The sequence below is a fragment of the Vicia villosa genome, unplaced genomic scaffold, assembly GCF_029867415.1.
Source record: "Vicia villosa cultivar HV-30 ecotype Madison, WI unplaced genomic scaffold, Vvil1.0 ctg.003334F_1_1, whole genome shotgun sequence".
Lineage (NCBI taxonomy): Eukaryota > Viridiplantae > Streptophyta > Magnoliopsida > Fabales > Fabaceae > Vicia > Vicia villosa.
In genome coordinates this window covers 74939-147027 of record NW_026706180.1, presented here as the reverse complement: position 1 = coordinate 147027, position 72089 = coordinate 74939, and the positions used below count along the sequence as shown (strand labels likewise).

Sequence of the window (72089 nt, the reverse complement as noted above, 5' to 3'; positions counted from 1 at the left end):
ATGGGGCGCCCACCCCTTAGCTTGGTGGCCCCGCCACAAAGTTCTTCTTCCCAGATGCGATAAACCTTACGGATGAATATTGACAGATAATGAATTACGTTTTAACGAATATATCAATTTTATTGATTGCACACTAGATGGTATATTACTCACAATGAACGTTTTCTCTAAAATTTGAACAAAAGTTGGTTGAGTAATTTTATCGAACACTTGGTGATCGATATTTACCAAACCTTAGTTTTTGCTCAACAATGGAAATAAACGAAAACAAATAGAAACGAGATAAAAGTAAAAGCAATAAGGAACACGAGATTTGTTAAGGCAGTTCCTCTATCGTCCTCGCAGGAGTACGTCTGCCCCTAATTTCAAATGAAATTAGGAAAGTTTTATTTGATTGCAAAATGTTTAACAAGGATAGAATGTACCAATCACCAACTACACATGCAGTAAAATTGAATATAATTCGATCCTCCCCTTGATTCAAGTTGAATCAAGTCAATGTCAATGATCTTCATCGATCAAGACCCCGATCGTTCCTTTCTCAATCCTCCGGTTGTAGCAAGTTTGTTGAGCGGATCTTTAATCCCTTAATCCCTTATGCACGGCTGAATTGATTTCCAAAGCAAACTGATCGTCAAAAACCTTCGTACCAAAACTTTGATGAAGAAGGAAAAACCCTAAGGTTTTATACAAGAAACACCCTCAACAATCTTCACTCGAACAAGATAAATGTCTACCGTCGAATCTCGAACAAGACAAATATCTACCGTCGAACCTTATCAACACACGTTCCTTACTCCGATCGAAAAAGATGATTATGTGTGATTTTCGATCAATAAGCGAAAGGTTGAAGATGAGAAGAAGCTTGAGTCTATCTTTCACGTTTCTTGTTATTTTTCTTGAGAATGATCACTTGAGTATTTATACCACATACAATGCATAGGCTAACTTGAAAACAGCAGAAAACCAGTTTAAGAAGCGACAGGTCAACCTGCTCTCTGCATAGGTCGGCCTATTGAAGGTATTGCACTTGAAAATGAACAAAGTATGACACTTTCGTCGACCTGAAGGGTCGGCATGCACATTCTTGTGAATTCCTCAAAATGCTATGCGTCGACTTATTCCATTAATGCGTCGACGCATTTTGCTCTTGAACTTGAATCACCAAAAGTGGATGCGTCGACCTGAAGAGTCAGCGTGCGCATACCCGAGATTTCACCAAAGTTCCATGCGTCGACCTATGCATGTAATGCATCGACGCATTCAGCTCTTACATAGAATATTTCAGGAGATGCTTGCAGTAGGTCGACCTATAGTGTCTATGAGTCGACCTATTAGTGTCTTGTAGCCAAAAATCCTTGTCTTTGTTGCATTTGCTTGGTTTCTATGATGCCGCTTGAGTTGTAGTTGATTCACATATGTTTTGACATCATGAAAACTACACCATTGCCCTCACATACTCCCCCTTTTTAATGATGGCAAACATTGTGAATCTTTGTCGAGGCGTTGCTTAAACGAAGTGCTTGCTCCCCCTTTCTATACGCTCCCCCTATCTTGGTGCATGTGTTTTCCATAGCTTGCTGATTCACTCAGTTTTCTCCCCCTTTGTCAACATCAAAAAGAGACGAGGGATATTATACATACATGGTAGGATAACATTATTCAAGTTTGATCATTACTAAGCGCTTTTGCAATCATAATCATAAAGCAATCATTCACATACAACAGCGCTTAATGATAAAATAAAAAAAACGGCAAGATAACATAAATAGCTAAACACGTAATGAGCACCTAGCTCAATTTAAATCCATACACAAACACAAAGCATGGTAGAATTTTGTTCAGCACAACATAAAATAAAGTCACATAAGTAATAAAATTGTTCATGAAATTTTGTAAATGGTTTATGCATGAAAAAGGAGAACACTAGGCTTCAGCATCTTCATGTCCCTCTTGGTCTGGTGGTGGTGGTTGAGCTGTATGAACTGGAGGGAATGGATAGTGTTGCATGAAGGCATTTGTGAAGGAAGAGAGTTGGTTGCTCTGAGCATCCATCATACCATAGAGCGTGTTGTACCGTTGCTCTTGAAGTGTGGAGTAAGCCGTAAATTGAGCACCTTGCTCAGTGACACGAGTGGTCAAAGTAGTGAGACGCTCATTCATCAGATTCTGATTCTCAATTTGTTAGAGACGCATAGTCTCCATCAAATTTGCAATATTTGAGCCGGCAGTTTCATCACCCACATTTGCATCTTCATCTTCTCCTTCATTTTCTTCCCCTTCATCAATATTCATTTCATCTTCATCATCTCGATTTAGGTCCGGATTGTTTCCTCGTAGAACATCTCCATAGGCACCCGTGGCTCGATTGTAGAAGAAACCCATCATGTTCAGTGTCTTCTTGGTGAATTCTTGGTAAATTGAGATGGACTTCTTGGGAAGCCGCTGTGATGGAATATTGACTCTATTAAGCACCCATTGGATGAAGGAGGCATATCCAATAGCAGTGCCTCTTCCTGACTCCTTCAACTCAAACATACGCTTTGCTATAAAATGAGGCCAATTTACCGGAATTCTGCTCTTGATCAACCAAACCAAATACACTTCTTGTTGGTCAACACGTGAGTATCCACCTTGCTTAGGTCGGATGATTCGTGCCACAATCCATTGTAGAATTCTATCAACTATGTTTAGGAGACCTGTAGTAGCGGACCGAGGGAACAAATTGCTTTGAACGATATGGTCAGCATGAGGGCGCCTCAACATGTTGTTCAATGCAACATTATAGTCAAACTGAGTCAACACGTTGGTATCAGTTACCGTGACAGCATTCTCATGGAGTGGAAATAGACCTACATGCCTCTAAGTGTTGTCGGTGATGGCGTATGTGGTTGTACCCATCTGAAAATTGAAGGAACTGCCTTGGAAGTGTCCTTCCATACCATTATAGAAAACCCTTACCAAATCCTCATTGTAATCATGGTTTAATTCAAGAAAAGTACCCAAATTTTGAACTTCAAGTAGTTCTATTACCTGTTGAAGATGAAGTCTTCGCATAGTTCTTGTGAATAACATGAATTGTTTGATGACCTTTCTATTTCTGAAATGGGCTGAGTAGGATTCAACAAGGGCATCAGGAATGAGAGATAGAGCATCTTCTAATTCAGGTTGTGGTTGAGTAGAGGAGTCCTCTCTGCTTGCTCTCTTTCTCAATGATTTGTGGGAAACCATGGATGAAAGAGATGGAGGAAGTGAGTGGTCTTAGGGTTTTTGGTGAGAGCAGGTCGGTGCAAGGAAGAGAAGAGAGTGAATTTGCCTTGTGTCCCCTTTTTAAATATAACCTAATTTTGAAATTCTGCGAACGATGCGTCGACCTATGCAGGGGATGCGTCGACGCATTAGCCTTAAATTTTTAAAATTATTTTTGAGTAGGTCGACTCACATAAGGAGTAGGTCGACCTAAGGCTTGCAAATTTCAAAATTTGGTTGTATGCAATGAATGTATGCATGTTATAACCAAATCATGCATAGAATAATCATATTGATGAACAAATTTCAACTTTACCAAAGTGATATATTTGCATGAAGCGAATCTAAGGTTGAAACGATATTACCTTTACATATGGGAGATGAGAAACAAGCCCTCACATATCTTTTAATAAACACTTAAAAAATTGTGAGAACATAGATAATAACACTAAATAAAGCATATGTAACTACTCATAGTTGCAACCTATCTGATATATCAAGGACGCCAAGTTCCCTACGGATGTGAAAGAAGGGCTCGATAGCTAGTGGTTTTGTGAAGATGTCGGCAAGTTGATTTTTGCTATCAACGTGCTCAAACACTACATCACCCTTCTCAACGTGATCCTTAAGGAAATGGTGTCGAATTTCTATGTGTTTAGTGCGAGAATGCAAGACCGGATTTTTGGTTAGATTTATAGCGCTTGTGTTATCACAAAAGATAGGAATATGATCAAGCTTGACATTGAAGTCAAGTAATTGTTGTTTGAGCCATAGTATTTGAGCACAACAATTACCGGCTGCCACATATTCCGCCAAGGCGGTTGACAAGGCAACGGACACTTGTTTCTTGCTATGCCAACTAACCAAGGAATTTGAAAACAAGTGACATGTTCCACTAGTACTTTTCCTATCCAATTTGCATCCGGCAAAGTTGGAATCCGAATATTCAACCAAAGAGCAATCACTACCTTTGGAGAACCATAAGCCATGCTTAGTTGTACCGACAAGATACCTAAGTATGCACTTAACGGCCTTTAAATGAGACTCCTTAGGACATGATTAACATCTTGCACACATGCATACACTAAACATAATATCGGGACGGGAAGCGGTAAGTTAAAGTAGGGAGCCGATCATACCTCTATACCTTTTTACATCAACCGGCTTACCATGTTCATCCCGATCAAGATTTACCGCGGTAGGCATAGGAGTGTCAATGGCCTTGGACTTTGCCATATCGAACCGTTTGATGAGCTCTTGACAATACTTAGTTTGACTCACAAACATTCCTTCTTTTAATTACTTTATTTGGAGTCCAAGGAAGTAGTTTAGTTTACCCATCATGCTCATTTCAAATTCTCCCTGCATAAGCTTAGAAAACTCCTTGACAAGAGTCATATTAGTAGAATCAAAGATAATATCATCAACATACACTTGAACTAATATGGAATGCTTTTCATGTCTCTTAATGAATAGGGTGGTATCAACTTTCCCTCTTGAGAAACCTTGATTAATAAAAAAGTTACTAAGCCGCTCGTACCAAGCTCTAGGAGCTTGTTTTAGACCATACAAGGAACGCTTAAGTTTATAAACATAATCAGGATAATCAATGTTTTCAAACCTGGGAGGTTGAGATACATAGACCTCTTCATTAATGAACCCATTTAGAAATGCACTCTTAACATCCATTTGATAAAGCTTAAAGTTTTGTGAACATGCGAATGCAATTAACAAGCGTATTTCCTCAAGTCGGGCGGCCGGAGCATAGGTTTCCTCATAGTCGATCCCTTCCTCTTGGCTATACCCTTGATCAACAAGACGGACCTTGTTGCGAGTGATGATACCGTTTTCGTCTAGTTTGTTCCTAAACACCCATTTAGTGCCAAATATTCGATGGTCTCGCGGAGGAGGGACAAGGTCCCAAACCTCATTTCTCTTAAATTGGTTTAGCTCTTCTTGCATAGCTAAATACCAATGCTCATCGACTAATGCATCTTTGGAGTTTTTAGGCTCAATTTGAGAGACGAAAGAATAATAAAAACAAAAGTTACTTATCCTTGACCGTGTTGTCACCCCTTTTGATATGTCTCCTAGAATGTTCTCCATAGGATGGTCCTTAGAAGATTTCCATGCAAGAGGAAGATCACTCTTCTCGCTTGGTTGGTCTTCCACTTTCTCTTTAGGTGTTTGATCCACTTCCTCTTCATTATTCTCGGGTAAGAGGGATTCTTTATCTTTCTCAAGCTTGGCCTCCGGATCATTAAGTAAACTCTCAGTTGAGACACCTGCACCATTAAGAACACTACCTTTTCCGACAACTTTCGGACAAGACTCATCAAAAGAGACATGTACGGACTCTTCAACAATATGTAACTTTTTGTTGTATACTCTATAAGCTTTACTAGATTGAGCGTATCCTAGAAAGATACCCTCATCCACTTTTGCATCAAACTTGCCAAGATTTTCCTTTCCATTATTTAGAACAAAGCATTTACATCCAAATACATGAAGGTGAGAAATGTTTGGTTTTCTTCCTTTCAAGAGTTCATACGGTGTTTTGTTTAGAATAGGTCGTATCAAGATCCTATTTAAAACATAACAAGCCGTATTTATGGCATCGGCCCAAAAATATTTTGGAAGCCCATGTTCATTAATCATAGTTCTGAAGGATAGAAAAACACTTAGAAAGGGGGGGTTTGAATAAGTGTAGCTTTAAAACTTGTAAGATAAAAACAATTTGCACAATGTTTTTTATCCTGGTTCGTTGTTAACTAAACTACTCCAGTCCACCCCCTTGGAGTGATTTACCTCACCTGAGTATTTAATCCACTAATCACACGAGATTACAATGGTTTTCCACTTAGCCAACTGATAAGTCTTCTAGAGTATACTGATCACAACCTGATCACTCTAGGAACAATCTGCTTAGACAACTTCTAAGACTTGCTAGAGTATACTGATCAACAACCTGATCACTCTAGAACTTACAACTTAATGTAAACAAATTCTTTTAAGAGTTACAATGCTTCTTATAAAGCTATTATCACAACTGTGATTTTCTCTTAAGTTTAAGCTTAAATCTCACTAAGATATTACAACAGCAATGTAGTGAGTTTGATGATGAAGTTTGAGAGCTTTTGAATTTGACAGCGTTTCTGCAAGTTGATTCAGAGTTTGTAATTCGTAAGTTGTAACCTTGCTTCTCATCAGAACTTCATATTTATAGGAATTTGAGAAGATGACCGTTGGGAGCATTTAATGCTTTGTGTATTCCGTACAGCATTGCATTTAATGTTTCACTCTTTTGTCAACTACCTCGAGCCTTGTTTTTGCTGTGTCTACTGACGTTGCCTTTAATAGCTTCTAACGTTCCTTTTGTCAGTCAGAGTAGCCTGCCAGTCTAGTACTTGCTTCTGATCTGATGTTTGTGTAACAACGTTTGAATGTCATCAGAGTCAAACAGCTTGGTGCATAGCATCTTCTTGTCTTCTGACCTTGAAGTGCTTCTGAGCGTGATACCATAAGAACTTCAGTGCTTCTGCTTCTGATCTCAAGTTCTTCTGATGCTTCCATAGACCCATGTTCTGATTCTGCTTGACCATCTTCTGATGTCTTGCCAGACCATGTTCTGATGTTGCATGCTGAACCTTCTGAGTCAGTGCTTCTTGCGCTGATTTTGTGCATACTCTTTATATAATTCCTGAAATGGAAATTGCATAGTATTAGAGTACCACATTATCTCATACAAAATTCATATGCTTGTTATCATCAAAACTAAGAATATTGATCAGAACAAATCTTGTTCTAAAAATCTCCCCCTTTTTGATGATGACAAAAACATACATAAATGATATGAATTTGCGATCAGAATATCAGACGGCTAAAGACAATTACACAGTTATAGCATAAGCATATAAACATAGAGTGCGAATATGTTTCTCCCTGAGATTAACAATCTCCCCCTGAAATAAATACTGGAAAAATTTTATAAATAGAGGACTTCCCTGAGTATTTTCCATTTCAGTTGAGACGATCACATATGCTTAGATCTTTCAGAACATTTACAGCTTCTGATTCTTGCTTCCATAGGACAGCTTCAGAACTTGAATTTCTTCGATCTTCAGAACATTCAGCTTCTGATTCTTGCTTCCATTGGACAGCTTCAGAGCTTGAATTTCATCTTGAATCATTGCATGCTAGATTATATCAGAACATTGTTGAATGTACCAGAGCATCATTGGAGCATCTCTACATCCTGAAATGTTACAGAACAAACTAAACGACAAAAGTCAGCATGAATGAATCAGAACAAAAAATATGTGTCAGAACATATAATTATGTATCAAAGCAAACACAAGTAATGTTACAGAGCATATTTTATAACAAAAAAACATGCATCAGAACATATAAGGAATAAGAATGTGTTAGAGCATATTTTATCATTAGAATATCATAACATTCTTCCTTCTTGCTTCTGATCTTGAAGCTTTGTAGCATTCAGCTTGCTTCAAGTTCCATGAGCTTGTTTCTATACAGAATTGCTTTTCCCCATGTCTCTGCTTCTTATGTTGAGCTTTAAAGAGGATCTTCAATTCCTGCAAAACACTCAAAGACATAGAACTTTGCAAGTTCTGTTAGAAATGTGGAGCCTTTCTCCCAGCAACTGATAAATAAATCAGATCATTTATCACATTTTTCTCCCCCTTTTTGTCATAACATCAAAAACATAAAAGATTCAGATGAAAAACAAGACAAACAATATGAGATAAGAAAAGATAATTTTCAATGATAGCAAGGAGAAATTAATAGAAGTACAAGAGCGATGCTAGGAAAACAGATGCAGCAAACAAGGAAAAACAACTAAGACTCAAAGACTAAGATGACCCTAGCTTGGACATGATCTTGGCCAGCATGTCATGAATCCCATTGTTGCTCTCAGTCTGCCTCTCCATGAAGGTGCGGAATTCAGCATTGATCGTGCGTTGCTCATCCATGCGAGAAGATAGCTCAGCCTGGTTCTTCTGAATAACTTCCAGAGTCCTTGCGAGACGAGAAGGTTCATCAGAAGAAGCTTCACAACTTCTGTCCAGAGGGATAGTATTCTGAACCGCAGCTTCCATGATCAGATCATCACCTTGATTTTCCTCAACAGGAATACTGTTAGTAGGATGATCTACAGCATCTGCTTCTTCCATAGAAGCATCTCCATACTCTGCAGCAGGTACCTCAGAATCTCCATTCTCAAGAGCCTGAAGAATGGCAGCTAGATTCCTTGGAGCAGAAGGACCTTCAACTTCTGGAGGATCAGCAACTTCTGGAATGACTAAGCTTGAGTCTTCCACAGAAGGATTTTCCCTCAGCAAGTAAAACAAGAATTTGAAGTCTCCAGTCAGAACTGGATACTGAGGTCTCCAGACCATAATATCTCTGCAAGGGTTAGCTTCCATTGCTGCAGCAATTCTTGCTTCCTCAAGTTCATCAGTGAAACTCTTCTCCTCAAGAACTCTCCTGTTTCTGATGGGATGATAGTAGATTCCATTATCACCCTCAAGAAGATAACCAGCATAGCCAGGAGCAGCAGCTACTAGTCTCTTCTGAACAGCCATAGCACCCACTTGAAAATCCTGGCGAAAGCTTCTCCAGAGGTTTCTTGTGGAAACATCATCAAGACCATGGAAGGAAGCATCCTTCAAAAGGTCCAACCTACTGATCACTTCATTTTTGAACATCTCCAGGTAGATATGGGGTTCAGGTTCAGGTGGATTGAAGGTGAATTTGTAGTCAGGGTAGAGGAGGCAGTATGGATTGGATTTTCTGGTAGGTAGGGGATGGGATAGAGAAGGTGGAGGTGCAGTGGTTGAAGAAGATGGAATATCTATGGGGATGATTGAGGAGGAAGGAATATCTGAGATGGGAGTTGATGAGGATGGTATATTAACGATGGGGATTGATGATGATGGCATATCAGAAGGAGTTGGGGGATGGATATTTAGTGGTGTAGGGTTCAAGACAGGTGTAGATAGAGATGGGGGAGGTGGATTTGGTATGGTGAAATTGTTTTGTGGTTCAGAAGGAGGCGGTTGGGTAGAAGTTTGAGGTTCAGAAGGAGGTGGTTGATATACCTGCCTAAAGAAGTTACCAGAACGAATTGCTTGGAATGAATCCACTTTAAGAGGATCATAAGTGACCTTCTGCCTCTTAGCTTCTCTGGCAGCTTCTTCTGCAGCCTCTCTCTTCAGCTTTGCTTCTTGCTTCTTCTGATCCTTCTTCTGAAGATCAGCAAGAGAAGGAAGCACTCTACCACAAATCCTCGCAGGATCTACGGCAGATTGAGTCCTAACAAAAGCTTCCAAGTGATGCTTGACAGCCTTGTGAAGTTCTAGATGAAACATAGTAGCAAAGCCTTCAACAGGAACTCTCCTTGACAGAATTTCTGGGAAGCTTGTACCAACAGAAGTTACGTTCCTGATGAGATCAAGTCTGAACAGATCAACACCATTGAAGACAGGACCTTGAACAACTCCAAGGAATTGGGATGCTCCAGTGGACCGTATAGAATCCAACAAATTTCCTTCTATCAGAATATCAGAGATCATTCTGGCATAAGGAATAGTATTTCTTGGAATGTGAGGACACTTCGCACGTTCTTCATCTCTAGACTCTACAATAAATGTCTTCAGATTCTCAAACAGAATGTGAGAGATGTTGAGTTCCAATCTTTTCCCTATGCAAAAGAGAGTGTATTTGATATCAGGACTGATGTAGGCGGAGGAGGAAAATAACTTCTTTCTGTGATGGAGAGAGCCCAGAATAATTTCAGCCCACACCTGATAAAACGCCCTCAAAGTACCTGTTTTATGAGATTCAATACCGGTAGCATGAGAGATTTGATGTTCAACCTGAAACCAGTTAACTCTACCAGGAAAAGGACCAGTGCAACCTTCTTCATCCTCCAGGTTGTATAACTTCCTTATCAACTTTTCAGTAACTACAACTTCATGCCCTAGCACGAAGGAGATGATTGCAGTTGGAGTAACCGTTGCATGAACCCAGAAGTCCTTCACCAGGTCTGGATAAATTGGTCCAACCAATCTATCAAGATAGTTTGACCATCCTTGTTCTAAGATCCTTGCATTAGGTTGAAAACCATTTGCTCTTAGGTTTTCAAAGTCCACAGCGGACTCACACAGAACTTCCAAGTCTTCAGTGGGTATAGTGCATGTCTTCAACGGAGCATACCCATGCTTTCTGAGAAGTATTTGAGTGGAAGTGAGTCTTTCTGCTGGGCTAGAGGAACTTGATGAAGAATTCATGACGATTGCTTGGTTATAGATCAAAAACTAGGGTTTGAGAGAGAAATGCAAAGAGAGAGAGACACAACAATAGAGAAAAAGAGCGAAAAAGAAGAAATGAAAGTGAGGCGGGTTATTCAAACGGTTTGAATAAAAGAAAGTAACATAAAAAATAAAAAGAAATGATTACAGAAAAAACACGACATTAATATGCATTTAATGAGAAATGACGTTAGGAGATATAAAGTGACAAAATGAACTGATTTGCACAGTTACCTAGGGCGGCGTCTCCTCAACTGCACGCATGCTTGTCCAAAAATAGTGAACACGTGTTCATTTTTCAAGAAAGACTGGTGACAGCTGTTTTGCTTTAACAGAGCTTCTGAATCAACTTAGATAATGAAACGTTAGTAATAACAGAATCAGAACTTCTAAATGATCATTATCAGAACTTCTTATAAACAACAAAAATCCTAACGCATTTCAGAAGATACCCATACATAAGATCTTCTCATCTTCGCATTCTGGGCATAAACCCATACTGATATTCTTCAGAATGAACTTAAACCTATCTTCAGCAAGGGGTTTTGTAAAGATATCACCCCATTGATGGTCTGTATCCACAAAGTTCAAAGAGAGAACACCCTTCTGAACATAGTCCCTCATAAAATGATGTTTAATCTTAATATGTTTAGCTTTGGAATGTAAGATAGGATTCTTAGATAAACATATAGCAGAAGTATTATCATAGAAAATAGGAATGTTACTCTCATATATCTGATAATCTTCTAGCTGACTTTTCATCCAGAGCATTTGTGTACTACACCCAGCAGCAGCAACATATTCTGCTTCTGTTGTTGATAGGGCTATGGTAGCTTGCTTCTTGCTGTACCATGAGATCAAATGACTTCCAAGAAATTGACAACTTCCAGAAGTACTCTTCCTTTCAATTCTATCTCCAGCATAGTCAGCATCACAGAATCCTACTAAGTTGTATTCTTTAGATCTTCTGTAGACTAAACCAACATTAGTAGTACCTTTCAGATACCTCAGAATTCTCTTAACAGCAGTTAAGTGAGATTCTCTAGGATCTGATTGGAATCTAGCACACAAACAAACACTGAATAGAATGTCAGGTCTAGAAGCAGTTAAATATAGAAGAGATCCAATCATACCTCTGTACAACTTCTGATCTACCTTTTTACTTACCTCATCCTTACCTAGAACACACGTTGAATGCATAGGAGTTTTGGCTTCTTTGCTTTCAGAAAGATTAAACTTCTTTAGAAGTTCTATCACATACTTCGTTTGATGAACATAAGTTCCATCAGAAGTTTGGTTGATTTGAATCCCAAGGAAATACTTGAGTTCACCCATCATACTCATTTCAAATTCAGCCTGCATAGACTTAGCAAACTCCTTTCCAAGTGAAGCATTAGATGTTCCAAAGATAATATCATCAACATAAATTTGACAAATTAAAATGTCCTTCTTAAACGTTTTACAGAAAAGAGTCGTGTCCACTTGTCCTCTAGTGAAACCATTGTCCAGAAGTAAAGAACTTAATCTTTCATACCAAGCTCTGGGAGCTTGCTTCAATCCATACAATGATTTCTTAAGTTTAAAAACATGTTCTGGAGACTTAAAGTCTTCAAAACCAGGAGTTTGGTGGACATAGACTTCCTCATCTATATAACCATTTAAGAATGCACTCTTAACATCCATCTGATACAGAGTGATGTTATGCTGAGTGGCAAAAGAAATTAACAAGCGAATAGATTCTAACCTGGCCACTGGTGCAAAGGTTTCTGTATAGTCAATCCATTCTTGCTGACTATAGCCCTGAGCCACCAGTCTGGCTTTGTTTCTTACCACTTCTCTCTTCTCACTAAGCTTGTTTCTGAACACCCACTTAGTACCAATGATGTTGAATCCTTTTGGTCTAGGAACCAAATCCCATACATCATTCCTTGTAAACTGATTTAGTTCTTCTTGCATGGCAATTATCCAGTCTGGATCTTCTAGAGCTTGATCAACAGAAGTTGGCTCGATCAAAGAAACAAGACCTAATTGACATTCTGCATTATTCTTAAGGAATGCTCTTGTTCTGATAGGATCATCTTTCTTTCCAAGGATCACATCTTCTGAGTGAGCTGAGGTGAGTCTAGAAGATCTTCTGACTGTTGGCTCTTTAGAAATTCTGAGATTCTCTAAAGATGCAGCAACTTGATCTTCTGATTCTTTACTTCTGAGACTTTCGGCTTCTGGAGCTTTGTTTCTTGGTTCTACAGCTTCTGATATGTCAATATCTATATCTGCAAAATTCTCAAACTGCTTTGGCTTTTCAAGACCAAGCTTATCATCAAATCTGATATTGATTGATTCTTCTACAACCAATGTTTCAGTATTGTATACTCTGTAGCCTTTAGAGCGTTCAGAATAACCAAGAAGAAAACATTTTTGTGCCTTAGAATCAAACTTACCAAGATGATCTTTAGTATTTAGAATAAAACACACATCCAAAAGGATGAAAATATGAAATGTTGGGCTTTTTGTTCTTCCACAATTCATAAGGAGTCTTATTTAGAATAGGTCTTATAGAGATTCTATTCTGAATATAACATGCAGTGTTTATTGCTTCTGCCCAGAAGTGCTTAGCCATATTTGTCTCATTGATCATGGTTCTGGCCATCTCTTGCAGAGTCCTATTCTTTCGCTCTACAACTCCATTTTGCTGTGGAGTTCTAGGGCAAGAGAAATCATGGGCAATACCATTTTCTTTGAAGAACTCCTCAAAGAATCTGTTCTCAAATTCGCCACCATGATCACTTCTGACCTTTATGATTTTGTACTCCTTCTCAGATTGGATCTGAGTGCAGAATTCAAAGAACACTGAATGAGACTCATCCTTGTGTTTTAAGAACTTTACCCATGTCCAGTGGCTATAATCATCTACGATGACTAATCCATATTTCTTCCCTCTGACAGATGCTGTTTTGACTGGTCCAAACAGATCAATGTGCAGAAGTTCTAACGGCCTTGAGGAAGAGACAACATTCTTAGATTTGAATGCAGGTCTGGAGAACTTGCCCTTCTGACATGCTTCACAAAGAGCATCTGATTTGTATTTCAGATTTGGGAGACCTCTGACCAGATTTAGTTTGTTAATCTGAGAAATCTTTCTCAAACTAGCATGTCCTAATTTTCTGTGCCAGACCCATTGCTCTTCAGAAACAGACATAAGACAAGTCACCTTCTGCTTCTCAAGATCAGAAAGATCAATCTTATAAATGGTGTTCTTTCTCTTGCCTGTAAATAGGATTGAGCCATCCTTCTGACTTACAGCCTTGCAAGACTTTTGATTGAAGATTATATCATAACCATTGTCACTTAATTGACATATGGACAACAAGTTATGCGCTAATCCTTCTACAAGAAGTACATTAGTTATGGAATGAGAGTTACCAATACTTATGGTTCCAGAGCCAATAATCTTGCCCTTCTGATCTCCTCCAAACTTGACTTCTCCACCAGACTTAAGCACCAGGTCTTGGAACATAGACCTTCTTCCCGTCATGTGTCGCGAGCACCCAGAGTCCAGGTACCATGACATTTTGTGCTTTGCCTTCTTTGCTGCTAAGGATATCTGCAACAGAAATTATCTTCTCCTTAGGTACCCACAATTTCTTGGGTCCTTTCTTGTTAGTTTTCCTCAAGTTCTGATTGAACTTGGGTTTAGCATGATAAGTAACAGGAGGAACAGCATGATATTCTTTGGGTTTGTCAGCATGAGATCTTTTAGGTTGTGTCACATGCTTCTTGGTGTGTGTTGTGTTAAAACTCTGTGCATGCGATGTGAGCTTGATATCATGTGAGTGGCCATATTTGAACTGATCATACAATGGCTTGTATGTGATTTTCAAATCATCAACAGGTTCAAATTTATGTGAGGTATCACCCTCATAGCCAAAGCCAAACCTTTTGTTTCCAGAAACACCATATATCATAGAAGCAAGATGACTTCTTCCAATACTTCTAGATAGGAACTTTCTGAAGCTCGAGTCATATTCTTTCAGAATATGATTGAGACTAGGAATGGATTTTTCTGATTCAGAAGGAGATCCACTATCTTTGGATAATTTTAAAACTTTTTCCTTCAGTTCAGAATTTTCCACTTCCAGCTTCATAGTTTCAAATTCAAATTGCTTTTTCAGCTTTTTGTATTTGATACTAAGATGAGCCTTGAGTTCCAGAAGTTCAGTTAAACTGGAAACTAACTCTTCTCTAGATAGTTCAGAAAATACCTCTTCAGAATCTGATTCTGATGTAGATTCTGATCCATCATCCACTATAGCCATCAGTGCAAAGTTGGCTTGCTCTCCTTCAGAGTCTGATTCTGATTCAGAATCATCCCATGTTGCCATAAGACCTTTCTTCTTATGAAACTTCTTCTTGGGATTCTCCTGAAGTTTTGGACATTCATTCTTGAAGTGTCCAGGCTCATTGCACTCATAGCAGACGACCTTCTTCTTGTTAGATCTTCTGCCACCAGAAGATTCTCCTCGTTCAAACTTCTTTGAACTTCTGAAGCTTTTGAACTTCCTTTGTTTGCTCTTCCAGAGTTGGTTTACCCTTATGGAGATCATGGACTGTTCATCTTCTTCTTCTGATTCTAATTCTTCAGAATCTACTTCTTCAGCTTGAAAAGCGTTAGTGCATTTTTTAATATTAGATTTTAATGCAATAGACTTACCTTTCTTCTGAGGCTCAGTTGCATTCAGCTCTATCTCATGGCTTCTCAAGGCACTGATTAACTCTTCCAAAGAAACCTCATTCAGATTCTTTGCAATCTTGAATGCAGTCACCATTGGACCCCATCTTCTGGGTAGGCTTCTGATGATCTTCTTTACATGATCAGCCTTGGTGTAGCCTTTGTCCAGAACTCTTAATCCAGCAGTTAGCGTTTGAAATCTTGAGAACATCTTATCAATATCTTCATCGTCCTCCATCTTGAAGGCTTCATATTTTTGGATTAGAGCAAGAGCTTTGGTCTCCTTGACTTGAGCATTTCCTTCATGGGTCATTTTTAATGACTCATATATATCATAGGCAGTTTCCCTGTTAGATATCTTCTCATACTCAGCATGAGAGATAGCATTCAGCAAAACAGTCCTACATTTATGATGATTTTTGAAAAGCTTCTTTTGATCTCCATTCATTTCTTGTCTTGTAAGCCTTACGCTAGTAGCGTTCACTGGATGTTTGTAACCATCCACCAGAAGATCCCAAAAGTCACAATCTAGACCAAGGAAGTAACTTTCAAGTTTATCTTTCCAGTATTCAAAGTTTTCACCATCAAATACTGGCAGTTAAGTGCTTGCACCTTAGAACTGGCGCTCTGATGCCAATTGAAGGATAGAAAAACACTTAGAAAGGGGGGGTTTGAATAAGAGTAGCTTTAAAACTTGTAAGATAAAAACAATTTGCACAATAATTTTTATCCTGGTTCGTTGTTAACTAAACTACTCCAGTCCACCCCCTTGGAGTGATTTACCTCACCTGAGGATTTAATCCACTAATCACACGAGATTACAATGGTTTTCCACTTAGCCAACTGCTAAGTCTTCTAGAGTATACTGATCACAACCTGATCACTTTAGGAACAATCTGCTTAGACAACTTCTAAGACTTGCTAGAGTATACTGATCAACAACCTGATCACTCTAGAACTTACAACTTAATGTAAACAAATTATTTTAAGAGTTACAATGCTTCTTATAAAGCTATTATCACAATTGTGATTTTCTCTTAAGTTTAAGCTTAAATCTCACTAAGATATTACAACAGCAATGTAGTGAGTTTGATGATGAAGTTTGAGAGCTTTTGAATTTGACAGCGTTTCTGCAAGTTAATTCAGAGTTTGTAATTCGTAAGCTGTAACCTTGCTTCTCATCAGAACTTCATATTTATAGGCATTTGAGAAGATGACCGTTGGGAGCATTTAATGCTTTGCGTATTCCGTACAGTATTGCATTTAATGTTTCACTCTTTTGTCAACTACCTCGAGCCTTGTTTTCGCTGTGTCTACTGACGTTGCCTTTAATAGCTTCTAACGTTCCTTTTGTCAGCCAGAGTAGCCTGCCAGTCTAGTACTTGCTTCTGATCTGATGTTTGTGTAACAACGTTTGAATGTCATCAGAGTCAAACAGCTTGGTGCATAGCATCTTCTTGTCTTCTGACCTTGAAGTGCTTCTGAGCGTGATACCATAAGAACTTCAGTGCTTCTGCTTCTGATCTCAAGTTCTTCTGATGCTTCCATAGACCCATGTTCTGATTCTGCTTGACCATCTTCTGATGTCTTGCCAGACCATGTTCTGATGTTGCATGCTGAACCTTCTGAGTCAGTGCTTCTTGCGCTGATTTTGTGCATACTCTTTATATAATTCCTGAAATGGAAATTGCATAGTATTAAAGTACCACATTATCTCATACAAAATTCATATGCTTGTTATCATCAAAACTAAGAATATTGATCAGAACAAATCTTGTTCTAACAAGTTCTCCCAAGTTCTTCCAACACACGATTTTTACGTTCCACTACTCCATTTTGTTGGGGAGTTCGTGGTGCGGAGAAATTATGATTAATGCCATGATTGCCCCAAAACTCTTCAAATAGATGGTTTTCAAACTCACCCCCATGATCACTTCGGATGGATACTATGTTAGTGTTCAATTTATTTTGGAATAACTTGGCAAATTTCTCAAACGCGGAGAAGGTGTCACTTTTGCTTGCTAAGAAAATCGTCCAACAATACCTAGAGAAATCATCAACTATGACAAACCCATAATAGTTTCCACCTAGACTTTTTATTCTAGATGGTTCAAAGAGGTCCATATGAAGAAGTTCAAGAGGTCTTGTAGTTGAAACAATGTTTTTAGATTTAAAAGAGATCCTCGTTTGCTTCCCCATTTGGCACGCATCACATAAGTGATCTTTGGAAAACTTTATTTTAGGTAGGCCGGATACTAAGTCTTTTGAGACGATTTTATTGAGCAAACCAAAGTTGACGTGAGCTAAACGTCTATGCCAAAGCCATGAGTCTTCACTCATAGTTGCTAGACATTTGGCTTCAATCAAGGATACATCATTTAGGTCAAGCATGTATACATTATTTACCCTCAGACCTTTGAACACATCATCTTTCTTGTCATCATTTCTAATCATGCAACATTCTTTAGAAAATGATACCGAGTATCCTTTGTCGCATAATTGACTGATACTAATAAGATTGTGTTTAAGGCCCTCAACTAGAAGGACGTCAGAGATAGTAGTAGAAGAGGGATTACCTACGCTACCTTTACCGAGTATTGCTCCCTTGTTGTTATCACCATAAGTCACAAATCCTTTCTTCTTAGCCACAAAGTCATAGAATAAAGATAAGTCACCCGTCATATGTCTTGAGCATCCGCTATCTAGAAACCATCTTCTCTCGGATGGCTCAAGACATTCCACCTACAAATTTAAACAAGGGAAATAGGTACCAATTTTCATTGGGTCCTTGTGTGTGAGTGAAACAAAGGTTGCTCTTGGGAGTCCATTTGAAAATGCCTTTGGGAACCAATAATCTCCTAAAGTGACATTTTTTAATGGTATGCCCCCTTTTGCAACAATATAGACATCTTGAGTTTGAGTGGTCATCACATTTACTAGATTGATCTTTTATCACATAAGTGTATCGTTGATACGGATTTATCATACTATTTTTGAAATGTGATAGATCAATAGCATATGTGATTTTTGGTTGTGAAGCCTTGTCTAATTTGGCTTTGATGGTTTTAACTTCTTTTTGCCAAATGTGACAAGTTTCACATCCTCCCCATCTAAACCAAGGACTCTTGTCAACAACGCTTGTGTCTTTGATACTTTTGATCATAGATTCCTTGAGAGTTTCTAATTCCTTTTCGAAATCGGAAACTTTCTTCTCAAGATATTTAAAAATTCTTTTATTTGAAGCTAAGCGTTGAAATGCTTCCTTAGCTTCATTATGCAAAGTATCAAAGGCATGCTTTAATTCAAAATAAGACATAGCATCAACATTATTATATTTCTCATGACTTACAATCTTTTTCTTCTTTTGATGTGCCATGAGACATAGGCTGACGGTTTCCTCTTCATCGCTTGAGCTTTCTTTGCTAGAAGAGTTACTATCACTTTCCCAAGCGATATAGGCTCTTCTTCCTTTTGTCTGCTTCTTTTGAGGTTTTCTCTTTGCCTTATCTTTCTTAAGCGAAGGACAATCCGGTTTGTAGTGGCCCGGTTTACCGCAATTGTAACAAGACCCTTTAGGTTTAGTCTTTTTATACTCATCTTGCTTGTTAGTCTTTGATTGACGTCTATAGTCAACTAGATTGTTGTCCGAGTGCTTAATTTCATTCTTTCGAAGATATTTATTGTATCTTCTTACGAATAATCCCATATCTTCATCCGGACTATCATCTTTGTCGCTAGACTCACTATCACATGTATCTTTGGTGTATGACCTAAAACTTGAAGCCTTTAGAGCAATAGACTTATTTTCAATGTACTTTGACTTTTCTTTCTTTTCTTTCTTTTCGTGCTTGTTTAGGTTCATGAGATCTTGCTCATGTTCTTCAAGCTTTCCAAATAGAGCTGTGAGATCCAATGTAGATAGATCGTTGGCTTCTTTGATTGTCGTGACCTTAGGTTGCCATTCCCTACTAAGACATCTCAAAACTTTGTTAGTGGCTACGACATTGGGAGTAATATGTCCCAAAGTGTGTAATCGATTGATAATGTGAGAAAATCTCTTTTGCATATCCGCAATGGTTTCACCTTGCTTCATATGAAAGAGATCAAACTCTTGCGTTAAGGTATTGATTCTAGCTAGCTTAACATCATTAGTTCCTTCATGGGCGACTTGTAATGCATCCCACATTGCCTTAGCCGTTTGGCAATGCGACACACGAAAGTACTCATCGACCCCTAAGGAAGCTATAATCATGTTTCTAGCTTTCCAATCATACCCGTAATTCTTTTCATCTTTTTCATCCCATTGTGCTTGACGTTTAGGTCTTGTGATGCCTGCATCGTTGGTTATGGTGATAGCCATAGGACCATTGACGATGACATCCCATATTTTTCTATCAACGGAGTTGATATGAATGCACATACAGTCTTTCCAATAACTATAGTTTTCTCCAGTGAAAACAGGCGCTTTATTATACGCTCCTTTTTTACCGCTCTCCATTTTCTAAAAAGTTATATCAAGCACTAGAATGAACCGGAGCTCGTGATACTACTTGTTAGACGATAGGAATGGTCTAGAGGGGGGTGAATAGATCACCTTTTTTCGACTTAAGAAAATTTTTACCTTTTGAAACGTGACTTCCCTGAATCACTTAATCGTCTAAGAGCGACTACGTTATCGGGGACCGGATATGTGCGATAAACCTTACGAATGAAAATTGACAGATAATGAATTACGTTTTAACGAATATATCAACTTTATTGATTGCACACTAGATTGTATATTACTCACAATGAACGTTTTCTCTAAAATTTGAACAAAAGTTGGTTGAGTAATTTTATCGAACACTTGGTGATCGATATTTACCAAACCTTAGTTTTTGCTCAACAATGGAAATAAACGAAAAACAAATAGAAACGAGATAAAAGTAAAAGCGATAAGGAACACGAGATTTGTTAAGGCAGTTCCTCTATCGTCCTCGCAGGAGTACGTCTGCCCCTAATTTCAAATGAAATTAGGAAAGTTTTATTTGATTGCAAAATGTTTAACAAGGATAGAATGTACCAATCACCAACTACACATATGCAGTATAATTGAATATAATTCGATCCTCCCCTTGATTCAAGTTGAATCAAGCCAATGTCAATGATCTTCACCGATCAAGACCCCGATCGTTCCTTCCTCCGGTTGTAGCAAGTTTGTTGAGCGGATCTTCAATCCCTCAATCCCTTATGCACGGCTGAATTGATTTCCAAAGCAAACCGATCGTCAAAAACCTTCGTACCAAAACTTTGATGAAGAAGGAAAAACCCTAAGGTTTTATACAAGAAACACCCTCAACAATCTTCACTCGAACAAGATAAATGTCTACCGTCGAATCTCGAACAAGACAAATATCTACCGTCGAACCTTATCAACACACGTTCCTTACTCCGATCGAAAAAGATGATTATGTGTGATTTTCGATCAATAAGCGAAAGGTTGAAGATGAGAAGAAGCTTGAGTCTATCTTTCACGTTGTCGCGGGTCAAAAAATGATCGCCACGAAATTGTATCGAACAGAGTCGCCACCAAATTTTATTTATTCCAATGGGAAAGGGAAAATATTGATAAAACCCTTGGGAAATGAAAACAATGAATAAGTTGGTCTTCGCAACCAAATTTGGGTTCGGGAGTCGGTTAAGTAAGGGGAAGGTATGATATGAATGTTTCTTTATTGCAGTGATTTGTGAGGTTTAGGATTCAGTTTTCTGAAGGTAATGGTTTCTGAATGAAGTTTGGAGGTGAACGATGGATTGAGGTTGTTTATGCGGTTGAAGGTTTGAGGTTTTGAAAGAGGCTTTGGGAAGAGGATTTGTTTTGGTGAGTGATTCGAGTAGGATTTCGGCAGAGGTTTGGGAGCGTTATTTTTGTTGGTGCCCCCCCTTCTCTGGTATACTGTGATAGCCTCTTTATAGGTGAGTTGGTGAGGAATTGGGGGGAAAAACTGAAGGGTTTTTGAACATAGGTGGTATGCTGTTTACGGTTCTTTTTCTATGCAGGTTTGTATGACTACTTTGGTGCAAGCTTGGAGCAGAGTGGAGCAGGATTTTTGCTGGTTTTTGGACTGTTGTTGCAGCAAGGCGTGGGATCACGAAGAAGAGGAAAACAACAACTTTCTTTATGTTTTTTTTTTGTGTGCAAATGGGCCAATTGTTGTTCTTTTTTTATGTAATGGGCCTCGTGGACTTTGTAATAATGTGTATGCATATATGTATCATGAACTGTATATTTTATTTTCTAATTTAAATTGACGATAACAATTGAATAATAATCCAATCATTAAATTAATCTAAATAGAAATTGCAAAAAAGAAAATGCAAGTTTAACTTATAAAAATGCAAAAATTGATAAAATAAAATAAAAATTTTAAGATGCACAAAATTGAATGAAAATATGTAAATATAATTAGGAATGGTTTTGATGCATAAAATAAAAAATGATTACTAATTGAAATGATGAGGAATCAACTTCAAATTTCATACTAATTTGAAATGTAATGTGTGAAATCGAAACTTATTTTGGATGCAGATGAATTGACCAATGCTAATGCAAATGGATCAGATGAAAAAACTTAGGTCAAAATTTAGGGTGCGACAGATGCCCCTATTTAATTATCTTTAGCCATATAGCTCGAACAATTATATCAAAGGCGAAAGGTAATTAAATACTAAGTAACCTGAATTTTGGCTCTTGATGCGATGAAATGTCATGAATGCATGGATGCATGAATTCTTGTTGTGGATATGAAGATGAAAAGTAAATTCTGTGGGGATTGAAATGATTGGTTAAGGAGTTCCAATGAGAACACTTGCTGGGAAAAGGCAATGGTGCCAAAAAAAAATCATTCTCAACCAATGAGTTGATTCAAGGAAACGACCAACATCGACCAATGAGCTGATGTAGATAAACAACAATTCGTTATCAACCAATGAGTTGACTTTAAAAGACATAACTGACATCAACCAACGAGCTGATGAAAGTCGACACATCGCCCACGACCAATAAGTCGGGTACGATCAAAACAGGTAGACACCAACATTAACCAATGAGTAGATGAAGGTAAACAACAATTCGTTATCAACCAATGAGTTGAAGAAAGACATAACTGACATCAACCACTAAGTTAATGTAGGTAAACAAACAATTCGTTATCAACCAATGAGTTGAAAAATACATAACTAACATCAACAATTGAGCTGATGAAGGTAAACAAACAATTCGTTATCAACCAATGAGTTGAAAAATACATAACTAACATCAACAATTGAGCTGATGAAGGTAAACAAACAATTCGTTATCAACCAATGAGTTGAAAAATACATAACTAACATCAACAATTGAGCTGATGAAGGTAAACAAACAATTCGTTATCAACCAATGAGTTGAAAAAGACAAAACTAACATCAACCACTATGTTAATGTAGGTAAACAAACAATTCGTTATCAACCAATGAGTTGATGAGGGTATGAAGAAATTGATTTCAACCAATGAGTTGACTTATGTTAACTAGAAAATAAGACTGAAATTTCAACCAATGGGTTGAGGAGGTAAGTGATAAATTTCAACCAATGGGCTGACAACAAGAGAAAGATTATTCTCAACCAATGGGTTGATTCAAATGACAAGAGAATTGATGATTGATTTTAACCAATGGGTTGGCTCAAGAAGATAATGATCTCCTATGCATGCTTTGTGCTTACGTATGAGACATCTTTTGTTTTTTCTTTTTGTGCAAATTGATGCACGTGTAATGATGTATGATCAATGCAAGTAATGAATTTACTGGATGGGTGCCATTGGGCAATGAATTTTTGGGTATCCATGGTGGACCTGGCTTGATTTTCAATGGAAAAGATCGAGCAAGATTGAAATTTTGATTTGATGTTGTGGGAGATTGCCCCATGAATGATATGCATGATTAATGAATGCATGCTATGAATGAAATTTATGGTTTGGAATATTTCAACAGGTGCCCCAGTGGAGGGTAATGATTTTTGTTTTTGTGAGGTGGAAAGGTCTTATGTGTAGGAGGTTTGTACAAGCATAATTCCCGACACTGATTCTGAATTTGAGTACTGCTTGATATGGCGTAGTCTGCTTGGACTGCCTAAAGGAAATGTTTTGGCCTTGATTTGCCCAAGAATGCTGAGTCTATGGAGAAATTTGCTTCAACAAAGTTTTGGATTCAAACTGATGATCCTGAGATGACATGCCCCATTCCTTGGGAACTTTGAAATGAAACTGCCCCAGTGAAGGACTTCTAAAGTGATGCAACCCTGATGGTACCACTTTTATGCTCTTCAAATGATTTCCATTATTGGAACTTCCTTGATGGAAAGTGTTGATTTGCAGATGAAACTATTCAATTCAAAATGGTAATTTTAATGCGACGTGCATGCAAGTTTTAAAAACAAATCATTTATTGAAGTGAAATTATGGTGTACGATGAATAGATCCCAATGAGGATGCAATGGAATTTTGAAATTCAAGTTGTGAAAGGTGATGTGATAGCGTGGTATCGAAACAAATGATTTAGCAAATATTCAGGAGTCAGGTTAACACAACCTTGCTTTAGTATGCTTTCAAAAGAAACCTTGCTTCAATTAGGACTTTTGAAGGTTGTAACGTGGCCAGGTTCATGGTTTAAGAAACAAAGGATATAGGCTCAAATTTTGATTTTGACCCACCCATCTTCATGATGTACTTCAGCCCTAAGTTCAGTTAACTGACACATGTATTCGACTTCCAAGAGAATTTGCAGATGATGTTTGAGAACCAATGGATTCTAAGGTGGCAGTCACCTATTCTTCTTTAGAAATCACACAAGTTCGTTCGTGTTTTTTTCTTTTGACTATGATCTTTTGATCTCTTTTTTTTTTTATTTTGACTTTTCTATCCCTAATTTTTGCCTAAGTCTCCTTTTTAGGTTTTGACTTAGCGGGCTTTTCTTTGATTTTGTTTTTTGAACAAACTTGTATGACATTTGTTCAATGATATGAGTTTGAGAGTTGCGACTGCCATATTGATGCTCCAAGGGAAACAACTGTTATATGTTTTGAATGTTCACTACTACTTCGACATTGTGTACGAAGAGAGGATGTGGTTGAACCTTTGATCGGGAATGGTTCCCATGAAATGATTCTCTTGGAAATCGGATGTATTAATCACTTTAACTGAACAACTACCCTGCCCCAGGTTTTTGATTAAGGGTTTCAATTTCGTGCGGAAAGAAAACACCTACTTCTAAGGCTCAAAGGGGTTAACAAGGGATTATCATCCTTATATCTCCAGTGTTTGGGGATTTGAAAGAATGCCTGTACATCATCAACAAAGTTTTGTTTGAAAGCACACTGATGCAAATCGAGTATTCGTTTTTCGTCATCCTCCCTCTAACACTTGCTTAAACAGAAAGTTGATAAAGAAAATGATGTGGGAAAAGCAATTTTTTTTTGTATTTTTGAATTTGTGTAAGTGATACGGAAGTAAAGCAAGAGAACATGTCATGATTGATTCAAAACAAATGCAATGCTCATTTCATTAAAATTACGATTAAGGATGACAAAATTCAAATGCAATACAGCACAATCCAAACAAGGATGAACTTTCTCGTTTGATAACTGGCTTTGGCATGTCCTCAGTGTCTTCTTCAGGGCATGGGGTTGTTAACCACACAGTGTATCAAAGTTGACCCTTCTTGGTATTTAATGCTTTGAAGCATTTCCATGATAATGACCACAGATCTTTTGAGCTCATTTCTTATCTCTTTGGGGTTTACTCGATATCTTCTAAGACATGCTTCAAGTCCAATACGGTGTCGGGTAATCGAACTTGCCTTGTAAATTGTGTTGGAGGATGAAAGGTATGAATATTGGATTCTGAGAAATGCATGTTTAATGAATGCAAATGCATGATGATTAATTATGCAAAAGTGGTTCTTATGAGATAAAATGGCATACATACATTATGAAATGCAATACGATGCTATAAAATAGACGGATGTAATTTGAAAAAAACACAACCTAATGAGGAAGGTTCCTTATGATGGGATAGTTCAAAGTTATTTTACCCAAAGATCCCCTCACGTGATGGCTCTAAGGTTTTTGATAGTAGAGATGTCTACATCACCATAGATGGAACGGGTTCTAAAGGTCCTTGGAGTTAACGACCAAATCAGATTTTTGTCATGCGATGGGTTAACCATCTTATGAAAAATTTCATGACCAAGTCTCCTCCAAGTGGGGTTTTCGTATTAGCCATTCAAGGTGTTCACCTTGGGGACTAGCACTACACAACCACCTCCTAACTTATGTTTTTTCTCTTGTTTTTCCAAGCTCGGGTTTAGAGCTTCCCTCAAAAAGTAATACTCCCAAATCCCACAAGTAAATAAGCAAGATAAAGGAAACATATACATGAAATTGAAAAGTAGACAAAACTAACAAATGAAATAAACAACAACTAAATTAGGGTGGACATACCTCAATCCCCAGCAGAGTCGCCAGCTGTCGCGGGTCAAAAAATGATCGCCACGAAATTGTATCGAACAGAGTCGCCACCAAATTTTATTTATTCCAATGGGAAAGGGAAAATATTGATAAAACCCTTGGGAAATGAAAACAATGAATAAGTTGGTCTTCGCAACCAAATTTGGGTTCGGGAGTCGGTTAAGTAAGGGGAAGGTATGATATGAATGTTTCTTTATTGCAGTGATTTGTGAGGTTTAGGATTCAGTTTTCTGAAGGTAATGGTTTCTGAATGAAGTTTGGAGGTGAACGATGGATTGAGGTTGTTTATGCGGTTGAAGGTTTGAGGTTTTGAAAGAGGCTTTGGGAAGAGGATTTGTTTTGGTGAGTGATTCGAGTAGGATTTCGGCAGAGGTTTGGGAGCGTTATTTTTGTTGGTGCCCCCCCTTCTCTGGTATACTGTGATAGCCTCTTTATAGGTGAGTTGGTGAGGAATTGGGGGGAAAAACTGAAGGGTTTTTGAACATAGGTGGTATGCTGTTTACGGTTCTTTTTCTATGCAGGTTTGTATGACTACTTTGGTGCAAGCTTGGAGCAGAGTGGAGCAGGATTTTTGCTGGTTTTTGGACTGTTGTTGCAGCAAGGCGTGGGATCACGAAGAAGAGGAAAACAACAACTTTCTTTATGTTTTTTTTTTGTGTGCAAATGGGCCAATTGTTGTTCTTTTTTTATGTAATGGGCCTCGTGGACTTTGTAATAATGTGTATGCATATATGTATCATGAACTGTATATTTTATTTTCTAATTTAAATTGACGATAACAATTGAATAATAATCCAATCATTAAATTAATCTAAATAGAAATTGCAAAAAAGAAAATGCAAGTTTAACTTATAAAAATGCAAAAATTGATAAAATAAAATAAAAATTTTAAGATGCACAAAATTGAATGAAAATATGTAAATATAATTAGGAATGGTTTTGATGCATAAAATAAAAAATGATTACTAATTGAAATGATGAGGAATCAACTTCAAATTTCATACTAATTTGAAATGTAATGTGTGAAATCGAAACTTATTTTGGATGCAGATGAATTGACCAATGCTAATGCAAATGGATCAGATGAAAAAACTTAGGTCAAAATTTAGGGTGCGACACACGTTTCTTGTTATTTTGCTTGATAATGATCACTTGAGTATTTATACCACATACAATGCATAGGCTAACTTGAAAACAGCAGAAAACTAGTTTAAGAAGCGACAGGTTGACCTGCTCTCTGCATAGGTCGACCGATTGAAGGTATTGCACTTGAAAATGAACAAAGTATGACACTTGCGTCGACCTGAAGGGTCGGCATGCGCATTCCCGTGAATTCCTCAAAATGCTATGCGTCGACCTATTCCATCAATGCGTCGACGCATTTTGCTCTTGCACTTGAATCACCAAAAGTGGATGCGTCGACCTGAAGAGTCAGCGTGCGCATACCCGAGATTTCACCAAAGTTCCATGCGTCGACCTATGCATGTAATGCGTCGACGCATTCAGCTCTTACTTATAATTTTTCAGGAGATGCTTGCAGTAGGTCGACCTATAGTGTCTATGAGTCGACCTATTAGTGTCTTGTAGCCAAAAATCCTTGTCTTTGTTGCATTTGCTTGGTTTCTATGATGCCGCTTGAGTGTTAGTTGATTCACATATTTTTTGACATCATGAAAACTACACCATTGCCCTCACAGGTTTCAGTCATAATTTTCATCGATCCATTTACATAACCTCCACTATTTCTAGAACATTAATTCAGGTTAAATCGACACGAATAAATTTTCCAACAACATTTCATTGACAGAACATAATCCATTTCCTCATTGATTTTAGAACAACAACAAATAACATTAACAGACAACAACAACATCAATCACAATAGAAATTTCAACACCAAAAATCCTACATATCATTCATCATAATCCCAGTTATAGAGTTTGAACCCCACCCTTACCTTGGATTGGAGACCGCTTTTTAATTTCTGGTCGAATTTCCTAGCTTCTGGCCTTCGCCTATTTCTTTTTCCTGTTTCTCTGCATTTTCTCACGGCCACACGTTCTCCAATTCTTTCACTTCTCTGCCACTTCTAATTAACCTAATTTCTACCATAACTAAACCTCACACCTTTTTTTTATCTCTTTTGGGTTTAACTCCACAATTTCAATTGAACTTGACTTACAGCCCCATATTTCTACTATCAACCATAGAAACAATCCGAACTAAATAATTAATTCATTATTTCACCACCGGTGATTAAATAATTAATTCCAATAAGATAATTTAAGTCCAATATTTCACATTCACTTCATAATTCATCACCTATTTCAAAAACAATTAATTAAATAATTAATCGAAATATTTGGGGCGTTACATTAACTATTTATAGGGTTTTAACCTCCGTAAACAAAACCTCCAATTTAAACAACATATCATTTTTTTAATACATATGTTGACTCATATTTGCACCAATTACCTTGCTATCATGTCACATACGTAGAAGTTACCATTTTTTCATTAAATTTAACGGAAAAAACCAATAGACTAGGATAAGTGTTTTTAAGAGACTATTATATAATATCTTTTAAATACAAAACGAAAATAAAATAATAAATTAAATTATGAGAATTTGTGACTAATTATATCTATATTTTTTTGGTCATGTTAAGGCACATGTTAATGATACTATAATCAGAAAATGTTAAATGTAATAAAGTCATATTTAAAGTTTGGATATATTAAATACAAGAATTCTAAAAAAATATTTTTATAAATAATTTATTAACTTGTGCCTTTGGAACAGATGTTACTTTTTCCAAAGTTCGTGGAGGGTAGATTCATAGAAAAGTCGATGATGAAAAAAAAGAGAGGAGGGGGTGTTTAAGTACTTATACAGTGTTGTTAGAGATTCCTCAATATATAACTCCAATAATGGGCCGAACAAACAAATCAAAAAACTGGTGGACTTCTCAATTTCCCAATCCGAAGAACAAAGAGAAAAAACAGAGCAGAAGCTTCCATGGATTCCTCCATAATACTACAGTGTTAGCTTTACAACAAACAATTCTCGAAAGAATACCATAAAAACTAAAAACATTTCCACCATCTCATCGGTAATTAATTTCATTCGAGTGTTTGAAATTTCCCAATTTCGTTACTCTTATTTTCTACACTAAAAAAATCCATCTAGGGTTTGCGAATTTGGAATCCATGGCACGAGCTCGCAATTTACTTGTTGCTGCTGGTTTAGTTGCTTTTGCTTCAGCAGGCATGGCTTTTCCATTCTACATGGCGTAAGTCTAATTCAATTTCATTCACAATTTCCATTTTTTTATTCTTGAATTTGAATTTTAATTGTTGATTTGCATTTGTTGTTTGTGTTGTTTAGTTCGTCGAAGAAACCGGTTATTGATCCAACAAAACCGCTTTCGCCACAAGCTACTTTTCGAGGACCTTATATAAACACAGGTTCGCGCGATGTTGGTCCTGATCATGAGACTTACCAAAAGAAGTGAACTAGGTTGTGAATTTGTTTGGCCCCAATTGAGATTAAGTTCATGTTATATGATTAGTATAAGTGGTTTGAATTTTTGTAAAATTAGTTTTATAATGTATGCCATTTTTAATAAAAAGATTAATGTTGTTAGTTAAATATGACAATTATACCAATTTCATTGATATATAGATGAATGTTGTATTGCTTGTCTGAATAGTTAAGCTCTTTGGGAAAACCTGAGTCAATGGCAATGTGTAGTTTTGATTCCTCTGCATTTGTATCTATGTTGCGAAAGGGTAACAATCAACAGGAAAGTATAGATTTTGATGAAACTTATGCTCCTCTTGTTAGATTAGAAGTCATATGAATGCTTTTAACTTTCTCATGCATCATGAATTTCAACCACTTGGCCCATGATTAACCAAGATAAGTGTAGATGAATGCTGTTTTACAAATGGTTCTGCGGGCTGGAGAATGATTTCCAGAGATTATGCAGGGGCTGTGTTTGCTGCAGCCACAAGATTGAAGTATCTCGCACCTTTCATTGGCATTAGGGCTTAAGGAGCATCACATGCCTAACTTGAGAATTGAATTTTATTCTATTAGGCATAAGGAGCATCACATAGCTAACTTAATTATTGAATGTGATTCTGAATGTATGGTTAACTAACCGCCTTATGTACTGTACTGTATTGATCTGCTTAGTCAATTATAGAATACCACATTTAATACTTTGTTGAATTAGAAGGGAGAAAATGTTTGAATGATATTCTAGTTGGTGTGGCATGAAATGTAGGAAGTAGAGACAGGTTTATCCAGTTTGTTGTAATGATATTCTTTCAATCTAAAGAAATTGGGTTTGCTGTAAAATTTAAGTGTAGTTTAGGTTCAGATTTGTAAATTTGATTCTGCACATTCAAGATAATTTTATTGAATGTAGTGTTTCTAAATTTGATTCGTAAATTTAACACAAAAAGTTGTGGTATTATTGTTGCTTCTTGTAGTGTGAAACAAAAAATTGTTGCTTCTTGCAAAACTCTGCTTTGCATTTTAATTGTAAATTTTCCTCCAAACTCAAAGATTCTGCAGAAAAATGCATTTTGCCCTCAATCTTGGCTGGACTAATATTTTGCTTTTCATATTATTGGTCCCTCTCCTTCATGCCTAACTACATGTTAGGGCTCAGTATAACGTGTGCAACAAAGTGGAATCAAAATCCAACATGATTGAAATCTTCATTCCCTGGCGGTGCCAAACTTCCTACACTTTCACATGACACTGGAAAAGCCAATTAAGATTTTAAACAAAATAACAACAATTACAAAGTTTTATCTCATTAATTATGGTCGACTATAAGAATCAAATTTCGTCATATACATTTTTTACTTCATAGATCAACTTTTTCCATTTATTCTTTCGGTGTGTAAGTATTATTACGGGCTAAAATCGTGTGCGGATTTCCCATCACATAAAGACATTACACCCATAGTTTCCTTGTTCCCACTGTTTTTCTCCAAGATTCTAGAAGTCTTGTGTGCTACTTGGCAGTAGCTACATCAACCTTTGAATACACTCTTCAAAGTTGTGGACGTCCATCATTACGCCACACCACTCTTTCATTTTATTGTCAGCAACAAACTTTCACAATAATTTCACTAATTATTTACAATGATTTTCCTCTAATTCTACAATTTTACTACTATTAACCTCAATTAACATTAACAACAGCCACAGTAACTGATTCATTCGAATGTGAAAACAGACAGAAAAAACTCACCCGACAGTGACACTGTTGAACAAACATTTGTATGAAAACACAAAAGAAGATGAAAAACAAGAAACATTTGAAACTTGCACGACTCAAACAGTTCTTGTTCTCTTCTTCTTCTTACATTTCATACGAATAATTCAATCTCTATATAAAGTTCTTCCACCGTTAACATCTCAAAACTTCAGCAAACATAAAATCACCATTGATGGCACTTCCACACACACTCTCAGCTTTATCAACAACAACTACACTACCAAAACCGCTTCTCTTTTCACCCTTCACAAAAAAGTCACAATTTTTGACAAAATCAACAACACCCAGTAACAGAAACAGAAAAGCCTTTTCTCTAACAGTTAGAGGCGTTGCAGCACCACCTACAAAAACAGAACCAAATCAATCCTTCCCAGAACCTGAAAGGAACGAAATTGATGATGAATTTGACGATGAGAGTTCTTCCTCGAAATTTTCATGGAGAGATCATTGGTACCCGGTTTCTTTAATTGAAGATCTCAACCCTAGCTTGCCCACACCGTTTCAGCTTCTGGGTCGTGAAATTGTGATTTGGTATGATAATTCCAAATCTCAATGGGTTGTTTTTGATGATAAATGTCCTCACCGTCTTGCCCCTTTATCTGTAAGTGCAATTTTTTCTTGTTGAAGATTGAATTGAAGAACATTGAATATGTTTGTACAAGTGCTTATAGACCATCTTGAAGAGTTTATGAAAATAAGTTGAAAACAACTTATAACAATTTAAATAAGGCAATTCAAACTGATCTTTAAGTTTTGTTTGGTTTTTGCAGGAAGGAAGGATAGATGAGGGGGGAAACTTGCAGTGTTCTTATCATGGGTGGTCTTTTGATGGAAGTGGAGGCTGTGCTGTGATCCCTCAGGCTTCACCGGAAGGTCCCGAAGCGCGTGCTATTCGATCTCCTAGAGCTTGTGCAACCAAGTTTCCTACCTTGGTGTCTCAGGGATTGCTCTTTGTTTGGCCTGATGAGAATGGTTGGGAGAAAGCAAATGCTTCCAAACCTCCAATGTAATGATTTGCTTAATCTGTCTTTACTCTTTAGTCTAATTCTTAGTATATTCGCTTAAGCTTATTATCGCAATGAGTGCGACTCAGTTTGTTAACTAGTGCTGACTGCTGAGCTTGCAAAGCATACTCTTGTGGAGACGTGAAAAGTGTTTGCTGTGTACCTTTGTTGACATGTATGGTAAAATTGTGTATGTTAGGTTGCCGGATGACTTTGTAAAACCAGAATTTGCGACGGTGAACATTCAGCGCGATCTGTTCTATGGCTATGATACTCTCATGGAGAATGTCTCTGATCCTTCTCACATTGAATTTGCCCATCACAAGGTACAGATGACACATTTCAACTTGACTTTTAGGTGTACAGGTTATTTTATATTCAAGTAGTGTGCTTGTTCATAATATTTTATTCAAATATTGTTGCAAGTGGAAATTGTTAAATTAAATATGCTATGGTGATGTGGTCCAAAGTTTTTGATGGAGTTCCTCTTGGTTTGTTCCATTTTTATATAATTTCTCTCAAGGAAAGTGCTGCTTGTTCAGCTTATTTTATATATCTCCACTCAATCATATAATAATATTGCTATTTATAATTTAGTCAAGAAGAATCCTCAGCTAGCTATCAAGACATAAGAAACTGCACCAGGCATCTCATACTATTCAATATCGGACTTAGGCACCCCATGCTACCCAATTTCCTATCTAGCACCACCACTAAGAGCCGATGTTTGAACGGCTACTCTCAACAATGCTTTACTCCACCTTTACAGTCAGCCCTTTCACGGGTAGCCTTTTCTAAGACATTGAAAACCAAGCTCTGATATCGGTTAGAAAATACCCAGAAACTTGGGGAACCGTCCCTTAAAAGCTAGCTATCAAGGAGAAATACCAAGTCACTTAAATACTCCACCACAAGGTTGTCAAGATCTCAATCTAGATCTTAAAATCTTACTATCACTCGCCCCAACGATCCCGGACTAATTAGAATCGTGTGTTGAAGCCAAATTGTTGGTAAAAAAATCGTAAAACTATTGATTATGTGCGATCTCGGCCAGTTCTGGCCATAATTGGCCATTTTCCGGCCACCATCATTACAAGTCTAGAAGGATGATAAGATGCCGAGGCGCAACAATTACGGTTCGGCTTAGGCCATTTTTTCTAGTATTATTTTTGTCTTAAGTAATATCTTACGATTTTTGTTACGATCTTATGTTTTACGATCTTGCTACCCCCTCTTGGTCTTCAAAAATAATTGGGCAGGATCTTCTGATCTTAGTAACGATCTTATGTTTTACGATCTTGCTATCCCCTCCTGATTTTATGCAAGATCCCGATTTTGACAACCTTACTCCACCAAACATTCCATCCTACTCGATTTGGGAGAGAAACTAAAAGCAAAAAAAAGACGAGGCAGCTTTAGAGATGAACGAGTGCAAGTTGTTGTACTTGTACAATTTACAGTAGTATTGTGTCTTAATGATTTACACTGCATATCAGTATGCATTTGTATTTAGACATGATAGAGATAAGCAGTATCAGAAGTTGAAATGATTTAGTATTGTCTATTAAGGTTATCTAAATCACTAACATAAATATGATCTCTATTTCATAGGTTACAGGAAGGAGGGATAGAGCCAAGCCTCTTCCATTCAAGATGGATTCACGTGGTTCATGGGGCTTTTCAGGAGCTAATGAAGGGAACCCGCGGATCAGTTCCAAGTTTGTTGCACCATGTTATTACATCAACAAGTAAGCCAGTGTAGCCTTTGGCGTAAAGTACTTTTGATATGAATGTGCATTATTTAATTCTATTGTAAATGATGAGTGACTTCTATATGAATTACGTACCTTGTTCATGGCCAAAACAAATTCATGTTTAGCATCTTTCTCAATATCTAGATGATTTGAGCATCATACAATCATACAACTGATCATGTCATGTTTCTATGCTATGTTTCACGTTACGATGCATTTCAAAAGACTATTACTTTATGCTAGACTGCTACTGTTTTGTTTTTGTTTGTTGCTTCCAAGTCTCGATAAACTAAGTACTATCATTTCAGGATTGAGATTGATACCAAACTTCCAATAGTTGGTGACCAGAAATGGGTAATATGGATATGTTCTTTCAATGTCCCCATGGCACCTGGTAAGACCCGCTCCATTGTTTGCAGTGCTCGAAATTTCTTCCAGTTCACAGTTCCTGGGCCTGCTTGGTGGCAAGTAAGATTCCTATTTCCAATGCTTTCATTTCCGCTCTTTTCGACAAAACCACCCAATGTTCCATTCTGCTTATATCTGGCGTTTCTTGTTCATGTTTCAGGTGGTTCCTAGATGGTATGAACATTGGACTTCAAACAAAGTATATGATGGAGACATGATTGTTCTTCAAGGTCAAGAAAAAGTCTTTCTCGCACAAACCGAGCAAGGCGGTGACATTAACAAACAGTACACAAGCCTCACATTCACGCCAACGCAAGCTGATCGTTTTGTGTTGGCATTTAGAAATTGGCTGAGGCGACACGGCAATGGACAACCGGAATGGTTCAGCAAGAGCAGCCAACCATTGCCATCCACTGTACTATCAAAACGTGAGGTATAGCATAGCTATTCGATCAACCTATTCCATTATGAACCCGTCTCCATTATCTTCAAAACCAAGAATACAACACAACTTTGATGATCATTTGCATTTTTGTTTCCTTGTAGATGTTGGATAGATTTGAACAGCACACACTAAAGTGTTCATCTTGTAAAGGAGCTTATGAGGGATTCAAAACATGGCAGAAAATTCTGATTGGTGCAACAGTTGTGTTTTGTGCAACTTCTGGGATTCCATCCGATACTCAGCTGCGAGTAGTTTTGGCTGGACTCGCGGTTGTCAGCGCAGCCTTAGCTTTTGCGGTAAACCAACTAGAAAAGAATTTTGTATTCGTCGATTATGTGCACGCCGAAATCGATTGAATATATTATGACTCCAAATGTTTAATGACTAGTTGCAAAATGTAAATGATAGAGTTGATATGTGTATGTCAATATGTGTATATATTTTCATTTTCATCAACAGAGTTTAGTCTAACTTGGTATTAATGATCAAATACAGTTCAAAGACTGAAGTTTTCTTTTATAATCACATGTGCAGACCAGCAACAGTTATTTTATTTTTTTTCTTTTTCTTTCTTTCTTTTCTTGTTAAGGCTTAGTATATATGATGTGCTGACTAAAATGTAATTTTGAAAGGCATAGTATGGGTCCGTTCGGCTTTTTTTTAAAATGATTTTTGTAGTGTTGCATAATTTTGTGTAAAAAAATTTACGAAGAAATTTTTCATAAACGCTTCAAATGAAATTTTGATTTGAATAGTTATTCTTAAAATGTTTTTTTCAACGGAGGTTTCATAACAGTTTAAGCTTTGTGCAAGGGAAATGAGGTTAAGATGACCTCCCTGCTTCTTTGGAGCACACAGTTTGTTCCAAGAAATCGGAGATTTTTTAGTTATAGTATCCAGACCAGAGAAAAGACCTGCAAGTGGCTTTTCTTTCCATTATAGTAAATTCTTTTTTCTTAATTTTTAATTTTTTTAATCAAACTCTTTATTATTATATTTTTTGGCTCACTTTATAATTTTAAAAAAATAAGACCAATTTTTAACTTCTAAAATTTAAAAGAATCGATTTTTTTAATTCTTTAATATTTTTTGAATTTTTTTTGTTAGTAATTTGAAATTTTTTAAATTTAATTAGAATAAATATACTTTGACTTCTTATTATTTAAAAAATTATTCATTAAATTAATTATTTTCATATATTTTGAAAAGACTTAGAACATTCTGATATATATTTTTAAAACTTGTAAAAAAACACGTTGTTTCGCGTTGAAGAGTCTCGAGCGGGATTATTCGAATTTCAAAATGATCCTTTTGAGTCAGAAGGACATGTGGAAACGCTAGGGATTCTAAGCGCATGCAAACACGCAATGTGACATCTCATTAGAGTAGGACTGTTAGAGTCAAATTAGTATAAATAGGGATCTTAGTGGTAGGATTCAGAGGTGTTCAATTTGTACTAAGTCACTCAAAAAATACTCAAGTACCAAGCGAAAGAGAAAGAGTTTTCATTGAGAATGTACGTATGACACCAACATTGTCTTTAATTTTCGTTTCATTTACCAATAAAGTTCCTTTAAAGCACTCTTTTTCGAATCCATTTACATTTCAGTAGAAGTACTTAGATTCATTTTCTTGCCATGTATCTTTATTTCTTCTAAGATTTTACATTCAAGTTTTTTTATTTTACAATCTGCATTCGAAGTTATTATTACATATAGTCACAAGTATTGATAAAAACATCCAAGAAAATTACCAAACAAAGCTATGGGTTCAATCATTAATATGGAAAACTGTAGACACATGTCCTAGGATCAATCTAGTCGATCCTGTAAGTTACCAAATCATCGAGTTTGGAGGACTAGCGGTTGTTTGTCAGAAATCACTAGTAAGCAGTATGCATGATGATAATGATGATGATGATGATCCTACTATTTGAAATAAGGTGGAATCTCAATGGTCAAAAATTAAGGTACAACAGCTGCCCCTATTCTAGTTCCTAATACCTGATGAGGGGAAGATGGAATCTTCGTCTCATCACGGTAGGGGGGACTTAAATACAAAAGATAGCACAATTTGGACCCTGAGAGCCCACATGCATGATATGAATGCAATATATATTTTTTGATTTTTATATGGAATAAACAAGTAAACAACATCCTTCCTTCAGATAAGGAGAAATGGACCAGATTTACTAGGGGTACATAATAAATTATCCCTGACGCTGGAGAGACTACGAAACATTACGAGTTGTTCCTGACGCTTGAGAGACTTTCACCCGCTGGAGAGGAAAAACACCAGGCTCCTTAATGAACTATCTCTGACACTAAGAGATCTATCTTTCATTGGGAAAGAACATCGGGCTCCTCAATGAACTGTCTTCTGACGCTGAGAGACTTATCTTTCATTGGGAAAGAACAAACTTCAATATGAACTTTCTTGACTGCTGGGGGGAGTTCCATTCATAAAGGATAGCTACCATGTTCTACAACAGAGTGTCTTCATCATCTTGAGAAGGCTAACCATCTATTGGAACTCTTATCATGAAATGTCTCTTACGCTGAGACCTATTGTCCACAAGTTTCTTCACCAGTAATATTTTGATTGCGAGACATACAAGTGGCTCATCACTTGTTGTCGGGTAATTAAAGTCGCAGCAACGATCAACTTCCAAGGATATAAATACAACTTTTTGAGAGATTATAAAAGTAGCGGAAATAATCAACTGCCAGGGATATAAATCCAACTTTTGAGAGATTATAAACAGGCTCTTGTTGAGGAGACCAAGTCTTCAACTGTGCAAAATAAATGCACTCCTTAAATCTAGGACTCGCTAATCTAAATAAACATATCTGATGGAGACAAAGTTCAATCTAAGACGGAGTTGGAGAGAGACGACCAAACAAGATATTTCCCACTGAGGAATGAGCTCAAAATGAGGAGTTCATTCTATCCTGAGATAGATGAATAAGCTGAAGTAAAATCTTCCCACGAGGAACAAACTCATTGGGGAAACACAAGGACATGAGTCTTTCTTCCTAAAGCTGATGCTTAAATGGAAGGAGTAAAGACATTGCTTAAGGAGTAATCATTTCCTTATATTAATAAGATGCAAATAATGTGCATGTATGTATGAAAAATATGAGTGCATGGATGAATGTTATGCATACACTAACGAAAAAGTCATATAATAAGACGACACTGGGGTCGACAACACCGGGGTATAACCATATACTCAACCGATTATCAATAACATCTTTTGTGGGGACGAAATTAATCGGGGAACATAACACTCTTCAAATAAATCTTCAAAAGGATTCATTCCGAGAAGAAAACCTGTTGAAAAGGGAACACATTCCGAGAAGAAAACCTGCCCTTGGCTGGAGACAACTTGTGTCAAGACTCAGCTGCTCTGTGGGGATAAAATTTGTTTGGTGCTTAATTTCTCATTTTGAGAACTAACTTTCTCGGGGATCAAGGTCGACATTTTCTTTTGTATCCACAAGTTTTTAAACAAATGTTCTATCATTTTATTTTGAAAAAAGATTTTGACTTTGTTTCAAATCTTTTTAATTTCAAAAGAAATTTTTTGCAAGATAGAATAAAAAATAAGAATTCCAAGGAATGAGATAAGACTCAATTTTTATTAATGGAATGGTAGTATGCGAACGACATCACTCCATGGATTACAAAGTTTAAAAATGGTAACTTTAAAGGGAGAGGGTACATCAAAATACAATGATCATATTCTCCCTAACAACTTTGAATATCGGGCGTACGCTGACGTCGGTTGAGAGTTTTCAGAAAGTATCTTTAGAATGGTCAGGTTATATCAGATGTGGTTACTTGCCATAATCCCTAACTTTTGCATAGATCGCCTTTGTAGGTTTTCAATCTATCGGGATGATTATTTTCTTTTTGTTTGTCTCTAATTTTTGCCTGGACCACCTTTTCAGGTTTTCAGTTCACCGAGACGCTCCTTTTTGCCTAAGTTTCCCTTTCAGGTTTTCAATTTAGCGAGCTTTTCATTTTTCTTTTTTTCTTTAGGCGAAGTATATCTTGACCACATTAACATTCACAGGACGCGGGAATTCTTCACCATCCATAGTTATAAGAGTCAGAGCACCGCCTGAGAAGGCTCTCTTAACAACATATGGGCCTTCATAGTTGGGAGCACATTTTCCCCTGGGATCTGGTTGAAGAGGTAATATCTTCCTGAGCACGATATCACCTTCTCTGAATCTTCGACGTCTGACTTTCTTGTCAAAGGCTCTCTTTATTGTTTCTTGATAAAGCTGACCGTGACACAGAGCGGTCATTTCCTTTTCTTCAATAAGATTCAGCTGGTCATATCTAGCTTGACACCACTCAGCTTCTGATAACTTGGCTTCCATTAGGATCCTTATATAGGGAATCTCAACCTCTATTGGGAGCACAGCTTCCATGCCATATACCAAGGAGAAAGGCGTTGCCCCGGTCGAAGTGTGAACTATAGTACGGTACCCATGCAGAGCGAGCAGGAGCATTTCATGCCAGCCCTTGTAGGTCACAACCATCTTTTGGACAATCTTCTTAATATTCTTGTTAGCCTGCTTCTACCACACTATTCATCTTTGTTCGATAGGGAGAAGAATTGTGATGCTCAATCTTGAATTCATCATGTAGTAACCTGCCCTAAAAAATAAGCTTTAGAGTCGCCACCTATTCTACCAAGGCGAATAGGAAACCTTACGCAGTTAAGAGATCGGGGTAAGATTATTATAATCAGGTCGAGGGAAGGTGTTAGGCACCCTCAACCTTTTCCTAAGGTTTTATGTTCAAAGTAAAGGTTTATGGCTAAAAGTTAAGGTTTAATAGCCAAGGAAATGAACAGGGGAAAAAGTGAGATTTGAAAGGATTGAGGTTTTAGGGAAGGGGACTCGCCTTGTTGCCATTTTGCCTACGTATCTCCTTATGGAGAATCAGAGTCAACGTAGTTCGGGCACAGGGTTGTACGCCTTTGAATTAGTATGAGGTTGTTTGATGGCTTTTTCAATGGCCTATCATAGTTTTGAAATGCAAAGTTCGAAGGTATTTAGAATTACCTTATCATAGATTTGAAAATCGCAGTATTGAAGAGATGAAAATCCGTAGTGTCGTGGTTTAGTGTGTTTTGAATGTTTGGGCGTACAACCCTGATTTAATATGTCACCGTTAGTTGCAATGATCAATAGGTTTGATCATTATAGTTAACGGATTGAATTGTGTATCGCTGGTTACTCCGACCAATAGATTTGATCATCGCGGGCAGCAAATAAAATGTATTTTAATTTTGTAATTAAATTATGGGTTTTATTATTTTATCTCTCGTCATTTGCGACTAATAGATTTGGTCGGGTCGAGGAGAGAATTAATGTTAATGTTTTCGCCAAATGGGCAGTAGGATTGGGCAAACCCTAATGCGTGGGTAACCTTCCTAGGGTTTTTGTGATCTAATAGTTAAAACTAATTAAATAGATTAAATCGATATAATCGAAATAATCGGGAGGAAATCCTAAACCCTAGTCTAATCCAATTTTTTTTATCATTTAAACCTAAATTAAATTTATAAGAAAACCCCTAAATTCAATCCTAAATAAAATAGAAAATATAAAATAAAACAAAATTATAAATAAAACTAATAAAAGAACCTGGGCAGCAATCCTGTGTGGCAGCTTTGAAAGGTGCATGGTGGACATGCATGCTGGTGTACGTTAGATTTGGACCATTGGAGATCCAATGGTGCATAGCTGAGGATATATTGTGAGCCATCAGGAAGCGCAGCATGGAATCTGTGTTCAAATATATTGTAAAATAAAATAGCATAACCTGGGGATCGAACCCAGGTATCTTCACTCCACATCAATAGCCTTTGGTCAAATGCACCAGTTATCCACGCTGTTTGTAAAAAGAGACATAAAATATAAGTGTGAAAATAAATGCCATTAGTGGAATGTCAAAACAAACCAACGCGTGGGACCCGGGGAGGTTGACTGCCCAATCACGCTAAAAGAGAGGTTCTAATTTGTTTGATTGGCCAGTAGATTTTCTTGGAGATGCCATGCGTGTACGTTGAATGGTCAGAAGAAGATAAGGAATCGTTGGGAGGATCCTCTGGACGGTGCACAAAGATGATTCAGGGCCTCTAACTCCTTCAGAGCGGCTGTACACGATCAAATTTTATGCCCTAATTTGGAGAGAAGTTTCCACTTGAAAACCCTAGTCTTTTCTCCCTCCATTTCTTCCTCCTCTCCCCTACTGATATTTTTAGAATATATATGGAGTATTTAGGGTTAGGTTTTTGTGCCCATAACATCTTGCATTGATGAAAATATTTGATTGAAAAATCAACATGCAATCTTTCCAAAATTGGCTCTTTTCTTGCCCTTGAAGCTTGTGCACGAAATTGACATGTCTTATGGGCTATCTTGGACCTCAAGATAAGTGAAAGCAAAGCCCATGTTCAATTGTTCCTTGTTTCCATATTTTGTTTAATTTAATTTGTATTTAAATGGAAATAATTCCAAAATAAATAAAAATAAAATAGAAAGGGGCGTGCTATTGAGTATAGAGACCATAGATGGGCTTATGAACAAGTTTGGAACAAAATACCTTGGGCCCGTTTGGAAGAAAATTGATTTTCACAAGCATTTCTCTTCGTGCACTTCTTCAAAATTGTTCGACTTCCGCAACTTGTATCTTCATTGAAGTTTCCATGCTCAAGTTATGAGATTTGACCCAAAAGGTGTTTTTGTTGACTTTTTTGGAGGACCTATAATGTTTTTGTCCATATCTCCCAAATGGTGCATTTCTTGATTTTGGGACCAACATCAAAGTTGTAGAGAATGAAATTTCCTTGAGAATAGGCTTTGGTTGGACAATTTCTGATAAACCATGTGAGAGTTATGACCGGTCAAAGTTGAGTTGACTTTTTTCAGTTAAAAAACCCTAATTTGAACCTTTGATTAGGAGAGAGTGACTTGAGTTTAACCGTTGAGCCTTGAACCCTTGAAGATGAAATAAGACGGGAAAATTTTGGGGTATGACACATCACACAACTCTTTTATCATTTTATTGTTCAGGTTGGAACAATTATCAGTAATGATTCTGTTGGGTACACCGTTGCGACATATGAGATTGTTCTTGATAAACCTTACTACCACTTGTCGAGTAACATTGGCGTAGGAAGCAGCTTCGACCCATTTGGTGAAGTAATCAATGGCGACTAGGATGCAACGATGTCTATTTGAAGCATTTGGTTCAATCATACCAATCATGTCAATTCCCCACATAGAGAAAGGCCATGGAGAAGAGATAACGTTGAGAAGCGTCGGAGGCACATGGATCTTATCATCATAGATCTGGCACTTGTGGCAATTCTTCACATATTTGTAGCAGTCAGATTTCATCGTCATCCTATAGTATCCTGCTCTTAACATCTTTCTCGTCATTGAGTGTCCATTGGTGTGAGTGCCAACATATCCTTCATGAATTTCTTGCATTAACATATTTGCTTCATATTTATCCACGCATCTGAGCAATACCATGACAAAGTTTCTTTTGTAGAGCACATCTCCAATTAGGAAGAAATTACCAGACAGTCTTCTCAAAGTTCTTCTATCTTTGCTAGATGCCCCAGGTGGGTACTCTTGTTTTTGTAGAAAGATTTTGATGTCATAAAACCACGGCTTATCGTCTGTGATAACTTCAACAGCGAATACATGAGCCGGTCTATCTAGACGCATGATTGTAATTTGGGGAGCTTTGTTTTGAAACTTCACTTGATACATGGAAGCCAAAGTAGCCAATGCATCTGCCGTTTGATTTTCCTCACGAGGTATGTGATGGAATTCAACCTTGTCCTTTATCAACCCTCTGCTCCCCAAATTCCCAAAACCTTGGATGAATTCGTTGATAATTTTAGGGCTAAGGCTAAGAAATAGGTTTCTAAGGTTAGAGCAGAAGCCAATACGAGCATTGATCCTCAGGCTCTGGATGCCTCATGGGAGAATATTAAGAAGTGGATGCACTCTGATTTTGCCAGACTCATGAGTTTCTCAGATGCGTTAAGAAGTGCAAATGTTCAGATGGTAACTGAACGAGAAGAAGCTTGGAAGGAAAGAATCAGACTGTTCAATCTTCTTAAAGAAGATGAAGCGAAGGCTCTTCAAGCTGCTGAAGAAGAGAAGATCAGAGCTGCTGAAGAAGCTAAACTTACCAAAGAAGTTGAAGATGCAGAAGCTGCAAAATAAGCTGCTGTAATTGTCTCCTCTACTGATCCTTCTTTCTTGCGTCTGGAGCAAGCAATTGGAGAAATCAGAGAAGAACAAGCTGTCTTCAAGGAAAGCATCTCCTAGAAGAAGGATGTCAACGAGAATGTTCTGAATATGTTGCAACTAATCCTCGCTAAGCTGTCCATTCCTTCATCATCTGGACCTTAGGCTCTTAGGCTTTTACCTTTTACTTCTGAACCATAGGATCTTATGTTTTTATGTTTTTAGTATGATGTTTTGATTATCATTTCTTAGTGAAGTTTGATTTTTGTTATCTTTTTCTCTTTTTGGTTATGTCTTTATGTTTTTATGTTTTTCACACATAATCAACTTTTTGATTATGACAAAAAGGGGGGAGTAATAACTAAAAAATTAATATTTTAATGCTAATATTCATATTTCCTAAAATGAATTGCTCACATTCTAACCCATATGAACTCTTGTTTCTTTTAGAATATTTTTCCTTCTCAGGTATCTTGAACTGAATCAAGATCTGTGAAGATTTTATCCATGATCAGACTCTAAGTACTCAAGAACTGATTCAACATATAAGGCTCTGAAAACTCAATCAGGCTCTAAGTTTTTTATTTCAAATCAGGCTCTAAGTATTCAAGATCTTATTTGAGAAAACTTAAATCAGGCTCTAAGTATTCAAGATATTATTTGTAAATTAGACTTTGAGTTAATCAAGACAACAACCAGGTTCTGAGAAGACTAGAATCAGACTTCTATCAGACTCCAAAGATCTCAAGATCTTGACTAGCTAACTAGGCTCTGAATTTTCAAGATCCCTAGCTAACTAAACTATGAGTTTTCAAGATCGCGCTTGGAGATATTGGTATCAAGAATCAAGACTTTCAGATATCTCTATATCTGATCTATCGCAACCAGTGGGAGTTACCCAAACAGTTCTTAATCAGGATATCTGATCTTCATCAAGTCTTGGACTCAGGGGGAGTTTTCTCATGTAAAGGATGAGCATTGCTTACCTTTCTTTGCTAAAACTTTTTTTGATTATGTACAGAATTGTGTCATCAAAATACATAGTTTTGTCATCATCATAAAGGGGGAGATTGTTAGAAAAAGATTTGGTTCTGCAATATATCTGACTTTTGATGATAACAATGAGTATGTTTGTATGAACCATTTTTTTACTCTAACATTTGTTATTTTTAAGAATTTAACAAACAGGTTCTGATCTGATTCAAGGCGCTTCCATATCATTAGAAGAATCCTTGCTACGTTACTGTGCTACATATGTTCTCCTGAACCGTAGCAAAACACTTTAGAAGACTTTGAAGTATGTGACTCTGATACGCTATCTAAAGAAACCAAGTGCTAAAGATCTGAAGACAAAGTTTCTAAGGAGTAGTCTAAATGCTAATACTTTTGTTTTCAAAGATAAAGGGTACAAAAAACCAAGTGCTGAAGATCTGAAGACAAAGTTTCTATGGAACAGTCCAGATGATGAAGACTTTTGTTTCTGAAGATAAAGGGTACTGAAGACCAAGTGCTGAAGACACAGTTTTGAAGACTCTAAAGACTTGAAGTTTTAAAGACCCCAGACTTATTTTTCGTCTTCTAACTCATGCTCAGCAGAGTCTTTGAAGTCTAATAATAATAGAAGATAACGTTTACATAGTGCATAGTATGTGGTACAAATCGAATGTTTCGCTCCACTACCATGAAAGAAAGGACGTGTCGTACGATCTTGTCCCCCACTATGTTCATGCTGCCAACTTTCTAGAAGTTCAGATTTGCCCTTCAACGGATATATTATTATATTTCGCTATAAATAGGCTTGAAGACTTAAGAGGAAAAGCTGTTAATTCACGATTATTCAAACGTTCTCAAAAGATTGTTCATAAGCTTTTCATTTCTCTTAAGTCTAGAAGCTGAATTTATCATTTACTCCAGCTTGTGTAAAATCATTCATTGTAAACATATTTTCTTTCAAACTGTAGTTTGATATTTTCCTTAAGAGACCAGTTGGTCAGATTTCTTTAGAAGTCTAAGATTAGTATCTTAGAGGTTGTATGTTAGTCACTTGCAGTTAGCTTGTGCATTGTAGTAATCTTGAGATTATTGGATTAAGACCTTGTTGATAAGACGAAATCACCTTGGCGGGTGGACTAGATTAGCTTGATATTTTTCAAGTGAACTAGTATAAACATACCTTGTTCTTTCCGTCTTGCATATTTATCTTTATTATTAAGAATCAACTTCTTTTTAAAGGGAAAATTTTTGGTATTCAAATCCCTTTTCTAGTGTTTTTCACACCTTCAAATATAGCTTGTACGCCAACCTCATACATATGTGCCTCCACTAGCTCGTGGCACCTATCCCAAAGCCAATATATTCAAAGTTATGTTTTAGTCATTTTACCAAGAGGATTTCCCCAATAGTAGGATTAGGAGTCTTACCAATGGTTCCATAACCTAATATTTTTCATTTATAATTATCTCCAAATGAGACATATCCTCCTTCTTTTAGAAAAAAGGTGGAAAATAAGGTTTTGTCGCCTGTCGTATGCTTTGAATGATTCTTTCTCCTTCGGGGACATAACGCGAAGTTGATCTCTATCCGGCGCCATATCAATATTGTACTTGTATTGTCTGATAAATGCTTCACCCAAGTCATGGAAAGTAAAAATATGTGTACTATCCAAACCCATATACCACTTCAAAGCAGCTCCAGATAAGCTATCTTGAAAGTAATGAATCAACAGGCGTTGGTCTTCAGTGTGCATGGACATCTTTTAGACATCATGATCAGATGACTGTGAGGACAAGAATTCCCTTTGTACTTCTCAAATTATAGGAGTCTGAATTTGGCAGGAACTCTGACATTTGGAACCAAGCACAGATCATTAACTTCTTTCCCAAATAGATATTTTCCCCTTAGGGCCTTGATCTCTTTCTGCATCTCTAGAAATTGGTCTTCGAACTCATCCATTCTTCCCATACCTTCAAAAGGCTCACCATGAAAATTTTGCTCATTGTGGAGAGGAACAGTGTTCACCACATCAGGAGTAGCAGTCATAACAGCTTGAGGGATTGCAGTTTGTGGAGCAGGAATCTGTTGCCCAGCCAATTGAAAATCCATCTCTATTCCATATGGCCTAGTGGTAGTAGGATTCAATACTGGAATTGCAGAAATCTAAGGAGTCTCGACTTTATAAACCATAATAGCTTGAGCTTGAGTTGATGGCTGATTCTGAGCAGCCACCAGGTCTTGAACCATAGATGTCAATCTTTCAATACCAGAGCGTAAGACAACAACTTCCTCTTGCCATTCTTGGTCATTAACTATACCGTCTTCCGTTCCTTGATGACAATTGGCGTGAGTATTATAGCGGTGCGTTAACTTGACTCTGAGGAGAGAAGGGAGGAACAAGACTCTGACTGAGGAGTGAATGTGAATGTGAATGTGACATGATGCATCCAATGCAAAATACTTTTTTCCTTTTTAATTTTCAAAGTATCTCAAAATATCTTTCAAGGAATTATTAAGAGCTTGTAAATGTAAACACTATAAAGTAACTTGAAGAAGAAATTTCATTCATAAATAATAAGGGACAAGGCATCCTTGGCACATATAAGGGACAAGGGTCATCGAGGGACAATCGAGGTACCATTTTCTTTCAAGAAATTTTCAAAGGGACAAGGGAACCCAAGATACAAAATACTTTCGAGAGTTACAAGATAGAAACAATAAAGAAAGCTAGTAAAATCCTAGACTAATCATAAAATCTTAATGTGAAGTATCCATGTCATCTTGAGTCTTCTTCTTCTTCAGCTTAACCTTTTCAAGTTTCTCAATGATACTCTTCCATTCATTTGCTTCAAGAGTGGGTGCTTCTTCTTCTTGCTTCCTTTTCTTCTCTCTTGAATACTTAGCAATGGTAGCATCCTTTTCCATAATCTATCCATCTTGGAGGAAAATTAAGTCTTCTTTATCTTTCATTTGCTCATCAAAGGATTCTTCAATCATACCTTTCTCACATTCTAAGTATTCAAACTTTTTCTTCTAATGGTCTCTTGATTTCTTCATCTTCTTCAGAGCTTCTTGGAGATCTTCCATTGTCGGAGGAGAAATAACAGGTGCAACAGGTTTCTTAATAGGAGATAGAGATGTCCCAGGAAGAAGAGGCATCCTGAGTTCAACAGCTCTTAAACTATTCCATTCTTCAAAAGGTTCAGGTGAGAGATCCTCTTTTGTCTCTCAATCTTTGATTTCTTTTCTATGACTTGGATGCCAAGCATTAGCAATCCTGTAACACCCCGATTCTCCGACACCGGTAATTATCATTAGTTGACTAATTGGTAATTAGAATGCACATTTGGTCCTATTCCATATTAGTCTAAGAATTGCTTATAAAAAAAGGGGTTAGTGGAGTAGTTAGAATCAAATGGATTTATAGTTAGAAAAGAACCAAGTGGCATATTGGTAAATGTGGTTTAGTTAAGGGGCATTTTGGGTATAAGGAAAAGTATAACATAAAGGATTGTTTGGTTTATTCTAAATCAGATTTTTATAGTGGAAGTAGAGAAAGAGAAGGAAGAGAAGCTTATGTTCTTCTTCATTATTTCCATTTTCGTATTCATGGGACAACTTCCACAAATAAGGTAATAACTCTCTGCTCGTAACTCCGATTGAGCTGAATCTGGTCTTGTTGGAAAGCTTACGAATTTCTCTACGATTTGAATATATGGATTGCCTCTTGCATGTTCTTTATCATGGAGAAAAACACATTTGAAGTAGTAGGTCTGATGCTGATTCTTGTTGGGCGATTTCTTGGACAGCCTTCACTTCTTGAGCCATAACATTCAGCTCGTTACTGCAATTCAGGTAATTCTTGAAGATTTGGATTCTACATGAAATTCCCTTCAATTTATTATATTGATTCGCATTTGTTGGTGTTTTATTGAGGGAGAAAAACATGTTCGAACATGGAGCATTATTGCTGGAAATGGATAGGGTGTGCTACAGATTTTGTTATGATGGAAGTGGAGCTATGGCCGTGATGGGAGTTCTGATGCAGCAAGATTGCCTTTCTAATCTCCATTTAAGTCAGGTGAGTTCCATAGATAGGAACTTGGGTAGGAATTGGTGGGGAAATTGCATGTTCAAGGGTTTAGTTATGATGCATGCATGCTTAAATAATGGGTTTTGGGAATTTTGGTAATAATTGACTCTTGCATGTTGATAATCTATGAATGCATAATGATATAACCTGTGCAGGTGATCTATCCATGGTACGATATAAATATGTACTAATTTAGAATGTATTGGTATGTTGGATGATATCAAATTTACGAAGGGACTGAAGTTAGAACACTTTGAGACTGTTTTATACATGAAAAATATGTGTTTTCAGGCTGAGTTCAGTAGAAATCGATTACCCTATAATGGATATCGATTTCTGTCAAAAAAATTGTATTTCTGGGCATTTTGCGTGCAGGAAATCGATTACCCATATATGGAAATCGATTTCCCGAGACTACGTTGGAAAAATAAATGCAGAATTTGAAAATAGCATAACTGGAGTTTCGTAACTCGGAATTAGGTGCCGTCAGAAGCGTTAGTAAGCTCTTCGAATTCTCTATCATGTAGTGAATTAAGAGAATTGTTTTATGTTAAGGATTTTAGGGTAAAATTGTTATTCTAATATGTATATATGATATGGTTACTACGAAGTCTTAATGGAAAATTTTCCAACTTCAGAAATTCATAACTTCCGACTCGTAGGTCCGTTTGATGCGGAGTTTATATCATTAGAAAGCTAGTAACATGTATTTTCTAGGAAAAATACCCTCGGTACCATATTGTTGCTCTCCGATATATCTGACACCCATTCAGACGAATGTGGTAAACAGAATTTTGTGAAATTTACCCCAAGAGTAATTCAGTCCTGTAGAGGGAGCTGAATACCTTCGTTGTCCTTCGAGACTTGTGAAACCGTGTTGTAGAACATGATACGCCTTATATTATCACTTGTATACTATTGGTATGAACATTTAGGACAAATTTGAATGCTTTATGATGATAAATGCTATTATGGCTTGATGGTTTATGTGACAGTGATCACTTGATTTATGTTTGTTCTGGTCGAACTTTCGGATATGATTATATGCATACTTTATGGGAGTGATCTGGTGTATACGCATCATGTATGTTATGATTTTTTTGCATTAACGAGTACGCAATGGGAATGATCTAGTGTATACTCATTGCGTATGTCGTCATCCTTATGTCCTCCTCCACGCGGGAATGATCTAGTGTATACTCATTGGTGGGAAGGGATAGCTGGGCATATTCACCGCCCTCAATGGAAATGATCTGGTGTATACTCATTGATCGGTGTGAGATATGTGGGTACTCGATGGGAATGATCTGGTGTATACTCATCTTGCTACCGAGGAAATTCTAGTGCTTGATGGGAATGATCTGGTGTATACTCATTATGTACTGAAAAAGGCATTTCCTCTAGCGGGAAAACATCGGATGTTGGTACGGTGGGATTGTGATACAATGTCGATAAGATCACTCGTTACTCACCTCTAGTGATGCCACATAGGCAATATCATTAGGTCCTCGCCGGTGGGCTGGTACAATCATGGTGATGTGGTGGTACTAGCAACAACATACTTGTGTGTTGTTTGTGTATTTGTTGCTATCTCATTGGTTAGTCATGGGACTTCCAATGGTGATATTGTCCATGTTGTGTATTTGTACCTGACCACGAGGAAACCCCGGATCCACGGCAGATTCGTTTGATCGTATGAACCTTGTAGAACCGAGCGAACCCATAAGATAGGGAAACTCACTGATATTTAGTAATCTCACCCCAATCCTCTTAATATTTTTCAGGAACAGGTTAGCTGTAGACGGATTGCTTGAAGTATTGCTTTGAAAACGGCGGACAAGTAATTGGCAGGAAGACCTCGTCAGACGTTATCTTTCTGTTGTGCATTGTTGGAGACAAGTCGATTTTATACATTTTAGTTGCAAAACTTGAATTGTATATGATTTTAATTTCTTGTCTTTATCTTTTGTATGTTTCTTGTACCATTTATAGCATCACTACATATTATTCTAGACATATATGTACGGGGTGTTACAAATCCTTTCTCTAAACTCTTTGTTTTCAACTCCTTCTTCAAGAAATAAGCCATCCAAAAAGATTATTCCTTGGCTTCTTGTCCATAGGAAACCCAAACTGACGACGAGCTAACACAGGGCTATAATTGATTCCTCCTTTTGTACCAAGAAGGGGCACTTTAGGGAAATCACCACAGCTATCCAAGGTCTTCATCCTACATAAGTAGTTGTTGATCAAGCAATGTTAGTGTTGGTAAGAGTCATAATATTTTGTGACCATCTTAGTTCTTCTTTGTGATTCCAAAAGTCATTGGTGTTTGGAAAATGAGAGATGTACCACTTGTATAGCAAAGGAGTACAACAAGTAATCATTCCCTTTCCATAGGAATTCCTCAAATGGATGGAGTAGTAAGTGTCCCCTAGCAAGGTAGGAACATGGTTTCCTTTCATAAAGATCTTGATGGCATTCATATCAACAAAGTTGTCAATATTTGGGAACAAGAACAATCCATAAACCAATAGAGAAAAGACAACCTCAAAGTCATCTTCCTTTCTTTCTTGTGAATAGGAGAGGGTTTTCTCAATCAAAAACTGAGCAGGTAACCTAGGTAATCCTCCTTTGGTAACCATGTTCTTCTCAATCTCATCCTTCCTTAAGTGGGTAAACTTTGCAATGTCATGAGACTTGAGATATTTTTCCAAACCAGTAAAGGGAATCCTTCCAGTAATGGGTAATCCAATGATGCTTGCATATTCTTCCAAGGTTGGTAATAGTTGATAATCAGGAAAGGTGAAACAATGATACAAGGAGTCATAGAATTGGATCAATGTGGAGAGAATCCCTTCTTCCATCTTAGTCTTGAGGAGATATAATAACCTTCCATACTTGCTACATAAATTGTCTTGATCAACAATCAAGGATCCTAGCTTTCTCAACTCTTTTACCTTTAAACTCTTGAAAGTATATTTCTTGGTTTTTATTCTTTCAAGTTCTATTCCTATAATGTTTACAAAAATGGTTTCTTTTAATTCCTTGAAAGATATATAGGTTTAAAATGCATGGATGCATGAATGCAAACATAGTAAAAACATGGGGTTCAAGGGTTCAACGTCACGAGCATGGAGTCAAGGGTCTACCCATCCCAAAGGTGTGTACTATGGTTATTTTTGTACCTGCAGAACAAGGTTCAAAAAAGTTCTCAGACTCAAGCAGCTCAACTTGGAAATTATAAAGATCGCAACTTACTTGCTTGTTTTGAATATTATTCCAAGAGAACCTCATCTGAGTGTAATATCATGTAATAACCGTTGTGGAATTGAATCTAAGTAGAGTTTCCACACTACTTCCTAATGGCCAATATTGGTTAAGGTGTTTCTAGGTCCCCAGCTTCTACAACCTAGTTGAACGCAACGATGTTTTTCTAACTATTTGGTCAATAAAGTTACTTCCAAAGAGGTCTCCACTGAACGATGGATCTCAATTAACTTCTTTAGGACTACTCCTTGAGATCAAAATGATTATACCAGTCTCCTATCATAAGTTGTACTCAAATCTGGGTTAGAATTTATCTCACCACAAAGGGGGAATCAAGCCCTTTCCCAATACAACCCACAAAAGTAACAAGTATTCACATATGAGATTCAAAATAACAGTATATACAAAAATAAAAACAGTATAAACAAAGATAGGGTCAACCCCTCAAAAGATGTATCAATAACTTGATCAACATCCCCAGCAGAGTCTCCACTTTTCTGTTGCGGTGAAATTTGTGAGACTAAAGTCATTAAATAGACTTAACTCATATGTTTTAAACAGCGTCACCATCGCGCTTTATTGTTTCCAAAGGAAATGGGAGAAAGAGCGAATAAAACCCAAAGAAGCTTTTTAAAATCAAAACTAATAAAATAAATAGAGATTTAGGTACGGGGGGTTTGTTATGCAAGGGGAAGGTTTTAAGCACCCCTCACATCTATGGTACTCCATAGGAACCTCTTTGAAAATATTTTTATTATTGTTACTGTTATTTTGAAAATGCTTTTGTGATTTTGTTAAAATAAAGTGGGGAGATGAGAAAAGAAGGTTTTAAATGTGAGCTCGATAAAGCATCGCATCTTAGGCCTACATACCCCTTTTGACAATAGGGAAGTCGGAGCTTTTGTAGTTCCTCTTAAAAGGAAAATAAAAGAGCCAAAGTGGCCAAAATCTTTTTGGGTGTTGAGCTTTAATAATACTCAACGGGTTTTTAAAATGTTAAGCTTTAATAATACTTATCAAGTTTTTAAAGGTTAAGCTTTAACAATACTTAACAAGTTTTAAATGAAAAAGGACCAAGCTTTATCAATACAAGGTCAATGGACTAAAAGTAGTTTCACCGGGAATAATTCTCCTCTTAGTACCAAGGTTTTAAAGAAGGGGTTGGTTTAGCTTTAACAATACAAAACCAAAGGTTGATTTTAAAAAGGTTGAGCTTTAAGAATACAAAACCATTTTTAAAACAAGTGAAAGCTTTAACAATACTAAGTACAAAGTAAAAGAGATTGAGTACCTTGACAATTTTAGTCAATACCATTCCCATTCCTTTTGATTTTTCAACAACAACTTTAAGTAATCAATCAATGGATAACATGTGTGTGTGTGTGTGTGTGTGTGTGTGTGTGTGATAACATGTGTCACAAAAGACAAATAAGTGAGTATAACAAAGAAATCAATGTAAACTCAAATGATCATGAATAAAAAGAGGTTTATACCTTGTAATTATTTCATGTATGATCATAGGATGATGGATGGATGGATATAAATATATATATATATATATATATATATATATATATATATATATATATATATATATATATATATATATATATATATATATATCATGCATGTAGGTTAGTAAACAAAGTATACACAATGATAATACAATGGATAACAAGTACAAAGATACAAGGATGACAATCAACAAGTATAGGTACATAAACAAGATGAAGAGATCAAAGCAACAAGTCATATTAACATGGGGAAGCAAAGATCAAGAAGTTTTGAATTAGAGTTTTGAAATTAGGGTTTTAGAAATCACACCTAATCCTAATTGATATTTAGTGATTTAAAAATACCAAATTCTAAAAGAGAATTGGTCTAAGGGTACATGGTATAATCAAAGGAACATTGACCTAACCCTAGAAATATTCACACAAAAATATTGACAATTTATTTAGAGAAAATATTAAAAGGAAAATGATTTTTTTTTTGTATTTTAAAACACATAAAGACTTGGTTTTTATTTTAATTTTAAATGAGGAAAATAATAATATTTTTTGGATTTTCAAGTCATAATATTAAAATAGACAAAGTAAATAAACAACAACAAAAAAATCAAGTCAAAAAGATTAATTTTGCTATTTTAAATGAATTTTCAAAGTTTAAAAAAAAAAAGAAGGAAACAAGTGATTAAAAATATGGTTTTGGTCCCAAAGAGACTTGAACCCATGCCCTCTTGTTTGCAGTTTAATAACATGCCTTCGAACCCCATACTTTGGAGACACACTACAAACACACACGCAAACCAACTCAGTTGAACAATTTGTTCGTTAATAACACGCCTTCAATTAAATAAAAAGGAGACAATCATTTAAAAATGAAAAATGGAGCCAAACTCCATCTTCATCTTCCTCGCTGAAACTAAAACAAAACCTCCATGGCCAAATTCAAATTCTTTCAAACATTAATCATTTTGGACAAAATAAAGGTGCATTCTAATCAGCATTCAAAATGAATTCAACCATATAAGTATCATTCATTTTTTTCAAACTAAAACACGTGAATTTTTAGAAAATATTCAAGAACCCTAAAGTTTCAAATTAAAATTAAATGCTTAATCTGAACAATTGATCCCTAAAACCTTAGGGCTATTACTCCCTACATTGTTCTGAGTGGAATGGTATCAAGAAACACAACAATTGATCCTCAAATAAGAGAGTTCGAGTTTGAAATATACCTCTCTAAACTGAAATCAAACCTTGCAATAGGGCACTCCCAGAACTGTTGCATTGATTCTATTAGCTTCCTGGAACCTTATGGAAGCTTTCTGGGTGCTTACTTGAGCTTAAGACTCCCTGAAACTCTCTACTCGAATCCACCTACAAGTAGAAGAACAGAAAGTGGAACTTGCAGTTGCAAATCAATGGTTCAGATAGCTTTCATATGGTATATAGAAGGTATCCAAAGTGATAGTTTGGTCAATGTGTGTATAGAATGAGAGTTTGGTGGTTAAGGTTTTAAATGTATGTTAATGGAGGTGAAAATGGTGATATTTGATTTGGGGTGTTTTTGGGAGTGATGGAGATTATGGACAGCTTCTAAATGATGATTAGAAGTTGTTTGAATGGCTGTTTGAAACTCAGAACTTGTGGAACTCAAAATGGCTAGTGAAATGCAAAGATGGAAAAATGAGAATTTCAAGTTGGGTAGTCACTTGGAGGATTCTTGTATGTTTGATTCCAAGGGAAATGCTCTCTATTTATAGGCATAAATTAAGGTTTGTGGAGGGAAAAATCTGATCAAAAGAAGTTCACATGTGATACTTGTACCATTTTGCTTCTTCATGAAGAAACATGAAAGTTATGGTTTCAATGGAAGGTATAAGGCTTTAAGCATGCTTGTGTGGACTTTCTCTGAACATTAGGAGATTTCTTGTGGTGTTTAACTTTCTTTTGATGCAGAGCAAACAAGTTAGGGGCTCAATGCAAGAGTTGTTGGTGATTAAAGCCTCTTTTTCAAAATGGAAGTGTGATCTTTATGCCATAAGCGGAATGGTCCAATGGTTAATGATCAAAGCACTTGGTTAATAGCTCAAAAGCAATCAAAATCATCTGATTATGGTGTCTCCAACAAGTTATGGGAACTGTAAATAGGATTCATTTATATTTGAATTGGTTTTGAATCTTTGTTCTTCATGTTCATGCTTGAAATTCTAGTGTTATGAAGGCATATTGACAGACTCATATCTCCTAGATCAAGTGATGAAAAATCATGCTAATGGTCCCTTTGGAAAGCCCTTGGTACATACTTTAATTCACTTGTTAAAAAACTTCTCAAACTCTTTTTGGATCTTAGTGAAAAATGTCCATAAAGTTGGAAGAAATCCATGTTAAAACACTAAAAATTTCTTTAAGTTTTTTGAATATAAACTTCTTGATCCAATATCTCTCAAATTAATCACTATTTGAAGAAATGCTATAAGTGTCAAAGTTCTTTATTTGATCAAAATCTACAAATTTCATGTTGGGATATTGTTGAGTTTGTAGGTGAAATTTGAAGTTCCCAAAATGAGGTCAAAATAACTTAAAACCCTAATTTTGACTTTTGTTGACTTTTTGATATTTGATTGATTTTCTTGCTTTTTCTTGATCAAATGACTTTAATAATCATATGTTAATGATTTTGATCTTCAAAAATCCACAGTTGACCAATTTTCTCAAAAGTCAAAGGTTGACCCTCATAGTTGACTTTTTCAATAGAATTGCAATTCTGGGGATTCCACTTGAATCAGGATCTCCTCTTAAAATGAATGATATGAATGGATTATAATTTTTATTTGGATACCCTTGAATCATAGTTTGAGCCATGGAGCTATATCCTGATTAAAAGTCAACTGCTCAGATGAATTAGGTCAAAACCCTAATTTGGGCTCCAGATGAATTTGAAAGTTGTTGATCTTGAGCTGGGCCATCCTTGGGATGTGATTTTGATGGGAGAATAATTTGGGCATATGAGAATTCTTGGGCTTCTTTATGGGCCTAAAAACCCTAATTTGATCAGTCTCCTCTTGATCAGTCTCCTGTCTTAGAACACAAGCAACAAGCAACAATTTTTTAGTATTTTGGTTAGCAAATGATGTATGCATGATAATAATGATGATGATGATCCTACTATTTGAAATAAGGTGGGATCTCAGTGGTCAAAAATTGGGGTTCAACACCCTCATTACATCTTCGACATTATTGCTTGTCATGAGAATATCATCCACATAAAGCAACAAAACAACAAATGAATTACCAGGTCGAAATCGAAAGTAAATATAGTGGTCGAAATGGATTCTAACAAAAATTATGCGTGCCATGAACTTGTCGAATCTCCTATTCCACTTTCGAGGAGATTGCTTTAGTCCATATAAAGATCTCTTCAGCTTGCAGACATATTCTTCATTCCCTTTTTCGACATACCCTTCAGGTTTCCTCATCAGGATTGTTTAATCTAGATCACTATACAAGAATGCAGTCTTCACATCCATCTGTTACATTTCAAGGTCAAACTGTGCCACCATGGCAAGTAACATCAGAATGGGCCTATGCTTCACAACAGGAGAAAACACATCATTGAAGTCGACACCTTTTTTCTGAGTGAAACCCCTTGTGACCAATGTTGCCTTGTATCTTTTCAACGCCACTCCTTCGATTCCTTCCTTAACTTTAAAAATCCATTTACAACTGATTAACCTTGCTTCAGTAGGTTTCTTGATCAGTTCCCAAGTGTGATTATCATGAAGAACATTTTTACAAATTAAAACAATAATGGCTTCCATTCACACTTACATTTGTGATCACCATACTTGTACATTTTACCTGTAAATGTTATGTTACTGATGCCACTAGTCTCCGTAACTCAATTTAAAAATACTACTTTTATGTACATGATATCATATCGTTTGTGTGACCTATGATTCCATATTTACTTTGTCCTATTAAGAACGATGCATACAAAAAATATTGTTATAAGAGCCAAATTAATTTATTTAGTAGGTCGGTCTCTATTTTTAAAATTAAAGATACTTTTAATAAAATATTTAATTGGTTGAAAATAAGAAGACAAAATAAGTCTTAAATAAATGTGTAATTTTGTTCAAAACTTATAAACTATTTTTTTTTAGTTATTTTCCTATTAAAATAATTTTTTAGTGTGGATTTTTCATTAAGAGCCAAATTTTCATTTCCTATTTTTTAAATGTTTATTTCATGAGAAATCCTAATTATTACATTAGCAGAGTTGTTGCAAAGTCTCTGAACCTCAATTTAGAAATGCTACTTTTATGTACATGATATTACATCATTTGTATGACCTATAATTCGACATTTACTCTCACCTATTAAGAATGATACACATAAAAAATATTGTTATAAGAGCAATGCACTAGAAAAACATTTAACAAATTAAAATAACAATGATTTCCATTCACACACATTGTGATCACCATCAAGGTTGTCAGAATCTAGTTTTTACCTTGACTCATTTTGCCTAGGCAAAATTGATATGTAAAATCATAGAGATTATCTTATGCTAAAATAATATTAAATTTATATACACAACACACACACAAAGACGCGTCCGCACACACACACTCATGTTAAAATAATATAAAATTTATATACACATGTGCACTCACGCGCGCTCGCACATGTTTATTTATATTATATATATATATATATATATATATATATATATATATATATATATATATATATATATATATATATATATATATATATATATATTGTAAATGCATCAATTATTTAAAATTATAATTTAACTATAAAGCAAAAATACAGTATGTCGCCATGATAAAGTGTTATATTTTTATTCTTGTATCAAACTACATAAATTACCTCCAAATCATAAAAAGTAACATCCAAGTAATTATTCCAAAAAACAAAAGTTTCATATGTTTTTCAAGTTGTTTACATCTTCATCTTCAACTTAATCAAAAGTTCAATTTTTTACAACATCATCTTCGTTAGTATATTCATGTTCAACTTGATTAAATTCATCTCTAGATGAGAAAATTTCTTCAATAATATTACTAATATATGAATGCAAATAAAACTAAAAAGTGTGAAAGAATTTTTAAAGGGGAAAAATATAAAATATGTTTTTTTTAAATTTGACCATAAAATGTAAAATCGGGCTAAAGAGTAAAATCAAACGATTTGGATCTTATTCCGTGGCACCGACAATGCACAAGATACACTTTATTATGCAGAATATAAAAATTATGGTTTAGGAACTGGAGTAAAGAATCGAGTTAAATGGCCAAGGTACCATGTTCTTACTCATCCTAAACAGGCTTTAAACTTCACGATTACGTATTTGATTTCTGGATATTATTAGTTACCATCAACCGAGGTACCTTTCACTCCTTACTTTGAATTTATAAATGCTACTTTTATGTGTTAGAACAAGATTTGTTCTGATCAATATTCTTAGTTTTGATGATAATAATGTATATGAATTTTGTTTGAGATAATGTGGTACTCTAATTCTATGCAATTTCCATTTAAGGAAATATACAAAGAGTATGCACAAAATCAGCGCAAGAAGCACTGACTCACAAGGTTCAAGTATGCAACATCAGAACATGCTCTCGCAAGACATCAGAAGATGGTCAAGCAGAATCAGAACATGGCCTCTTGAAGCATCAGAAGAACATGAGATCAGAAGCAGAAGCACTGAAGTTCTCATGGTTTCACGCTAGAAGCACTTCAAGGTCAGAAGACAAGAAGATGCTCTGCACCAAGCTGTTTGACTATGATGATATTCAAACGTTGTTCACACAAACCTCATATCAGAAGCAAGTACAAGATGGCAGGCTACGCTGACTGACAAAAGGAACGTTAGAAGCTACTAAAGGCAACGTCAGTAGACACAGCAAAAGCAAGGCTTGAGGTAGTTGACAAAAGAGTGAAACATTAAATGCAATGCTGTACGGATTACGCAACGCATTAAATGCTCCCCAACGGTCATCTTCTCAAACGCCTATAAATAGAAGTTCTGATGAGAAGCTGAATACAACACTTTGCGCAAACATACAGAAACGCTGTCAAATTCAAAAAGCTCTCAAACTTCATCGTCAACCTCATTTCATTACTGTTGTAATATCTTAGTGAGATTAAGCTTAAACTTAAGAGAAAAATCACAGTTGTGATAATAGCTTATTAAGAAGCATTGTAACTCTTATAAGAATTCGTTTACATTCATTTGTAAGAACTAGAGGAGATCAAGTTGTGATCGGATTCTCTAGACAGTCTTAGAGGGTATCTAAGCATTGTGTTCCTAGAGTGATCAGGTTGTGATCAGAATACTCTAGAAGACTTAGAGGTTATCTAAGTGGAAAACCATTGTAATCTTATGTGATTAGTGGATTAAATCCTCAGGTGAGGTAAATCACTCCAAGGGGGTGGACTGGAGTAGTTTAGTTAGCAACAAACCAGGATAAAAATCATTGTGCAAATTGTTTTTATCTTAAAAGTCTTTAAGCTACACTTATCCAAACCCCCACTTTCTAAGTGTTTTTCTATCCTTCATTATGTACATGATATCATATCGTTTGTGTGGCCTATCATTCCACATTTACTCTCTCCTATTAAGAATGATACATACAAAAAATATTGTTATAAGAGCAATGCATTGAAAGTCTTAAAGGTATAACTTTTATTGATTCTATTATATATATTCTTTATAATTTTAGTATAAACATTTTTTTATTAAATAAAAAATATACAAAATATGCTATGTTAAAATTGAACTATTTAAATACAAAAATATTATAATCACTCAGGGTGGTCCACTTAAAAAGTTCATAAGAGTAATCTTTTTCTTACTAAATCACATAAAAAGTTGGTTTGCTCAAATAATTAAAACTCTTTAATATGATATTCTTATGAATTAATTTATGGGTCATGCTAACGTGTGTCCCGGGACATTGGTTAAGCATCCCAAATAAAGAAAATATCTTAGATTCAATGCATTCAATATACACAATATTTATGTTTTCGATGCATTGAATACAAATATTTTAGGTAAAAACATATCTTTTTATTTTATTAAACAATGCTCAATTTACCATTTTAATCTCTTAACCAGTGCCCCGGGGACACTCGTTAGCATTACCCTTAATTTATTTAGTATGTCAGTCTCTATTTTTAGAATTAAAGATACTTTTAATAAAATATTTAATTTGTTGAAAATAAGAAAAAAAAATAAGTCTTAAATAAATGTGTAATTTTGGTGAAAACTTATAAACTATTTTTTTTTTTGTTATTTTCCTATTAATTTTATTTTTTAGTGTGGCTTTTCATTAAGAGCCAAAATTTTATTTCCTATTTTTAAATGTTTATTTCATGAGAAATCCTAATTATTACATTAGCACAGCTGTTGCAAAGTATCTCTAACTCAATATTGAAATGCTACATTTTTTTACATTATATTACATCTTTCGTGTGAGCTATCGTTCCACATTTACTCTCACCTATGAAGAATGATACATACAAAAAAAAAATATTGTTACAAGAGCAATGCATTGTAGAGCATTTTTACAAAGTAAAACAATAATGGCTTCCATTCACACTTATATTTGTAATCACCATACTTGTACATTTTACCTCTACATGTTATGTTACTGATGTCTCTAGTCTCCGTAACTCAATTTAAAAATGCTACTTTTATGTACATAATATCATATCGTTTGTGTAACCTATTATTCCATATTTACTCTCCCCTATTAAGAACGATACATACAAAAAATATTGTTATAAGAGCCAAATTAATTTATTTAGTAGGATGATCTCTATTTTTAGAATTAAAGATACTTTTAATAAAATATTTAATTGGTTAAAAATAGGAAGACATAATAAATCTTAAATAAATGTGTAATTTTGTTCAAAACTTATAAACTATTTTTTTTAGTTATTTTCCTATTAAATTAATTTTTTAGTGTGGATTTTCATTAAGAGCCAAATTTTTATTTCCTATTTTTTAAATGTTTATTTCATGAGAAATCCTAATTATTACATTAGTAGAGTTGTTGCAAAGTTTCCGAACCTCAATTTAGAATTGTTACTTTTATGTACATTGTAACACCCCATACATACATTGCTTAGGAAATAAGTATATGGCATTATAATGGTACTCGAAAATCATAAACATAAGCAGCAGAATAGATAATGTATAAGTACAAGTACAAAAGTCCAAACTGTCATGGCCAAATACATGAATTCCCAACAAGTACTAATACATATCCATAATATAAAAGATGATAGTACAAAAGGTTATGAACTTCAAGAGAGCATATCGCCAAGAAACACCATCACGAAGCTAAGCCATCTTACCCTTTCCACGATCCTGCTTCGAACCACCTGTAAAAAGAATAATTGGAATGGGGTGAGATTACTAAATCTCAGTGAGTCTCCCTATCCAACGAGTTCACTCAGTCCTATAGGGAACATGCAATCAGACGGATACACCGAGAATCTGGGTTATTCTCACGGCCAGACACAAGAACAAACAAGGAACACCACGATTGGAAGCCCCATGACTATCCAATGAGGTAACAACAGCAAGCACATAGCCAAAACCACTATATGCAAACCCGTACCCATGTACGAGGAATCCAAGAGTAAGTTATAGCCCGCTCATTAGGCTACGCAATCCACACCCTCGGTGAGTTACACCCGTACATCGCATCAAGAGACTTGCACATGCACACCGCAAGACAAATTGGATTCACTTCCTAAATGGATTCCATCCGAGCCGCGACATTGCCTAAGTGGCGTCCGACCCCATCATTGTCTATACACCGATGTGTTAACGGCTAGTGTAAATACGCCATCTTGACAATATGAGCCCATCGGGCGAAAGCCTAGTGATCTTACCTACGTGGCATCACTAAAGGTGGATTGAAAGTAATGTTGCCTACATGGCATTGCTTTTCCACCATACCAAGCACGCATATGTGTTAATGGCTAGTGGAGAAACGCCCTACAAGACCTCCACATGCACATCACAATGATAGCTCAGGTGTGTAGAACATACCGAGAACGCCAATATGTTAATGGCTAGTGGAGAAATGCCCTTAAAGACCTCCACATGCACATTGCAACGGTATTAAGTGTTCTATGCGATTTACCCTCTAATAGCCTTTCGGTTCCCGATTCGGAACGAAACTGCACTCATTAGGGAAGATATACAAATTCTGCATCAGACTAGTTTGCTACAACGAACTTCTGCTTGCTACAGCAAACCCAAACAGAATCCAAACCTTCTTCAACACTAGTAAGTTAGCTACAGTGAACTTCCAGCGAAGCTCCGATTCGCTACAACGAATGGTAGCAAGCTCCAGCGAATAAATCAAGTCAACTCCCAGACCTTTTCGCTACACAGTTTGCTACAGCGAACCAAAGTTCGCTGCTGCAAACTCTGCTGCACTCAGAAAAATCATAAACGCATTTGGGGTCCCCAAGCCCCAAATTTCCACATGCATCCATTGGTGATCAAATAACCACTTATGGTAAACATACATATACCAACTACTACTAAAATAGAGAGTTAAGCATGCATTTGTAAGGATCATTGAAGCATTTACTCTGAAAACCCTTAACCCCAAAATAGCATAAACCCTTAAAATACCCCAAGGTCTCTATCTATGAGACTCACTTTGAAGAAGATCAGTAGGAGCTGCGAAAATTAGAAGTAGATGTTGAAGATTGCTGAATCAATGGTGCATGCAAGGTTGATGATAAAGTTGTGTTATGGGTCTCCCTCTCCTTCCTCTTGCTTTTCACGTTTTCTTCCTCTCCCCCTCTCAAACTCTGTTTTTGGTTTGCAACTTAGTCAAAAACAACACATGCCAAACAAGGTCTTCATTCTAATTTAATTGAGTAAAGTCTATAATACCCTCTCACATATATTTAGTTTATTTCTCCATTTCACTAAATACATGTTTGGCATAACATAAATCTAAAAGTACTCTACTAACTAAAACAAATAGTAGACTCTTAGGAAATATTAATATCGGGTATTACATTCTCCCCCCTTAAATTAGAATTCGTCCTCGAATTCGAAAACTTACCAAAACTGGTGAGGATACAACTCCCGCATCTCTTATTCGAGCTCCCAAGTAGCTTCATCAGGACGCGACTCTTCCCACAACACCTTGACAAGAGGTATCTCCTTGCTTCTCAAAGACTTACTAGCATATTCCAGGATGCGACACGGTTGTGGTTGGAACGAAAGGTCTGGCTCTACTTCAATCGTATCTGGAAGATTGGATGAAATGAATCCGGCACAAACTTTCGCAACTGAGACACGTGGAATACATCATGCAGCCTTGATAGTGAAGGAGGCAACGCTAACTGGTATTCGACTTCACCTATCTGTCTCATGATTTGATAAGGTCCTATGTATCTCGGGCTAAGCTTGCGCGTTTTGAACGGTCCTTTCAACCTCAACCTCGGAGTCACCTTCAAGAATACATGATCTCCTACGTCAAATTCCAAAGGTCTTCTCCGCTTATCCGCATAACTCTTATGTCGATCTTGAGCTTGTTTAATATTGTCTCGGATCATCTTAACCTTCTTTGTTATTTCTTGAATTATCTCCGGTCCAAGAATTCCCTTCTCACCAACTTCAGACCAACATAAAGGTGATCGACATTTCCTACCGTACAAGGCTTCATACAGTGCCATCCTAATACTCACATGATAATTGTTGTTATACGCGAATTCTATCAAAGGTAAGTTATCTTTCCAACTATCACCACTTTCCAAAACACACGCCATCGACATGTCCTCGATGGTTTGGATAGTCCTCTCCATTTGTTCGTCCGTCTGAGGGTGATTAGAAGTGCTCAAGTTAAGATCCGTACCCATCTCTTGATGAAAGGATTTCCAAAATCGGGAAGTGAAATTTGGGTCTCTATTCGACACAATGGTAGAAGGTACACCGTGCAACCTTACAATTTCTGCCACAAAAATCCTCGCAAGATGAGTAACCTTGTGAGTAGTCTTAACCAACAAGAAATGCACGGACTTAGTCAAACTGTCCACTATCACCCATATCGAGTCATGCCCACCCAAGACTCGTGGTAGTCCCACAATGAAGTCCATGGATATACTGCCCCACTTCCAAACAGGAATATCCAATGGTTGCAGCATACCACCGGGCCTTTGGTGTTCTATTTTCACTTGTTGACAAATCACGCACTGCTCTACGTAACTGGCTACATCTTTCTTCATGCGGGGCCACCAAAAACTCCCTTTCAAGTCCTGATACATTTTGGTCGATCCAGGATGAATAGTAAATTTGATCTTGTGGGCCTCGTCCAGAATTAATCTCCTTAATCCCGCATCATTGGGCACACACATCCTTTGTCCAAAAAGAATGAGTCTGTCAGATGTACGAATGAAATCCGAAAGGTTTGCCTTAGCTTGCAATTCTACATCATTCCACTGTGCTATACGGATTCTCTCTCGCAACTCACTTTCAATGCACAAGTTGCTAATCAAAACACCTGTTGGTGCCCATTCAAACTACAAATTCAGATTTATGAACCTTTCCATAAGATCAAACTCCAACATCATCAGTTCTGCAACTTTAATCTCTTTTCTACTCAAGGCATCCGCTACCTTATTAGCTTTACCCGGATGATACTTCAAATTAAAGTCAAAATCCTTCAAGTACTCCATCCATCTCCTCTGACGCATGTTAAGTTCTTTCTAATCAAAGAGGTACTTCAAACTCTTATGATCATTGAACATCTCAAAGTGAACTCCATACAAATAATGTCGCCACACCTTGAGTGTGAACACTATTGCAGCAAGTTCAAGGTCATGAGTAGGATAATTCTCTTCATGAGACCTCAATTGTCGAGATGCATAAGCTACAACCTGCTCATCTTGCATCAACACTCCACCTAAAACTTTCTTAGAAGCATCGCAGAACACTTCGTAAGATCGGTTTGGATCTGGAATCACTAACACTGGGGCTGTAGTTAGTTTCAACTTGAGTTTCTGAAAACTCTTCTCACATTCTGAATTCCAACTAAACGAAACCTCTTTCCTGGTAAGCCTGTTCAGAGGAGTGCTAATTTGGAAAAGCCCATAATGAACCTCCGATAGTAACCTGCCAAGCCTAGGAAACTACGGACTTCAGTCACATTCTTGGGTCGTTCCCAATTTATCACTGTCTCTATCTTCAAAGGATCTACAGCTACACCGCCACCGGATATAACATGTCCAAGGAACTTGACTTCAGACATCCAGAACTCACACTTACTAAACTTTGCAAACAATTTCTTCTCTCGTAGAACTGATAACACAATCCTCAAATGTTCCGTGTGCTCTTCGAGAGTCCGAGAGTAGATCAAGATGTCATCTATGAATATTACCAAGAAATTATCCAAATACGGTTGAAACACTCGATTCATGTAATCCATAAAGACAGCAGGAGAATTGGTTACCCCGAATGGCATAACCAAGAACTCGTAATGACCGTATCTCGTCCTAAAAGCAGTCTTCGATACGTCCGAACTCTTAACCTGAATCTAATGATATTCCGACCTGAGATCAATCTTCGAGAACACACAGTCTCCTTTCAATTGATCCAGGAGGTCATCAATCCGCGGTAGAGGGTATTTGTTCTTTATGGTTACCTTGTTCAATTGACAATAGTCGATACACAATCGCATACTACCGTCCATCTTATTTACCAACAAAACTGGGGCTCCCCATGGAGAAACACTAGGACGAATGAAGTGTTTCGCCAATAACTCTTCCAGCTGACTCTTCAACTCCCTTAACTCTGCAGGAGACATCCGATAAGGGGAGATCGAAACTGGAGCGGTACCCGGAATAAGATCAATAGAAAATTCAACTTCTCTTTCTGGTGAAAGAGAAGTGACATCCTCCGGAAAGACATCGGGAAATTCACACACAACCGGAAACTCCACCATACTATTCTTGTCCGTGGAATCCGAGGTAAGAACCAAAAGAAACGAATTCTCTTGAGTAAACAAATAATTGACCATGTTAACCATACCTTAAAGTAGTTGTCCAATGGCCTCAATTGGAGTAGTTTCCTCAGCAAGAATAAAGATAGCCTTCTCTTTACAACCGATGTACACCGAGTTAGCTGACAACCAATCTATACCCAATACTACATCGATCTTCTTAAGCGGTAGACAAATGAGGTCAATCAAGAATCTACGACCATTGAAAGTAACATAACACTCCCTACAAATTTCCTGAGCTTCTACTACATCGTCAGTAGTCGACGAGATAATCATAGGATTAGGAAGAAGACTCGTCTCAAAAATAAGCCTCCGCACATAATGATAAGAAACGAAAGAATGTGTTGCTCCACAATCAACTAACACAAACAAGGGCTGATTATTAACATAACACGTACCAGCAACAAGATTGGTGTTTCCTTGAGCCTTCCTAGCGTCCAAGGTGTAAACACGCCCTCTAGTCTTCTCGGGAACATTCGGGGCAGTACAATCCCTCGCGTAATGCCCTGGCTGGTCACAACGGTAACATCTCCCAGAGTCTGGCTTGCAATTCCCAAAGTGATTTCCTTTGCATCTAACACACCGAGGAGGCTGAGTAGAGCGATCACTGTAAACTTATTTCTTCATAGCCGGAGAATTGCAGGGTTTCAACTGCTGTCCCGATCTTCCTTGGTCCTTTCGAACCGGCTTATTCTGCTCTCTTTCCTCTTGAACCATCTTCACTGTGTTTTCAGCAACATGCATTGCCTCAAACACTCAGCATAAATGGTAAATTCCCTTTGAGACACACTGTGCATAATATCAGCATTCAGCCCCATAAGAAACTGGTCGATTTTCCACAACTCATCTGGAGCATAGGCAGCTTGTCTGGAATAGGCAGCCATGTCTTCAAATTTCTCAGCATACTCAGACATCGACATGTTTCCTTGCTTGAAAGATTGAAACTCTCGCTCTTTCAAGGCACATACACTGTTGGGATAGTACTTCTCCAAGAACTCCGTCTTAAAGTGTTGTCAATCCTTTGGAATCCCTTGGTTAGTGAAATACGTAGATTCCGTATTCCACCATCTACCTTCCAGTCCCTTCATCTTTTGAGCCGCAAAGAATACCGTCTCCTCCTCAGTACACTGGATGGCCTGAAATATCATCTCCATGCCATACAACCAATCATGAGCAACCACAGGATCCAAGCCACCCAAGAAATCAGGAGGATCCATCCGAAAGAAGGCACGAAAGTCAGGCCCTGCTGCAGCCTGAGGAGTTGGAGCAGGAGCGGTTGGTTGTTGTCCTTGCATCATCATTTGATTCTGTTGTTGCATCTGTTGCACTATCTATTCCTAAGGCACGCCGACATTCCCAGTTTCATGCTCAGTCTCCACATTCCTTGTTCTGGACCTTCTGGGACCTCTGTGTCGATCAACCATCTTCCTGTTTGTCCTACACACAGAATCAAGTTGATCAGGCTTAATGCCATAAGTAAGACATAAGGAATCATGCTGACACTACACATATGAGGCAGAATTATGCTGACTTATGATGTTTCGTGGCAAAGCCAAGAATTGACCTGCTCTGGTACCAACTATAACACCCCATACATACATTGCCTAGGATACACGCATATGGCATTTTATGGTACTCGAAAATCATAAACATAAGCAGCGGAATAGATAATGTATAAGTACAAGTACAAAAGCCCAAACTGTCATGGCCAAATACATGAGTTTCCAACAAGTACTAATACATATCCATGATACGAAATATGATAGTACAAAAGGTTATGAACTACAAGAGAGCATATCGCCAAGAAACACCATCACGAAGCTAAGCCATCTTACCCTTTCCACGATCCTACCTTAAACCACCTGTAAAAAGAATAATTAGAATGGGGTGAGATTACTAAATCTCAGTGAGTCTCCCTATCATACGGGTTCACTCAGTCCTACAAGGAACATACAATCAGTCGGATTCACCGAGAATCCGGGTTATTCTCACGGCCAGGCACAAGTACAAACAAGGAACACCACGATTGGAAACCCCGTGACTATCCAATTAGGTAACAACAGCAAGAACATAGCCAAAATCACCATATGCAAACCCATACCCATGTATGAGGAATCCAAGATTAAGTTACAGCCCGCTCATTAGGCTGCACAATCCACACCCTCGATGAGTTACACCCGTACATCGCATCAAGAGACTTGCACATGCACACCGCAAAACAAATCGGATTCACTTCCTAGATGGATTCCATCCGAGGCGAGTTACATCCGCGACAATGCCTAAGTGGCGTTCGACCCCATCATTGTCTATACGCCGATGTGTTAACGGCTAGTGCAAATACGCCATCTTGACAATACGAGCCCACCAGACGAAAGCCTAGTGATCTTGCCTATGTGGCATCACTAGAGGTGGATCGAAAGTAATGTTGCCTACATGGCATTACTTTTCCACCATACCAAGCATGCAGATGTGTTAACGGCTAGTGGAGAAATGCCCTACAAGACCTCTGCATGCACATCACAATGCTAGCTCAGGTGAGTAGAACATATCGAGAACGCCAATATGTTAATGGCTAGTGGAGAAACGCCCGTAAAGACTTCCACATGCACATTGCAACGGTATTAGGTGTTCTATGTGATTTACCCTTTAATAGCCTAGGCCCACTCCGATTCATGCATACCACAACACAATCAGGCCACACAGGCAAAGTATCTCCGAACGTTCAACCAGAACAAACGATAATAACAATGACCACATCATAAAATAATCCACAATTGCATTTCTCAAGCATGCATGCATACAAGTAAGATGGTGATCATATCACGGTCTTATACATTCAAAGTACGTGCCAACATGTCATACATGTCGTAAGAGGCTTTCGGTTCCCGATTCGCAATGAAACTGCACACATTAGTGAAGAAATACAAATTTTGCATCAGACTAGTTCGCTACAACGAACTTCTGTTTGCTACAGCAAACCTAAACAGAAGCCAAACCTTCTTCAACACAGGTAAGTTTGCTACAACGAACTTCCAGCGAAGCCCCGATTCGCTACATTGAATGGTAGCGAGCTCCGGTAAATAAATCAAGTCAACTCCCAGACTTATTTGCTACACAGTTTGCTACAGTGAACCATTCGCTACAGCGAACCAAAGTTCCCTGCAGCAAACTCTGCTGCACCCAGAAAAATCAGAAACGCATTTGGGGTCCCCAAGCCCCAAATTTCCACATGCATCCATTGATGATCAAATAACCACTTATGGTAAACATACATATACCAACTACTACTAAAATAGAGAGTTAAACATGCATTTGTAAGGATCATTGAAGCATTTACTCTCAAAACCCTTAACCCCAAAATATCATAAACACTTAAAATACCCCAAGGTCTCTATCTATGAGACTCACCTTGAAGAAGAGCAGTAGGTGTTGCGAAAATCAGAAATAGATGATGAAGATTGCTTAATCAATGGTGCATGCAAGGTTGATGATGATGTTGTGATACGGGTCTCCCTCTCCTTCCTCTTGCTTTTCACATTTTCTTCTTCTCCCCCTATCAAATTCTGCTTTTAGTTTCCAACTTAGTAAAAAACAACACATGCCAAACAAGGTCTTCATTCTAATTTAATTGAGTAAATTCAATAATACCCCTCTCACATTTATTTAGTTTATTTCTCCATTTCACTAAATATATGTTTGGCAAAACATAACTCTAAAAGTCCTCTACTAACTAAATAAGTAGTAGACTCTTAGGAAATATTAATACCGGGTATTACATACTCCCTCCGTCTCATAATAAGTGTCCCATTTGCAGTTTTTCCTTGTCTCAAATTAATTGTCCATTTACAATTCCAATGCATCAATCATTATTATTTTTCCACTATTATACCCCTATTTATTAACTTTCACATTATTCAACTACTATTAATAGGGGTATTCTAGTAAATGACATTAACTTTTTTACTAAAACCTATACATCCAATCATTTTCTTAAAAACCGCGCATTACTCAAATGGGACACTTATTATGAGACGGAGGGAGTACATGATATCACATCAGTTGTATGACCTACGATTCGACAATTACTCTCACCTATTAAGAATGATACACATAAAAAAAATATTGTTATAAGAGCAATGCACTGAAAAACATTTTACAAATTAAAACAACAATGACTTCCATTCACACTCACATTGTGATCACCATCAAGTTTGTCAGAATCTAGTTTTTACCATGACTCATTTTGCCTAGGTAAAATTGAAATGTAAAATCGAAAGGTGAAATCATAGAGTTTATCTCATGTTAAAATAATATTAAATTTATATACACAACACACACACACAAAGACTCGTCCGCGCACACACACTCATGTTAAAATAATATAAAATTTATATACACATGTGCACTCACGCGCACACGCACATGTTTATATATATATATATATATATATATATATATATATATATATATATATATATATATATATATATATATATATAGTATGTCGCCATGATAAAGTGCTATATTTTTATTCTTGTATCAAACTACATAAATTTCCTCCAAATTATAAAAAGTATCATCCAAGTAATTATTCCAAAAAATAGAGTTTCATATGTTTTTCAAGTTCAAAAAAAAAAAAACAAGTGTTTACATCTTCATCTTCAACTTAATCAAAAGTTTAATTTTCTATAACATCATCTTCGTTAGTATATTCATGTTCAACTTGATTAAATTCATCTCTAGATGAGAAAATTTCTTCAATAATATTACTAATATATGAATGTAAATAAAATTATAAAGCGTGAAAGATGTTTTCCTGGGGAAAAATATAAAATATGTTTTTTTTAAATTTGACATAAAAAAGTAAAATCGGGCCAAAGAGAAACCAAACGATATGGATCTTATTCCATACCTTCCCTTGATTCAAATTTATCTAGGAAGAACCTGGCAGTAATACTCCAGAACCATCTCCATGGAACGTCACTTAAGTGAGGTGGTAGATGCTGAAGGATGACTGAAGTGGGGTGGCACCGATTATGCACAAGATACTCTTTATTATGTAGAATGTAAAAATTATGACTTAAGAGCTGGAGTAAAGAATCGAGTTAAATGGTCAGGGTACCATGTTTTTACTCATCCTAAACAGGCTTTAAACTTCACGATTACGTATTTGATTTCTGAATATTATTAGTTACCATCAACCGAGGTACCTTTCACTCCTTACTTTGAATTTAGAAATGCTACTTTACATACAAAAAATATTGTTATAAGAGCAATGCATTGAAAGTCTTAAAGGTATAACTTTTATTGATTCTATTTTATATATATTTTTTAAATTTAAGTATAAACATTTTTTTATTGAATAAAAAATTTACAAAATATGCTATTCTATAATTGAACTACTTAAATACAAAAATATTATAATTACTCAGGATGGTCCACTTAAAAGGTTCATAAGAGTAATCTTTTTCTTACTAAATCGCATAAAAAGTTGGTTTGCTCAAATAATTAAAACTCTTTAACATGATATTCTTATGAATTAATTTATTTAGTATGTCGGTCTTTATTTTTAGAATTAAAAATACTTTTAATAAAATATTTAAAGATACTTTTAATAAAATATTTAATTTGTTGAATTAAAGATACTTTTAATAAAATATTTAATAACATTATTAAAGTCTTAAATAAATTTGTAATTTTGGTGAAAACTTATAAACTATTTTTTAAAGTTATTTTCCTATTAAATTTATTTTTTAGTGTGACTTTTCATTAAGAGCCAAATTTTCATTTTCAATTTTTTAAATGTTTATTTAATGAGAAATCCTAATTATTACATTAGCAGAGATGTTACAAAGTCTCCATAACTCAATTTAAAAATGTTACATTTTTGTACCTTATATCACATCTTCTGTGTGAGCTATGATTCCACGTTTAGTCTCACCTATAAAGAATGATACATACAAAAAAAAATATTGTTACAAGAGCATCTTATCATGAAGAACATTTTTACAAATTAAAACAATACTGGATTCCATTCACACTTACATTTGTGATCACCATACTTGTACACTTTACCTCTACATGTTATGTTACTGATG

General features: G+C 36.5%; 3 protein-coding genes across 3 annotated transcripts; 2 read left to right on the top strand and 1 right to left on the bottom strand.

Annotated features, from left to right (window-relative positions):
• Positions 1 to 28814: 28814 nt before the first annotated feature.
• LOC131640839 (uncharacterized) lies at positions 28815 to 30327 on the top strand. The gene is made up of 3 exons (XM_058911214.1): positions 28815 to 28968; positions 29046 to 29148; positions 29244 to 30327. The coding sequence occupies exons 2-3, from the start codon at positions 29066 to 29068 to the stop codon at positions 29368 to 29370; spliced, it is 210 nt and encodes a 69-aa protein (XP_058767197.1). The 5' UTR covers positions 28815 to 28968; positions 29046 to 29065; the 3' UTR covers positions 29371 to 30327.
• Positions 30328 to 31066: 739 nt separating this feature from the next.
• LOC131640838 (pheophorbide a oxygenase, chloroplastic-like) lies at positions 31067 to 35224 on the top strand. Its single transcript, XM_058911213.1, has 7 exons — positions 31067 to 31756; positions 31926 to 32161; positions 32359 to 32485; positions 33771 to 33907; positions 34222 to 34381; positions 34482 to 34754; positions 34868 to 35224. The coding sequence occupies exons 1-7, from the start codon at positions 31328 to 31330 to the stop codon at positions 35120 to 35122; spliced, it is 1617 nt and encodes a 538-aa protein (XP_058767196.1). The 5' UTR covers positions 31067 to 31327; the 3' UTR covers positions 35123 to 35224.
• A 30797-nt stretch (positions 35225 to 66021) lies between these two features.
• Positions 66022 to 66911, bottom strand: LOC131640834 (uncharacterized). The gene is made up of 2 exons (XM_058911209.1): positions 66739 to 66911; positions 66022 to 66565 (listed from the first exon to the last, which is right to left on the bottom strand). Exons 1-2 carry the CDS (start codon positions 66909 to 66911, stop codon positions 66022 to 66024), a joined length of 717 nt encoding a protein of 238 aa, XP_058767192.1.
• Positions 66912 to 72089: the final 5178 nt, after the last annotated feature.

Coding starts and splice junctions, on each gene's coding strand:
- LOC131640834 (XM_058911209.1), bottom strand. CDS start 66,911: ATGTCGATGTCTGAGTATGCTGAGAAATTTGAAGACATGGCTGCCTAT. Junction 66,566..66,738: donor ATTTATGCTGAGTGTTTGAG/GCAATGCATGTT, acceptor TCGGTGTGTTAG/ATGCAAAGGAAATCACTTTG.
- LOC131640839 (XM_058911214.1), top strand. CDS start 29,066: ATGGCACGAGCTCGCAATTTACTTGTTGCTGCTGGTTTAGTTGCTTTT. Junction 29,149..29,243: donor GCTTTTCCATTCTACATGGC/GTAAGTCTAATT, acceptor TGTGTTGTTTAG/TTCGTCGAAGAAACCGGTTA.
- LOC131640838 (XM_058911213.1), top strand. CDS start 31,328: ATGGCACTTCCACACACACTCTCAGCTTTATCAACAACAACTACACTA. Junction 33,908..34,221: donor CCATGTTATTACATCAACAA/GTAAGCCAGTGT, acceptor CTATCATTTCAG/GATTGAGATTGATACCAAAC. Junction 34,755..34,867: donor CTGTACTATCAAAACGTGAG/GTATAGCATAGC, acceptor GTTTCCTTGTAG/ATGTTGGATAGATTTGAACA.